At 33.0% G+C, this 67355-nt stretch overlaps 2 protein-coding genes across 2 annotated transcripts; one reads left to right on the forward strand and one right to left on the reverse strand.

The window, feature by feature from the left end:
* Positions 1-3042: 3042 nt before the first annotated feature.
* Positions 3043-59809, reverse strand: LOC133201185 (anaphase-promoting complex subunit 4-like). Its single transcript, XM_061336972.1, has 27 exons — positions 59791-59809; positions 56215-56346; positions 56001-56100; positions 54861-55068; positions 54566-54595; positions 53351-53395; positions 52863-52968; positions 51604-51708; positions 50342-50425; positions 49973-50068; positions 49426-49487; positions 49278-49320; positions 48909-48985; positions 47821-47973; positions 47671-47726; positions 46761-46807; positions 46538-46603; positions 45938-46015; positions 45538-45625; positions 44592-44689; positions 44049-44101; positions 43857-43895; positions 42916-43017; positions 41192-41281; positions 5100-5276; positions 4575-4683; positions 3043-3411 (listed from the first exon to the last, which is right to left on the reverse strand). Exons 2-27 carry the CDS (start codon positions 56329-56331, stop codon positions 3193-3195), a joined length of 2448 nt encoding a protein of 815 aa, XP_061192956.1. The 5' UTR covers positions 56332-56346; positions 59791-59809; the 3' UTR covers positions 3043-3192.
* LOC133201187 (uncharacterized) lies at positions 27620-39456 on the forward strand. The gene is made up of 3 exons (XM_061336975.1): positions 27620-28048; positions 35935-36448; positions 37090-39456. The coding sequence occupies exons 1-3, from the start codon at positions 27983-27985 to the stop codon at positions 37455-37457; spliced, it is 948 nt and encodes a 315-aa protein (XP_061192959.1). The 5' UTR covers positions 27620-27982; the 3' UTR covers positions 37458-39456.
* Positions 59810-67355: the final 7546 nt, after the last annotated feature.

Consider the following 67355-nt stretch of genomic DNA (forward strand, 5'->3'; position numbering starts at 1 on the left):
GTCCTTTCTCTATTGTTGCCACCTTTACTGCTTAGTAACCATACCAAGTTGTATTGTTGATAATCAATTTTTTAAAATTAAAATAAAAGCTGATAATTCATGTTAGTTTTAATTTATGTTTTAATAATATTTGATAACAATAAATAATTATCTTTAGGTGCAAAATTCAGTACTGATCAATTAGCTAAATGAATATCATAATAGTTTTTTTTCTTAAAAAAAAATAAACATTATTTGATCATTTTTCTTTACGTTCCATTAAAAAAAAGGCGCTCAGAAAACCGATTTTCAAGCAACTACACCCTTTGTTGGAATATCTTTTTCCTTCCGTTGCACCCAATGGCTAACATAATTAACTGTTGCATTGATTATATGTAAATTGGAACTTGAAACTGTATATTATTCTCTCTGGCATACGGTTTGAAAATAAAACACTGATTACTAGGTTTGTTCAAACTCCGATCCTCTTTATACGAGATGAGAAAGAGAAATAGAACCCGTATAGGTGGTCAAATTAATCCCATTTCAATCAAAGCCGAGGGTAAAGCATGCCTGATACCTAATATAAAACATTTGGTATAAAAACTTTTTTTCTCGGTGCAAAATGAAACGAGAGTCCTGAATTTGCTTTTTATGGCGTGTTATTTTTAACACTGAAGACAATGGGGATTTGTGCAGAAATACAGGGGAGGGGGACATTTTGCACAGATTGGAGGTAATATTAGATTTTAATCACGACAGAAGAAGCGGGTATATTCTCCTTCCATGTGATACAGTAACCATAAAAATGCACTGAATAAGGTTATTTTACCTTTGACTTTTTTAACACCCATGAAGATTTGAACACAAATACTGTTGAGTTAACAGAACACCTAGAAAGTTATTGGTTTACTTTTTTTCTGTAGTATCATTTCTGTATTACTCTGCAACTTAAAAAAAATTTTTTTAATAGTCCAATGGTTCATCCTAGTGCAGACGTAAGGAAAATTTATAATTTTATTGAAAATTAAATCAAATATTTACACAAAAAACCGCAAGTGCATCGATACATTGATGAAGTATATATGAGAAACCCAATTTTAAACGTACAATTTCGTAATTCGACATGTAAATAAAGAAATATTAAATAGAATTTTACTTCTATTATACGTACATGTAATTCTGATTTGATGCATTTTATAGTTTAAGAAGTATTTTATTCATGATATACATAAATGTATATACAATGAATATGGATTGAACAGCAGGCAAAATGGCCTATATAAGTTCTCTCCATTTAAATGATGCATTTTATCAACAGAATTCGAGAATTTTTATTTAATTATTTATTTATCTTTTTATATATAGTATTTTTTTAAATACAGGGAGCGAAACAAAAAATAAATCATAAAATGGATTTTGTCATATAGTTATTTTTTAAAACTGTAAAATCATATATTTTCGATGGGTCGAATTTTTGAGGTTTGAGAAAAACATTGGTTCAAAGGGATTTGATCTCGCGGTTGAAGAAGTGCTGAGTTGTTACATATTCAAAATTTTACACTTTATGGAGGACATAACTTCGTTGGTCTCTTGAAATCCCCCATGAAATCAGTGATTTCAAGGTAATATTTACGGGGTGGCAGTAAATACAAAATTGCAATATGACAACCTATTGTAAATGTTGTGTTTACTAATACACTGTAAACATGACATCTTGTTCAAAGGTTCCAAAAAAAAAAAAAAAAAAAAGAACAAAACGAGTATAAATGTATTCTTTTCTATATGCATTGACAGGATTAGACGTGTGGGTTTCACCGATGACAGTTTCATAGCAATAACATATGTATAATACTTGGGGGAAAACACCTATGACCATCCAGGGCCTCCTTGGTTCACCTCCACGCCAGACTCCAAAGATGTCCATTCTTTATGTCCACGTTTACAGCCTCAGATTATTTATACTACATATTCGAACATACTTAGTACCAAATACATCAAAAAGGTATAAATAGAACCGGAACTTAATTGATTAGATCCACCTGCATGGTGTGGTTTCGATAAAAGGCCAGAGACGTAGGACTCGACGTCATTTACTGCCAACTGAAATTTGACTAAATCTAGAACACCGGTGATTTATGTTTGTAAAAGTGATCACCTTATAAGGAAAGTGTCATATGAGAAATAATTGCGTATTGTATACCAGATATATTGCCCAACACGGTCCAGCCTTTGGTATCGAGTTTCATCTCCAACTGCATTATAGCACGCGACACTTTCGCGCTTCTTTAGTCAACAACTTTTTTTTTTGAACAGACACCTGCTCCGCAAAAAACAACAGGAAATCTACACGCCAGGTGAAAGCGTGCCAGCAAATAGAATCCTAGCTGAAGATTGCATTGAAAAAATAAACATTATTACATAATCATGACAATTTTCATGATAAAATCTGCAGGGAAAATTTTGACGGGAATGTGTATAAGAAAAGAAAGCCCACGTGTTTATTTCTTACTTTAAAAAGTTTTTTTTCCTTTAAATTGGCAGAATAAAATTCATGAACAGACGCCGACGACGGCCAGATTTACTTTGTGATCCATAAAAGGAAATATGGGACTTGTGATCACTACCTACAGTTTTTTTAGATCCTGATTAAAATACAGACTTGTTCTCTAATTTTTGAGTTTCACGATCCAGTGAATACCAATAATAAAAAAGAATTGGAAGAGCTGTAATAGTTATCGTACGATAGGTCACGAAAAGAACAGAAACATTAATTTTGGGTGAACTTAAAATTTTCTGATCTATAAATTGGGGAAAGTTAAAATATCATGCAGATCCTATGTGTATAACACATTTCCTTTCTATTTGTTCCAATCAAAAAAACCGGGGGGGGGGGGGGAATGGGATAATAAATCATTTGAAAGTTAAATTATTGTTCCGAGTTCTTATACGTGAACCCATATGCTATGATACACACACAGCATAAAGCTTTTTTTATTCACTTCATAAAAAAATGAATAACTCATATTGTTCAATTGTTTATTAATCAAAAGTACATTTGTCCCTATGTACTTATCAAGGGGGAAATGCAGTCTAATTTTATTAAATCAACGTTGTTCAGGAGTTGATTTAAAAACTGTGTACAAACTGTCCATTTATAAAATTCAGCGCAACGGATCACTGCTATTTCAGTTCTGGATTCAGTTTTAGTCCTTATTCTGTAGTGCTGATAATGCTGGTATTTTCCTTGTTTTCATCCTCTATGTCCCCAGCTTCGTCAATCTGCATTTCCCCGTCGTGGGCCTCGCTGGAGTTGAGTTCCCCTGATTGATCCCCAGTATCGTCTCCTTCCTCTTCCGCCTCCTCCTCGTCGTCGTCCTCTTCCTCTGCGTCCATCAGGAAAATCCTCACTCGTCTTCGTGACGAAAACAACTAAAGTGAGAATGAAAGTAAGTGTGATTTAATTGAAATCTGAAACCATTCCCCACAGAAATCATCTTATACTTCTTAACACTGGAAGAAAAAAAATAATCTACATACAAAAACACACTTCATATCTCTGTAACTTTATATCTTAACGCAAAGTGGAACGTCTATTGATAATGTCCTCGTCGAACTGGAAACTGTCACTTAACACATTCAGTCTCACATCTATTTACTTTTCAAAAATATCCCATTCATGCACATTTTCATTAACAAGATTTATATAAAGATCCGTCTTGAGGGATTCTATTTTAAAGGACTTTAAAGGAATAACAAAGATAATGGTTTTAATTTGAGAATCATATTCAACTATCCAGTAAGACTACTCATGTATCCCTTTTACATGACCAAGAAGCATTAAATTTTTAACGGATCCCACACAGAAAATGATAAATATGATTAACCCCACTTACACGTGCGATTTTCTATGCCACTAGGACGACACACGAATTAAACACACAGGCTTACAAAAAAGTGTGGCACTTCTTTTGCAATTACCCCTCATTTAAGTAAAGAATTGATGTTCAACGTTTTCTAAACTCTGTAGAACAGGTAGGCTATCATGAAATCAAATTCAATATATTCTTTTTTAATGAGTCAAGTTCTAGATTACACTTGTCAAGGACAACAATTTTTAAATAGCAAATGTCGATCCAAATAAGGACTCTCTGCTAGTAATACATGTACTAGTAAGTACTTCTATATGCCTGACAATTGTTTCACTCGAAAGTTTAACATCACCTTAGCTCTATAGCCAGAGACACGCTCTGAGTTAAGCTAAGAAAACATTAGTGGCTGTGTAAGGACTTACTACTCATATCTAAGAAAACATTAGTGGCTGTGTAAGGACTTACTACTCATATCTAAGAAAACATTAGTCGCTGTGTAAGGACTTACTACTCATATCTAAGAAAACACTAGTTGCTGTGTAAGGACTTACTACTCATATCTAAGAAAACATTAGTCGCTGTGTAAGGACTTACTACTCATATCTAAGAAAACATTAGTGGCTGTGTAAGGACTTACTACTCATATCTAAGAAAACATTAGTGGCTGTGTAAGGACTTACTACTCATATCTAAGAAAACATTAGTCGCTGTGTAAGGACTTACTACTGTAGCCGTTTTTCTGGTGCCACTAACTGCAAAAGAGTGAGCTCTCATATTGTCTAAACGCCGACAGCAAGAGGGTTCCAGCCTGTCGCCAACATCCAACGTGTTACTGGAAAGAAATTGTTCCTCCGAGTCACTGCCTCTCAGGAAATTAATTTTACGCCTCGAAGCTTTTGTTCTTAAAGGATGTTACATATAATTTGACAAATTATTAATGTTCTCAAGAAAATTTTTTCTCAACTTCTCCAAAATATGTAGCTTTTTATGACTTTAAGCCGTATCCATGGTTTAAATTTTACGCCACAAAAAATCTATTCACTAGACTTCCATTGAACGTCTTTGTGTGTGTATGTGGGGTTGGGGGGAGGTAATTTTTCTTTCTTTCTTTTTTTTTTTTTTTTTTGAAGAAGAAGTAAGTTTGTATGATTTCAGGCAAAAGTTTCAAAATTCTTGAAATGTTTCTTTGAAAGAGATTTCCGAATCCTTTAAAATCAAATAGGCTATATTAATCAAAAGTATAGCTACATTTTGGCTTCTTCCACCCCTGTCTCTTGATTAACCATCGTGTACATGTCGTCTGCTATCGTTGTCAGTGGTAACTGTACCAGGACTGGACGTTCCTCTTTAAGGTCCTGTACCAATAGCATGGACATAGTTTTCTCGTCATAAAAAGCGATGTCTAAGATTTTATGGCGTGTACATCTGAAATTAAATGGTTCTATTAATGAAAGAAAAATGAAGTAAAATTATATGAGATACATGACATCAGCAGGATTCACTGAAGGCAGAGTTCTAGTATTGGAAGAGTACTCATTTTCAATATTATAAAAAAAATATTCTAAAAATAAAATGTTCACCGAAATGAGTGGAAAATATTTCAAGTATTCTTTTTCTAATGTGTTAGTTTCAATCGTGGACTCTCAGAACTTTCATGAAAGCAGTAAAATCTCTATTTTTTACGAATGTTTTAAATTAGATATTGGATGACAAGTCAATAAAAGGTCTAGAAATACGGCCATGTTACACATCTAGTGAACCTAGCTCTCTCTTCTGTTATAATCATAAACCATCAAATCATAAATCAAATTCCAGTTTGGTTCTTTCTTTTCTTAATCATCAAATTGAATCTTGATAAATTCAATATTTTCAAAAAGGCTTCCATTGAAAAATTATATATATAGCACTATAAAATTGAGTGATCTCACGAATCTTTTCTATGTAAATATTTTGATGTTAAGGACCAAGGAAACATTTCACTGAGACGTTACCAGATACTTTGCACTTCCTAATATAATGTAAATGAACTGATGGCAGATCATTCATACATTCTACTGATAGTGCAAAAAAGATATAAAACAGAAACTTTCATTTGATATTGAATGGAATAATATAAATTCTATATTTTTAAATAGCCAAATTTCGGTGGTTCATTAAAAGGATGCAACTACTATCATAAAAACATGTTGATTTGCAGTCATAAAAAGTACACTGTATATGGAATGTGAAATATGTTCTGTGGTTTGACCACCTATAAAAATATCACCGACATGTATACAAATCCTCCCCAACACTTTGGTCAGATCGTAAAAATAGGGAACACACCAGTTTTATTTTCAAAAGTTCAAAATGTTATCATTTAGTGTGCCGTTTTTCTATCACTGAGCATAAGATGAAAGGTAGTTAAATGTATTTTTACTACCGTTCGCATGTAGTGAACATTTTTACACCCTCCTCTTGGCTACTTATGAGTCAATTTTGGAGATTAATAACAGTTGGTTTTAATAAAAACATAAGACCCTTGACACCAGCATTTGGCTTAACCTATCAATTTCCTGCCCGGTAGCAGTGCAGCCGCATTGTACAGCAAAAACCAATGACAGCTTTCAGTCGGAGACAAAAACTCATCCTTTAATTTCGACAACAATGGGATGTGACTTTTTATATCTTATCCTTCAGGTGTTTGGTACACAGTAACAAAGCGTGCACGGCGAGGAGTGACCCATCACATGGCCTTTCTGGCCAGGTCAGCTGGACTGGCCAGAGGTCATGTGACCCTAGGCCGAAGATCCTCTACGTTAGAAGCAGAAGACAGGGCTCTGGAAAGATCGCCATTGTTGGAGCCAGTGATGGATGAGAAATAAATGGGTGGACTGATAGTGCGAAGGTATTCCATTAATTGTGGAGAATACAACGTACTAGATGCAGATTGGCCAATAAATTAGACATCTTTATAGGGCTACTTGAAATAATATAAAGCAGCTATTTTGAAAATGATAAAAGGATGCACTACATCATTTTGGTGTCCCGTAGAGAAGTTCTGGGGGACTACGAACCAATTACCAAATAAAATATTACAAAACTTTTTAAAAGCATTTGACTTATTTTCATTACAAAGATAGATCGATGAACGTGTCATGTTCTTTTTTAAACATTATGTTGTTGGGGAAAAAATTACAAGTTTAATGAAATGCGGTACGCTTCCTTGTTCAGTGACCGACTTTGCTACACTTCTTCAAAAAGACTAAATAATTTCATCTTAATGCCTTTAGATATCATAAAAGTATCGCCGAAAACGCGGCGGCATATTTTTTTCAAGAAGACTCGTGATAAGAAATGTCAAAATATTTAATTAAACCTCCAACTACGCAACTATTAATTTGGCCTTGAGACTTCCTACAGACCTAAAACTTTTTAAAAAATCAACAGAATACACCCAGACCGCCTTCCAACTGAATAGAAAACCAGATTAACATTGCAACGGCACCAAAGATGCACATCTCATTATAAGAGTTTTGTAAAAACAGTAGAGTCATCTTAAAACTTGCTATGATAAAAGTATTTGATGCTGTCATATTGTAATTTTTGAATTTACCGGGTGGTAGTATATTGTAATTTTTGTATTTACTATCATCCGGTAAATTCAAAAATTACATTATGACAATGCCATAAACTCCTACCAGGTAAAAATTGTTGCTATGTGTCATGGTTACCATAGCAACATGCCCTAAAATTTGAAAAAATAAAATTTTAGACATGTTCAGTGCCCCATTACTAAAGTTTGCAGCAATGCAGAAAAGTGACAGTGACTGTTTCCAAAATCTAACAAGACGTTATCTTGTTCACATGATAAAAATTCATATGTTTGGGAAAACAACTACATGTATTACATGTATAATTCACTGATGAATTTCAGTAAATGTCTTCAATAAAACAGCATATGAAAGAGAATTGTTAATTTTAAAGAAAATGTCACCGGACTATGATAGTGATTATTTCATCATGAATTCCAAAATTTTGACATACATGTGCACAGAACAAATATGCTAGAGGTTTTTAAAGGCTAAGCAGAGCAGAAGCGGCTTTTGTCACCAATTGGTAAAATCTATAACTGTTTTAAATTTGATGTTTTACTGACTATAGACGATAAGGGCCAACTAAGAACTAAACTATATGACAAACGAGATAACTTCAGCTTTTCCGTCGTCAACTTTCCTTATTTATTTATTAATATCCCCCTATAACCTGAATATGGTGCCATATGTCTCCCAACTCATTCCATACTCAATTTCTTAAGTTCTATGGTAGTTATAATGACCTTCTTTGCAAATACAACCTATCATTTGGTCGTTGTTAAGCCACTGTTTTTATACTACATGTACATTTAACTACAGATTATTTCTTCCACCTGATTGATACATATATAGGGCTCAGGCGGGAGTGACCTGTCGACAGGGCATGATTACTCCTGATCCCACCTATGAAATTTCCAGGGGGTCCATGTTTTATGCCCTGTTCACAGGGTATGTTTTATGAGATAGATCACTGTTCGTTATCTTCACGCTTCTCATGCATTTATTTCATTGGTCATTTTTAATTTAGGAAATTTTCAGTTGACAAAATCGAATCATTATCTAATTGTTTTCCTAGACAAACTTTATGACTTTGACGCCTGTCAAAACAACTTTTATACTGACATGTACGTGCTCTTCTTTGGTGAAATAACACGTGCACTCTTTTTAAAACAAACTTACCTTTCTGAATTAATTTTTTTGTTGAAAAATCACCGTTTTTTATTTACTTTGATTTATAGATTGCTATTCAAGAGTTCCAATTACAGACACTTGTTTCTGTAATAAAAATATATTATTGGGGTAAACTTTTATTTCAGAAAAAAAGTGCCTTGGGTTTCAACACTTCCCCTTAAAATAAATATCACCAATGTATAACCTATTATAGACTCAAAAAATAAAAACTACATTGTGCACTTCTTGTACTATGTTTTATGTTTTGCCCATTTGGGTTTTGATTTGGCAGAAAATTCTATTCTATCCTATCCTGTAACTCTTGAGGATTTCAAGTATCAAAAAATTTTTTTCTCAATGCATCTTTAAATTTTTTTTATATAAAACTATGTGTGCAGCAGCTGCAGAACAGATCCTATCCTCTACATAAAGCTTTGTTACTGGTCAGATGAGGACATTGTTAACGAATTAATTAACTTTCATTGTTAACAGAAACAGGTGTCTTTAATACGGTCAGTGTGATTATCGATAATATAGAGTGTAAAAAAAGTCATGACCGGACATTGTAGATCTATCCTGGTCACCCCAGGACACAACCAATCAGTGGATACTGGTCATTCTGGGACAAAGAGAAACTAAATCTGAAATTTACATGATATTAAGGGCTGGTCAGCTTAGGACGAAACAAACTGGCTGGTTACCTTTGGTCATAGGGCAAAAGGCTAGAATCTAAATCGAACAAATGCAAAGAATCAGTTTACAGTGACCGCAAAGCTAGTGGTCAGCTCAGGACATTGGTAAAGCTGCATCCCCCCCACAAAAAAGTTTGTTGGAGGTCACATGGGCTGGACCAATATGAACAGTATGAATTCTACTTTCACGTCTGGTACATTTAAATACATGGTAATCTATAAAGAGGTTTATTATATGATTGAAAAATTCCCATCTCTCTGATTGGCTGAGATCCAACAATGTTAGAAAAATACTACGTTATATTGACCTGCACGTGACCGTCCAGTTCAGTATAAGGAATTATTTATTCTACATTGGACCAAAAATAGATAGGGAAATTCCAAATTGATGCACATAGTTTTGGAAAGTTATTTCACTTGCACCAGACTTCCACTCATATGAACATAACATTAAGGCACATAGATTCTTGGGTGAGGGGTGGGGGTGGGGGCTGCAGGAGGCCTGCCCCTCTCCCCACCTTTTGAGAATGTAAAGTTTTAATTTAAATTTTAAGGATAAAAAATTTCAATGAAGCCCCATCCCCTCGTTTATGGACCAAATTAAATTTTGAGATTGGAGAATTCTTTTCCTTTTTTTTTGGGGGGGGGGGTAGTCAAAGATTTGTTTTCAGGTCAGTTGTCATTTTTTTTTCTTTTAATGCCCCCTTTTTCAAAATCAATCCTATATAAGTGCCTGACATTTATTTTTTCCACATTGCACCTAAACTAAAATTAAAAATTCCAAAATAATACAACTGGGTTTTTTTTTTTTACCCCGTTTCTCTCATTATGTTCGGCTAGTACTTCAGTAAATGTGAACAAGTAAGATGGCATGGATTGCCTTTAATGAGTGTGTGTCATTTAATCATTGAATCATATAATAAAACAATTATTGCTGTTTTTTCGGTCAATACGATGATTTAGCCACCTTCGAAGTACAATATTTACCTCGCCCTTCGGGCTCGGTGAATATTGTACTCCTCGGGTGTCTAAATCATCGTATTGACCTCAAAAACCAGCAATAATTGTATAATAAATTGCTTATGTATAAAATTTAACTTTATTTCTAATTTGATCTTTAATCTTCTAAAAAATTATGCCAGAAACTTTTATAACAAGCAATATAAAGCTACAGAACGTAAACTCACTTGACAAAAATAAATATTCAATATCCAGTTTTTTCTGTCCCTTATTGCATCGTTAAATAATAGTAATGAAAGCAAATGGTAATATCAAATGACCAAAAAAGCTTTAATTTTCGTTGTTCTTAAAATCTCGCCTGGCAGTGGATAAAATCAGTTCCCCAAAAGGATACCGCCAGCTGATGTCCACCGTTTGGTGGACAATAAAACATTAATTACAGTTGTAGCCTTCTGTTGAATAATTAATATCCTAACTAGAGCAGAGCTCGTTGCAAAGCAACGAGTAGGTCTTCCGTTGGAGCTGCGAACAGGAAGAAGTGACCTTGAGTCAAGGTCATGCCACACTCTAAGGTTATAAGCAATCTTGTAAGGGGTATCAACTTGCAATGTCTCACCAGTAGAAAGACAGTTAAGGAATGTTATTTCTCCGTTGATGACCTTGAACTCGTTCAAATGACCTTGCATCAAACCATGACACACTCTGGTTATAAGAAAACCCCATCTATGTGTAACCGACTCGACAAGTTAACACATGTTCTTTCAGACCATTCATCCAGTCAAAACATTCTTTCCTTAGTGACCCTAAATTTAATCAACATGGCCGTAGGAACCGAGGGGGGCGTGCCCCCCCAATAATTTTGCCGATATATAGATTACAATAGTAGACATAGATACTATAGCTTGTGCCACCTCAATAAAAACGTCTGATAACCTTCTTTTTTTTTTTTTTTTTTGCTTGTCAAGGGATTTTTGGTAGTTGGTGACCTTTTTTTTTTTTTGCTTGTCAGGAAATTTATGGTAGTAGTGCCCCCTCAACTGTCAACTGAAAATGTATGGCTGTGCCCCCTCCCCCCCCCCCCCCAAAAAAAAAAAAAAACTGAATTTGCTTCCTATGGGCCTGATCAAGGCAATGATACACTCTGTATGATATCAGCGATACCCTTTTGTGTGTTTCGGACTTGACAAGTTCACAGTTTGCATTTATTGCATGATAGTGAGGGAGACATGAAGATTTCTTCGCCCATAAAAAATCATATTCCGCGAGGGCAACATGAAGATTTCTTCGCCCATGAAAAATCATACTCCCCGAAGGCAACGCCAGAGGGAAATATGATTTTTCATTTGCGAAGAAATCTTTATGTCTCTATTATGCAATAAATTGTTTATAATACCGAATTAACCAAAATGCAGGAATTACAAAGGAGATCCAATGAATAAAGCAAACATGCATTTGATGAGAACGATATGAAAGAGATGTAAGTTACAGGTACACCAATAGCCTCGTTTCATTAAAAAAAAAATCCTACGTGACAAGTTTGTGTGATCACACCAGTAACATTCAAACACCATTACATTTTTACACATTTAAATCGACACAATCAATCAACGATAATATGTTGACGGTGCGACCGTTGGGCGAGTGCATTGTTCACTTAATTTTAAGATCCGCCTCTTCAAACAGCACGAGACATTTGGAACGTCTAGACTGTGACGTCTCATGAGGTATGTTAGCTGTACTTCCATAAACGAATTTTGAAAAGTGCAAACATTTTAACAAAGAACGTTTAATCTACTATCTGTATGCAATTCCATTAATTAAGGTGATTTTTTGGGGTGAATTTTTAGTTGTTGTTACCGCGCGAACGAAGTTAGCAGCGTCGCTATAAACAATCTAACTCCTCACTCGTTTAATTGTGACGTCACAATCGTGAAACACGACGTTTTGTTGCAGGGCAAACATGATGGACACGTGACTTTCTCGGCCAATCAAATTCTATTTTACTAGTGATTTTTCACTTGTAAGCTAGTTTTCACAGAGGTATAATAAACGTTTTTTAGACCATACATCGAAATAAATTATCATAATTTCTATAGTCGTAATTTATTAGGTTCAACTCACTGCTTTAAAGGATCATTGTAAATGTTTTATGCCCGATTTGGATACTGAACAACGTGTGATTTTTGAAACACTGATGCCCCCATATGGCATCTTATGGCAAAAGTTAAAGTTTCTCAAATGCAAGTCAAATTCCATGGTCATGATCAAAAGATAAAAAAATGTTATTACCCAAATTAAGGTCTTGAACAAAGAATATACTGTGAAATATATACTAGTATAGCAGCAACAGTTTAAAAGTTATTGCCAAGGTTAATTTCTTTAAAAGGTCAAACTCCAAGGTCAAGGGATCATAATTGTTTGTACTTGATGGAAGGTCTTAATTGTTACAAGGAATACACATATGGTTTTAAAAAAGCCTTAGCACCAACTGTTCAAAAGTTAAAACCAAGGTTAAAGTTTTTCAAAAGTAGGACATACTCAAAGGTCAAGGTAAAATGGTCAAAATTAAAGGTATACAATGACAGGCCTTGTCACAAGAAAATTACCTATGTAATATAAAAGCCCTAGTACTAGTCATTCAAAAGTTATTGTCAAGGCTAAAGTTGTTTAAAAGTTGGTCAAACTCCAAGATCAAGGTGAAATGGTCAAACATATTTATACCCAAGGAGGAGACTTATCACAAGGGATACAGATGTGAAGTATAAACGCCATAGCACCAACTGTTCAAAAGTTTTGGCCAAGGTTATAGTTTGGTAAAATTTTGCGAAAGAGGATCAAACTCCAAGTTCAAGGTCAAGAGGTCAAATATGTTGGTACCTGAAGGAAGTCCTTGTTACTAGGAATACACATAAGAAATATGAAAGCAGTAGTTCCAACCAATCAAATTTTATGGGCATAGTTTTTTGCGGACAAAGAGGCTAACACAGTCTAACAGACAAATAGACAGGTGGACAGGACAAAAACTGTTTGCCCCCGGGATCTTCGATTACAGTAGCATAAAAAAATGTCGGCGTCTTTGGGTTTTCGCATTGGCCTTAAATCTGAAAATCCAAAGGATTACAAGGTGTATTACGATACGCTTTCACATCATGTTCTATAACCCAGAGCATATTGTCTGCAAAGATAAATATTTAATTCAGTATTTAATTAGCTATGCATAATTATCTATGTTGTTTTAAAAAGAAAATATAAAAAAATATTTGTTTTATATTTTTCGATGTAGAGATATGCAGAAAATGTTTTCCTATTTTAAGTCCTATCGCAATACATATTTAAAAGAAAGTGTGTGTTGGAGGGGGGGGGGTCATTACATTTTTGCTGGGATTCGCCTATGTATGACCGTAGAGAAACAAAGAGTGGGGAGGGTGCAAGCAGCAACTAAATCAAAATTTACATATTAAAACTACAGCAAAAGACTATTTTCAGAAGGTCTGCCCCCCCCCCCCCCGGTACAATCCGTACAACGGACCTGTGAAAAAAATACTGATCCTACATTCAGAGTCCCAGGGCACCAGGAAAGAGTGGCAAAAAGAGAATATCGGTTTATTTCAGTCTATAAGTCGAATCAAAATATCTTTTCCTCAAGAGTCTTCTTTCTTTGAGTTCATCCCAGTGATCGTGTGATTTATTTCATTTAGTTTACGTTCTGTACTGGACTTGGAAAATGAGGACATCTTTAGGTTCCTGAGCTGGCCTTGAAGCCCGCAGAACAGATTTTCTGCTTTATGATAAATTCAAGTGATATGTAATCCGGTATTAATTTTGTGTTGCTTTTTTTAATGTTAATTTCATCAAGAAATATGAAAAATTAATGTTTTAACTATACACAGTGAGGCATTTTTTGTGTGGAACGATTATCAAATGGGGTTTTCACGATTTTTTCATATGGTACACATGATGAGTAAGTGCAATAAATATAATTTGTGGAAAAAATGTCCAACAAGCCCCGGGGTTGAATATCGGGGGGGGGGGGGGGGGGGGTCTGTCCACAAGTACCTTTTGTCAAGCCCGTAGAAAGCAATTTCAGTTTTTTTGGAGGGAGGGGGGCAAATAGAAATTTCCACAGGTACTTGTACTCGATTTTTTCCTATGGTACACATGATAAATAAGTGAAATAAATATAATTTGTGGAAAAAAATGTCCAACAAACATCGGGGTTGAATTGGGGGGGGGGGATCCTGTCCACAAGTACCTGTGGAAATTTCTTGATACGTAAACAGAATTTAGAAGCATGTATAAGACATCAATTGAAGGGGAGAGGGCACGGCCGTAATTAAAAGTTATATAGAGACTAGGAAGGAATGAACTGTCATTAAATTTTGGTTAAGAACTATTACCTAAACTCTTCACTTTCACATTTTCAATTACATATTCTTGTTTTTAAAAAGCTACACATGTACATTGATATGTATCTATTAGATGCATAAATTATGTTATTAATCATTTTATCTTAAAGGAAAAGTAAAAATCTCAATCAAACTTGTTCCGCATATTATGCTCTCTGATTCATTACTCAGCAGATGCTTCATATACATAGACTGCAGACTGCAGGTGTGATAAATTCACAGCATGCAGCTCCAGCCTTAATTCCAACTTTGTTCCAAAATATTATTATTCAACGCGAAAAATTAGAATTAGCCGATAGAATATTTTGAATCACTTCGGAAATGCTGCCGTAACACCAGACTGAGTTCACAATATCGAGTGATTTTGATTGACAGGTGTAGCGCCGTTGAGCATGGATTTCGTGTAACTGCAGATTGTGGTTGAAAATAATAAACAAACAGATCTAAAGAAAAGATATTGTATACTGTACATATATTTGTTAAGAACCAGTTCATTCATGAAACGAATTTAGTCGTATTATGTGGGCCCATGTTAGATCATTTAGGGTATTCCGAATCACCCCGCATATCGCGACTCTCGGTAATTTACCTTACCGCTGTACCTCGCACGACACATGCACAGGTGTGACAACCAAACAGTCATTATTAGTAAGGTCTATACTTATTGCATACAACAAATAAAGAGGTAAACATAATGCGTTAGCTAAAAGAATTAATTATTTTAATTCATCAACTTCCTACCCTTTTCGAAGAAAATGCCCGTGTAGAAACGTTGCATGGTATTTCTCATCGATGTCGTGGCGTTGTTGGTGGATGAAACATGGCATATAAGGTATCGATAGAACGGCAATTTTATAAGCTTTTGTGAGTATTATTTGTTTTTTTATAACACCTCAAAAATATACTAGTTATGGCCGAATTTGTGGCCCCCTATAGTTTCGAACCACGTGTGTACATGCCCCTAGCCAAATAAATTGCACACGCTACATGTATACTTGTTATATGTCAGATTATTATTTTTTTTATAACATTGTTTTTCTTAAATGCAAGGGGTATAAAAGTAATGATTTGACAAAGCAAGAGCTATAATAAGACTATCCCGGGTCCCGGTATACACTTGATCAGTGTTGATCAATGTTGATATGTACGAGTACACGTATGCAGTGATATACGTCATTCTTGATAATCATGAAATCTAAACATGAGTTGGTTTAATTCCTTTTCACAATTTTTTTTTATCATCATTATATCATTATTTGGTAGCCTACTCGTAGAATTATGACTGTTCAATGTTAATTATTTGCATTAAAAAAATCACATAGGTAAAAAAAAAAAATTACATAATTCTCATGATTATATTTACAGGACAACACTTTACAATCAGGTAATTTCAGAAAGTAAATATTCTGTTGGTATTTGCTTTTCTGCATGATCCGCCTCTGAGAACGCTGTTTTATAGTGTTGTCTACAGAAGGGGGGGGGGGGGGCTTTAATAACTTAATAAAAAAAACCAACAACATTCAACAAGAAAATAATTCTTTTTATTTTTTGATACTTTTGGTAAACAATACCAACTAATTAATTATAATGTTGTTATCTGACTGTTTTTAGCCATTCACCTGGTGATTCGAAATACCCGGAAGTGACCTGCAATACACTAAAAAGGTGATGTAAATATAACCCCTGTCAAGGCCGCTGTATCGTAGATAGACTCGCCGTGTAATGTAGATTTGATTTTTCATTGAATTGGCTTTCCTTTAATACCAACCAACCATTTATAAACTTGTTAATAAAATCGTTTACCGTCAAAATGTAAAAAGTGATTCGGAATACTCTAAATGTACTCGTTATAAAAACAACTCATTATCAACTCAGTGGACCGATAATTTACTTCAAAATAAGCTATAGATCAATAAAATTGATTTCAGATTAACCAATATTTTGTTGCAAAGATAATGTAAAACAGAGACCGGGGATTTTGTATTTCTCTGTATTTTAAACACTTGCATGCATGTATATATGTATGTATCCGTAAAACTTTTCGATTTTCCCGAGAATTCATCCTCACAATGTCAATTAAGGTTCCGAAATCACATGTGAGGATGCCGAGAATTAAAAAAGTCACCTCCACTTACAATTATCATGCATGTGTACATGCAGTTTAAAACACGAGACAGAAAAATAAATTGTTGCAAACTTAATGGTTAAGTCGGCAATTAAAATGCGTAAAACTTGAAATGAATAAATGCACGGGCGGTAAGGATTGATAAAAATAAGCGTGAGATATAGAGTAAAATAAAATAATATGTAAGATTCGAAATGATTTCAAACCCAATTTTCCATTAATCGCTATGAGTACACAATGTATTTTAATACCGATATGACCCCGGCTCTCTGCGGCCACGTGTGCACGAAGACTGGGTTACAAAGCGACAGAGCAGAATGTAAACTGTGCTGTAAGAAAGCATGAATTATTGTATGTTTAAAAGTATTATTTGATGTATATACATGTAGTTTAATATTTAATGAAAAATTAAATGAAGAAACAATTAAGAGACTGATAGTAAAAATTATACTTTACACAAGTATTAATACTTAATACTTCCATCACTAATTGCAATTATTTGCCTTAGCACCTTTTCAATTACAATTGAAATAGAATACAATTACACGGGACAGAGAAATAAATTGTTTGTTTGTTTTTTTAAATCGTATTTCTGTGTCGACAGTGAACAGGCCGGTAAAAGCGATTAAAATTCGAAATGATTTTATGCACTAGTGTTTGAAATTAAGACTAAATCAAAGATGCAATTACACGGGACAGAGAAATAATTTTTTTTTTTTTTTTTTTTTTTTAAATCGTATTGCTGTGTCGACAGTGAACAGGCCGGTAAAAGCGATTAAAATTCGAAATGATTTTATGCACTAGTGTTTGAAATTAAGATTAAATCAAAGATGAGATTAAGTTATCTTATAGATTCAATATAAATTTAAAAAACACAATGTTTCATTAGTTGTTGCTTCTACACGATGGATTTAAAACGTGATCACAGTCTTCACAGATATTTGTTTTGTTTACATGGTTTATGACCGCAGGTGGCTGGTCGATGGTGACCTCGGCAATGTGGGATCGCGGGTTGTGTTACATAACTAAAAACATTTAGGTGAACATGGAGAAATGCGTACTGTTAATGATCATTAATTATTCGATGCTTAAAGTTTAATATTACTTATATAGTTATATAGATACATTTAATTCCTTCCTTTATTTGAAGACGTGTTCCCTTTAAATCTAAATTAAAAAAGAAAAGAAAGTTGTAAAGAATAATTTATGAGTGAACCACAGAACACGTTTAAAACCTTATTTAGAAGAAAATTAGCATTAAATACAGTAGGGTATATAATTTATTGCAAGTTTGTTAAAGTTATACACATGAAGAGTTCCGATTTACTTGCCGAATGAAAACGCTTACCTGTTTACGGGACCTGCTTTTTACCTACATATTACGACATATTACGCAATACTCGAACAAAACAACATTTGTATGAGATCAATAGGTGTTAAAGAACAACTTTAATTCCGAAAGCCATATCGAAATATTTACCGTTTTTGAGTTATAAAGCGAAAACTTTCAAGGGCTCTAGATCCCTAATTTTAGGGGCCAGCCCCTTTTAAATGATATCAAATGAAAGCTCTTGCTATTATGCACAACTTTTATTCTACATGTTTTAACAAAATATTTTTAGTTTTAAAGATATAAAGGAAAATATGTCAAAATTTTTGCTCTTTTCCGCGTTCTAACTTTTGACCCCTCTCTAGCGCCATTTTTAATGCAAAAATCAAAAAACAAAAACCGATGTGCACAACTTCAATGCTTCTTCTTTTCAATTTCAAAGGGTTTTGTGCTCCAATTATTACAGTCTCAGAGCCTTTGTCTGGAAACCAGAGGCATAAAAATTTCAATCAAAGGGGAATAACTCGTGAACAGAAGGTAATTTCCGAATTATATTACAGTATTCTGAGAGTGTTTTGCAAAGTCTAAAAGCTCTGAAAATTTGAACAAAATCCGTTCAGAAATGAGGAAGATATGAAGCTTCAAAGTTGGCGTCTAGGAAAAAAAAAAAAAAGAATAATAAGAACTAGAGCCCAGCTCGTTGCAGAGCAACGAATAGGTCTTCCGTTGGAGCAGTGACCTTGAGTCAAGGTCATGCCATATTCTAAGATGATTAATAATCTTTTAAGGGACTATCAACTTGCAATGCTTCGCCAGTAGAAAGACAATAAAATAATGTACACTTTCTCTTTCGTGACCTTGAACTTGTCCAGATGACCTTGCATCAAGCCATGACACACTCTGGCTATGACGCAAACCTATCTGTGTTACCGACTTGACAAGTTAACACATGTTCTTTCAGACCACACATCCAGTAAAAGCATCTTGTTCTTAGTGACCTTAAACTTGAGTCAAGGCCATGACACAGTCTGTATGATACCAACAATACCCATTCAGAGTGTTTCCAACTTGACAAGTTTACACATGTTTTTTTTTCATTTCGTTTCCATATAATTGTAATTTATTACTTTTAACTCGCTGGCTTCAAATTTTATTGTAAATATGTTTTATGTCCAATTTCGATATTGAAAAACGTCGGTGTCCTTGAGTACGTGTACAAGGTGCATTACGTTACCCTATCACATCATGTTTTATAACGCAGACCATACATGTTAAAAAAACCATTTTATTCATCAAAAATCTCTGCTTAATTATCTTTGCCGATTTCTTACAGAACTAGAGTGTTCCCAGGAACGCATGGTTTTAGCTTCAATAAAGATGTAACTAAGTCTAAAAGTTATCAGCAATTTATTTGCTACGGCATTGAATATAGTTCATGCCAAAAAAAAAATCCAGGGACAGTAAGACTGTGATAGAATCTAACAATCAAATAGAAATGCAAATCCTTAACCCCTGAAAGCTAAAATGGATATTAATGAAATTTGAATAAAGGAGATGGGTGAATATGACGAGCGATAAGCCTATAGTGTGACAAACATGAAGATGAAAAATTAAATTTCAATTATATCAAAATTTTCCTTGATATTTCGTCTAACATTAAAATATACTTTATATAAAATCTCTATAATTTGCAAAAATCCCTAAAAGATTGAAATTATTTGCCTGGGAAATATTAGACACACACTAAAGCGGGCAAAAAGAGTCATTTTCTCATACTATAATGCTATTTTTCGATATGAGTGGGTCTTCGCTCCACCTTTTTGAAAGTTAATCCTCAAAGTTTGCATAAAAATATATTTTTTTTGGTTACCAAAAATATGGAGCAATGACCCACTATACCTTAAAAATATACTTTTATGACATAACATTCGCATCTTTTCGAGAAATACTTGAAGTCCATTAAGTCAAGGGTCATATCACAAACATGATTTAAATGCCACTCTTCATCAGGACTTGTGTAGTCTAGTGGTTAGCGTGCTAGTCTCGAAAGAAAATAATACTCAGGATTTTTATTGCCAGGGTTCGAACCCCATGAATACCACATATTTATTTTTTTAATAAAAGAATAAATTTTGCCGAGAAATTTTTCCTCAGAAAAGTTTTGTTTATCGTAATTTCATAAATTTCAATAATGAGAACTTTACTCTAAATACTAAATTCACAAACTGAACATGATTTTTTATATATCTGAAGCTATAGGCTTTTTGCACGCTATGTTCACCCATCTCCTTTATTATAAATAATTATATATAAATTATTTAAGTATGTGATTTCAACAATCCTTCGAAAGAGGCTTCAGTCTATCATATCAGCAATTGTCAGTCTACACCATCCATTTTGGAATACCGATCCCGTTGTATTTTCATAGTACTTAAATTTCAGTTTTTGTGGTTTCCTTTATTTCATACAGTGTCAAAATACATTGTCATGAGCTCATAAACATGTATAACTGTTAATTATCAAACCCTGCCTCTGTAATTTCAAAAGACATAAGTTAAATTTAACCTTCCGCAGTATATTTTACAAAATAGGTCAAAGGTCAAGGTCAAGTGGACTGTAACGCTAGTATTATGACAAACAGTGCACATTCTAAATGGCAAAGACTTACCTCATAAATATCAAAATGAAGTTGTATATCGGCATTATTGGTTATTTTGAAAAGTAGGTCAAAGGTCAAGTTCAAGGATATCTAGATCGGAAGCCATGGAAAAATACAAAAGCCATAGTGTCAAGCTATATGTGCAAATTATCAAATCCATACCTCTTACAATTCTCGAGATATAAGGTGTGACAGACGGACGGACAGCAAGACAGACGCCAGGTAAATTGATCGCTAAGTGCTGCTCTACTCTGCAGGCGACACAAAAATGTTTGTTTGATTGTCTCTTTGTTGTTTAACGTCCCTTGAGCTGCCAGCATTTGCCAGTGGAGGGCTGCAAATTCAGACCTATACTCGACACTCAAGGCCATTGAGCAGTGGGGGATTTTTTTCATGTCGGCACCTACTGCTACACGGGACCTCGGTTTATACGGCCTCATCCGAAGGACCACACTCCACGTTCTGTAGTGAAATTGTTTGTTTGTTTGTGTGTTAACGTTCCCGTCGAGATTTTTCACTCATATACATGTATGGAAACGCCACCACTTGCCGGTGGAGGGCTGCAAATTCAGACCTATACTCGACACTCAAGGCCATTGAGCAGTGAGGGATCTCTTTCGTGCCAGCATCTACTGCTACACGGGATCTCGGTTTATACGGTCTCATGCAAAGGACCGGTCTCCATGTCCCGCACAGGGAGTCGAACCCGCGACGTAAAGATTAACTCCTTACTCCGCGACTCTAGAGCAAACGCTCAAACCACTGCGCCAGGCGGGCGACGTGGTGGTATTCGAAACCACGACTACGAATCGTAGGGGTAGAAATATTTTGATAAAGGTACTATCATTATGAAATCATGTTCTGACTTAAGCCTGTAGAAAGCAATTTCATTTTTTCTGGGACGGGGCACAATCAATCAATTTTTTATATATCTTAGCAAAAAATAAAAAATAAAAAATAAAAAATAAAACCATAATTGCGGGGAGGGGGGGGGGGGGGCACGACCATATAGCTCTAAGCTATATAGTGACTAAGAAGGAATAACTTGTCATTTGTCAAAGTCTTTTACCTAAACTCTTCACTTTTAATTGTCAATAACAGATTCTTGTTACAAAGTGAAAAGTATACATTTATATGTACATATTGTAGTACAGGTATCCATCTCATATGCATAATCTATTTAATCAATCGTTTTATCCTGAAGGGAAAGTGAAATCTCAATCAAAATTTTTCACAAATACTGGACTCTCTGATTGATTATAATATACATGTAAGAACGAATCGTCAGTTAGGACTGCAGGTTTGATAAATTCACAGCATGCATCTTCAGCCTTAATTAAAACGTTGTTTCGAAATATTACACTGTATCTATAAAAGCGTAAAATTAGAATTGACCTAAAGAATATTTTACACCACATGGGAAATGTTTCTGTGGAATCCGGAGTTTACAATTCTGATTGACAGGTGTAGCGCCGTGCATGGATTTCATGTAACTATGTGCAAATAAGAAATAAAGGGATCTAAAGAAAAGAGTTATTGTGATTGACATTGTAATTAAAACAGAGACAATTAAGAGTAGTTTGGCTGTGCTGGCCTTTCTGACATTTGAAGTAAAGTTTAAGAATAACTTATCATTGAAATAAAGTTGTAAAAGTGTATTATCAATTATGTTCATTTTCATCATTAGATGTGTGCTAATAAATTTGTTATATTCAAGTCCATGTATATGTACTCCTTGTACATTTTTTTTTCTTTTGAACCGCGCGTGCAAGTGGAATTAAATTATAAAAAGTTAACATACTTCTTAAATGCATGGATTTTAGGTTACACAGTTCTGGACATTAGAAATAATTAAGCTTATAGTTTTGCCGATATTTTATCGTATGCTAAAAAATATGTATTACATAAAACATGTATTTTAAAAAATTCAGCACAATATAGCCTTTCAGATACTTATACATACAAATCAAATTACATATAAAATGAAATATTTTATTGAATATTATGATCTCTTCTCTGTAAACAGGCATGTTTTGAAGAGGACATTGAAGGCGAAAAGGGGCTCGAATAGACGCCAATTTTTTTTTTCTTCGGAAAGCTGTACAGTTATCTTGGGCGACATATCGCGTACAAGTACAATGTACAAAACAGCAGTGAAAATAAAAAATAATGAACTCAAAATTTAATTCTCTTCTCTCAATTATTTTGTGAAATATAATTACCAACAAATATATAAGTTTTTACCAGAGTGTATACAAAGCGACTTTTCAAGCGGTACATGAAAGCGTTTGACGCGTGACCAGGTACGTGTAATTGCTTTCTAAGCATGCAAACTCTGACTACAGTATCAGGTAGCACAGATTGCTGGCCTGTCAATCAAATCAGCAGCTATTGTTTTATATTGGTATGATTGTCGGGCGGTATATTATCGATCTTAAGCTATAGGTAGATTTTGTGGGCATTAATGGAAAATTGGGAGTTTAATAAAAGCACATGTACTTGTCATATGCTGGAGTTACCAAACTATAGACGACAGAGTTTTTCACATAGCATGTTCAGAGTTGGTGTAATCATAAAGATAGCCATTTTAAAAAGAAAATAATGTAAAAGTGTTATAAGCAATGCGTCTTATTGTTTTCAAAATATATCTCTTTTGAATTCTTGTGTGCAAACCTTGTGTGTCAAGTTAGAATTATCTGCAGAATTAACTACACGCAATGAATCTCCGAAATTAAACATATAATAACACATACATGTAATTGAGAAATAAATCGTTTATTAAATACATGTACATGTATGCAGTTTAAAGATTAGGATTCATGAAATCGGGGACCTTTATACGTCCTTAATAGAATGTTTTGGATTTAAATTAAATCAAATTAAGATAAGAATAAATAATTTAATTGAATGACCCGGTATGATTTAAAAAATAATTTTCCGTAAATCATTGTGTCAGCAAAATGAATATAGAACGACAATGTTTTGTGTATGAGCACTCATAGCTGCTTCCTCGGCTACATAATTAGGTTACATAATTGTAAACAAACACAAAACCCGGGTATATGTGAAACGCAGTTAAATGCAGTTAAAGACTGATTTATATTTTGCTAACTTTTTTTTAAAATTTAATATAGTGTATGTTTCAACATTAAACGACGAAAAGATGTTTAGTTTACGAACGCAGGTCGCTGGTTCACACGCAATGGATCTCTTGTAATTTCGGCCACAATAATTTAAAAAGTATATCACCAACATGACCAACATAGATAAGATGAAATAATTTGAAAGATCCGATATGACTAAAAAAACAACTAGAATGAAAATCAGAGACAAAAAATGTTTACCCAGAAAATGAAAGATTTCTTTCTTCACGCAAGCTAGTTAAACATTTCAAAATAAGAATAATAGCTGAAGTTTTCCTATTGCAGAATTATTCTTATGGCTTTATATGATTACCGCACGTCTGGCATGTCCCACCCTAATTTTCTACGCTTAATTCATTCATCATGTTCATTTGACCATTTCTGATTTTAAAAAAATGTCGCATGCAGATAAATTGTGAATCGGAAATCAATTTCTTTAGAACCAAATCAATATTTGTTGCGAGAAGTAAATAATTCGATAGCTTTTGAAGATTTCAACATACATTTTTGTAACACGCATATTTGTAATAACCACTTTATATACAAAACAAAATTTCATTCTCTTATATGGTAATATGGATGTCGTAATAGATCTGACTGAATGCTTGACATGCCTGTTTCAAAAACGTTTCCTAAGTTATCTTAAGATATGCCTAAGTTATAACTTTAGAAGTTCCTAAGATTTATCACAGCTTTATCACGAAACAATCTTATCTAAAAAAAAAATTATAAGTCATTTCTTAAGTTGTGCCTTTAAGGACTAATAAAATAACATTCCCGCTCTATATACAACTCTCAGTATGGTATATATTTTTAGATTCAAAAAGGAAGGGTGCGAGGATTGGGGATTTCCCCCACTTTTAAAGGATTTGGACACAAGTATGCTTAACTTTGCGAAGTGTGTTGCTAGATCTAAGCATTCACAGACACACCCTTTTAAGCCATCTTCCCTTCCGAGCACACGCTATTTGTATTTTAATTTTTAAACATTGTTCTAGGTGTTATACATTTACTTTATTTTGTTCTTATAAGGTATCTACATATAAATAAAATTTTAAAATGAATGCTTCGTAGCGAACACATGCGAGTTTATATTTTTCAAACAATCTTTGCCAATTACTTCACTGCATGTACACGTTAGTTGTTTGTGCTGTGTAGAGCAACTATCAGAGTACACAATGTATTTCAACATCGAGGTGCCCGCGGCTCTCTGTGGCCACGTGTATGTAAACGAGGACTGGACTACAACACCTAAGACACAAAGCGGCAGAGATGGATGAAACTGTTTGCTATATTACAAATACATGACTTGTATATTTGAAGGAATTTTCATTTATGTTAATGTTTATTTAATTCTATAAATAATAAATGGACATTCACAAGAGTGATGGTAAAAATAATATGTGCGTAGCATGCGTAGTAATTACAATTATTTACCGAAGTCCCCATTCAATTACAATTGCAGATGAATTAAAATACAACACGGGATAGAGCAATACTTTTTTAAATGTATTGTTGCGTGAACAAACAAAAACAGCGATTAAAATTTAAAATGATTTTTATGCACCAGTGTTTGGAATTAAGATTATAAAAGATCGGTAAAGTAATCTTACTGATTCGATATAATTAAAAACATAACTTTCCATTAATTAATAGCTCTTTGTACAAAATTGACATTATACGCGATCACAAATACTAGCTTTGTTTATGGCCACAGGTGGCTAGTACACTGGTGACCTCGATCAACAGCGTGGGATTCGCGCGTTGGGTTACATAACTAAATATCGAGCTGAACATGGAGACCGTAATATGCATACAGCTAATGATCGTGAATTATTCAATGCATACAGTTTAAAATCACTTACAAAGTTTGTTGTAATAATAAACGTAGAAAGATAGATTTAATATTCTCCGCTTTTGAACACTATTAATCTAATTTAAGAAGAAAAAGAAGAAAAGAAAGACAAGTTGTAATAAATAATTTAATAGTGAACCATAAACCACGTTTTAAACCTTATTAAAAAGAAAATTAACATTAAATACCGCAGGGTATATTATTGATAGCAAGTCTGTTTAAGTTATACACATGAAGAGGTCTGATTTCCTTGCCGAATGAAAAACGTTACCTGGCCTGCTTTCTAATACGTATTACGCAATACCCATGGTATACTCGAACAAAACAACATTTTCATTAGATCAAAAAGGTGTAAAAGAACAATTTTGTTCCCAAGATCCAGATCGAAATATTTACCGTTTTTGAGTTATAAAGCAAAAACTTTTAAGGGCCCAGGATCCCGAATTATAGGAGCCAGCCCCTTTTAAATAGTATAATATGAAAGCCCTTGCAATTATGCACAACTTTTATTCTACATGTTTTAACAAATTATTTTTAGTTTTAAAGATATAAAGGAAAATATGTCAAAATTTTTGCTCTTTTTCGCGTTCTAAATTTTGACCCCTCTCTAGCGCCATTTTTAATGCAAAAATCAAGAAAGAAAAACCGATGTGCACAACTTCAATGCTTCTTCTTTTCAATTTCAAATGGTATTGTGCTCCAATTATTACAGTTTCCGAGCCTTTGTCTGGAAACCAGAGGCATAAAAATTTCAATCAAAGGGGAATAACTCGTGAACAGAAGGTAATTTCCGAATTGTATTACAGTATTCTGAAAGTGTTTTGTAAAGTCTAAAAGCTCTGAAAATTTGAACAAAATCTGTTCAGAAATTAGGAAGATATGAAGCTTCAAAGTTGGCGTCTAGGAAAAAAAAAAAAAAGAATAATCTTAATCAGTACAATCAGTAGAAGGTCTTCCGTTGGAAACGGAAGACCTTAATAATCTTAACCATCAGAATCAGTAGAAGGTCTTCCGTTGGAAACGGAAGACCTTAATAACCTTATATCCCACCAGATTACAACATAAATTTTACGATGTAGCTTCCATGTGGTAGATTTTTTTCAGTTTGTATTGACATTATCCGGTACTCATTTGTAGTTTGTTAACACTAGTGTGCGAAAAATGTTTGTAAAATATGTGATTTCTGTATTTCATTAACTAATATCATGTGTAATAAACTACGTCTTATACACAATAAATATTCAATAAAGGTTAACAATTAAATTACGATGCCGTAATGCTACAGATCATCTCACAGATGTGTTGTATTGTAATGATAACAGGTAATTTTATTTAATACATTCTGTCCGTTTGTCATTAACTCTCCAGCGCTACAAACAACTGACAGTATAATAGTCATCCATCAAAACCCTCCATCTATATAATGATAAGATTTAATAGTTTGTCATCAGCCCTCGAGGTTGATTCCCCCGAGTCCCGCAATTAATGACAAATTGTGAAAAAAAATATTTCAATTTATCGTAGGAACTAATGACGCCAAAGCTTCATCGGCTGCAGATGTAAAATGTAATTTAAAAAAAATAATGGTTATTGTAATCCGTAAAATAAATTCATGACACCTTACATCGTATGCTTCTTTCAATCATGCGTAACAGTATATATTTTTTTCAATTCAACAACATACCAAAATCACTGGAGTTATCAAAGAAATTAACGATTCCGTTTTGAGGATTTTGCATAAAAAGACCACGCCCCCAGATACACGACAGTGTGCCTTTTCAAAACCTCAAAAACTCTATCGACTCAAAAACACATCGACTGTAGGATCTCATTCATACCTTGCTAATTTAAATGAACAGCGCTTACATTTAAAGTTAGACCTTGTTTTCGTATACAGGAAAAGGAGTATTTAGAGTTTGAAGGTCTGCTGGAAAAAAGCGTTTTGCCAGGTAATCAGCGCGGCATACATTTATCAGTGTTGTAGTGGGACTGTCCTCTTCCTATCTAAACTCTCTACATGGATTTTAATATTTAAATAGGACAAGCTGAATGTGAGTGTTAGCAGTGGACTTTTCTGCCTATCTTGGTTATCAGGGACCAATTGACACATTTACACAGGAAACCCTCAATGATGTAACACGTGGAGAATTGCGATCTTTATTTTAACATACTTTATTGTTTTTAACTGGACAGTTAAAAAAAATGCCTTGAGAGACATGGGACCAAAACAACAAATATTGGTGTTCTTATTTAACCTGTGGTGGTGCGTTACTGCTAATACGGTAAGTGTTTTTAAACCACATGACAAAATATTAAACTTCACTGAATCATTAAAATATAAAACTGCTGTCAGCAAATATGCATCGATGTTCACGCGCAGTTTCTTTCAAACTCTGACAAAAAAAAATTCAGCTGCTAAACCACAAATTTTTCCTGTTTTTATAGGACAAAAATGTTTGATTTGAATATTTTTTATGCTAAAAAATGACAGAATGTCCAGCCTTCCCTTCCTAACGATCTGATTTTTAATTGCTCCAGATCAGGCATGGAATTATTACTCATGTGCACCGAGAAATACAGTTGAATATTTTCCCGACACGATTTTTTTACAGCTAATTGTGAAACGTCGATTACGTAAGACCAGTTTCATGACAAAAACCGTGAACCAATGTTTGTAAACTAATCCCTCCCTCCTGGGTGGGAAGATTCCCTGATAGCACGAAAAACGTTTAATGCAATTGTTTTCTTAAAAGGGGGCATCGCCTTAAAGTTGATGTGACGAATTTTGGTTTTCCTGAGTTATCTTATTTTCCAATTGTCCTTGCTTTATACAAATAGTTTATTGGAGTTGGAATGACCATTACAGAGAAAATCCAAATGAAGTTTCATTGGAGGTTTTGACAATTTTGTCTTTTTTTCTCAAAACTTCCCAAGTAGGACATTAATACATTTTTTTTTTTGCACAAGCCCTGGTAATGCAATGTCATGCTTGGCTTCAGACATACCATACATTTTGAAAGGCGAGATGTATTAACTTTTTGGTTTAGTGCACAACTGAATTAAAATTCAAAGTGCAATATTTCGCCAAAAGATCATATCTACATTATTAAAAGAAGATACCAGAGGCTGTTTAAGTTTAAATCAGTTGACAAAATCATCGAAGTGTACTCTTACAAATTAATTCTGGGTAACAATACAGTGTAGATTTACACTGTACAGCGAGGTAATGCGTTGGACTTCTCCAAATTGCAAGATAAGTACCGCGTATAGAAGACCATGTGGCTCAGTCGTACAATGCTCTCACGAAGTCCTTATACACATTTTTCCCATAACCCCCGATTTAGCAGGTTAAATGTTTTATATGTCGTGTAAATTGCAACTTGTTTCTCGTATACAATTGCATAACTTGCATGCTTCGGTCACAATATACCGACCTTTTCTATGTTGGAGACCAAGAAAACAGTTGAGAGAATTTTAAGATACTTGTTTGTTTGGCCTGAAAATGCTTAAATATAAAAAGAAATCTACAAAACTTTCACTTTTAATACATCAACAATACAATTTGAGAGCAAAACTCTATACGCAAACTCGCAAATCAATTAAAATTAAGAAAAAGTCTGCCAAAAAAATTTGGAGGGGAAATTTTTAAAGCTGACTTGTATGAAAAAGAAAAAATATATAAGAATAAATTAAAAAATACTAACATTAAACATAGAGTAGAAATGAAAAAGAAACTCACTAATTTAAGAACAAAAAACCCCAAAGAGTACTGGAAAATCCTGAACACAAACTGCAATAAGCAAAGATGTAATGCTGATTTGAATGACCTTTTTACATATTATAAAGAATGCTGTAACGAAAATTTTAATGAACAAGAGTCAGAGCCCTCAGTATTAACACAAGAAGAGCTTGATATTGTAGCTGATGTTCAGCTCAATCATGAAATTAACCAACAAATAACACATGATGAAGTGCGCAACAGTATTAATATGTTGAAAAATAACAAGGCTTGTGGTGATGATAGAATCTTTAATGAATATATTAAAAATTCATGTGACTGCATGCTGAATTTATACACTGAATTGTTCAACAAAATTTTTGACTCTGGTGTAATACCCACTCAGTGGGCTTGTGGAAACATAATCCCAGTATACAAAAATAAAGGGGACAATACTGATCCTAAGAATTATAGACCTATCACACTGCTGAGTTGTCTAGGAAAATTATTTACTGCAATTATTAATGAAAGATTAAACTCATATGCTGATAATGTACAACTCATTTTAGAAAATCAAGCAGGCTTTCGTAGAGGTATGGGTACAATAGATCATATTTTTTCATTATATTCTCTTGTAGAACTTTTTAGAAGACATAAAATGAAATTGTACTGTGCATTTATAGATTTTGAGAAAGCATTTGATTCGGTTTGGCATGTCGGACTATGGAATAAAGTTCTACAAAATAATATTGATGGAAAATGCTTTAAGATTATAACCAACATGTATAAAGGTATTAAATCAAAAGTAGTAGTTAATGGAATAAGTTCAGAAATGTTTGAATGTAGTATAGGAGTTCGGCAAGGGGAGAATTTGTCACCATTTTTATTTTCATTGTACTTGAATGACCTTGAGGAATTTTTATCTGGAAACAAAGCTAAGGGTTTACCTTGTTTGTCAGAAAAACTCGAAAGAGAACTAAATCTCTACTTACAGCTTTTTGTTTTATTATATGCAGATGATACTATTTTGTTATCAGAAAACGCAGATGATTTTCAGTACATGCTAAATACGTTTTCTAAATATTGCAAGACATGGCACCTTAAGGTTAATAGTAAGAAAACAAAAGTTGTAATATTTGGTAGAGGTAAAAATAATAGCTCTTTTACATTTGAAGGCTCCAAGCTTGATATAGTTGACAACTTTAAATATTTAGGTGTTACATTTTGTAAAAGTAATTCTTTCAATTTAAATACCAAAGAATTATATGACAAAGCTACTAAAGCAATGTATAGTGTTATTGGTAGATGTAGAAAACATAACTTATCAATGGATTGTAAATTAGACATGTTTGATAAAATTATCAAACCATTACTTCTATATGGATGTGAAATGTGGGGTTTTCACAATACTAAACTAATAGAGAAATTACACCTAAAATTTTGTAAACATATTCTAAGCTTGAAAACATCAACACCAAACTTTATGGTGTACGGAGAACTTGGTAGACACCCTTTATTAATTGATATCAAAGTTAGAATGATCTCATTTTGGGGTAAACTTATTAATGCTCAGAGCTCTAAATTGTCTGCAAAACTTTTATGTGCATTGAAAATATGTAAGAATCCATGGTGTGATTTTGTTCAGAAAATTTTAAATGAATGTGGATTGACTTATGTGTGGTATGAAAATTCAATTAATATATCTTGGCTAAAAAATAAGGTATATACCACTCTCTTAGATCAGTTTAAGCAAACATGGTTTAGTGATGTACAAACTTCCCCTAAAGGTTTGAACTATAGAATTTTTAAAAAATCATTAATCTTTGAAGACTATTTGTTGAATTTGCCTCCTAAACAATCCAAGAAATATTGTTTATTTAGAACTGGGAATATAAAATTACCAATTGAGACTGGTAGATGGTTTAACATCCCTAGAGAAAATAGAATTTGTAAATTATGTAACAGCAACGAAATTGGGGATGAATTTCATTATTTATTTAAATGTACTGATGTGTCTATAAAGAACTCAAGAGTTATGTATTTGTCAAAGTATTTTCATTTGAATCCAAATGTTTTGAAATTTGAAATGCTTTTTAATGTAACCAATACTAATCAACTTAGCAAAATTTGTAAATTGTTAGATATTATAATTGAGAGAGTTGGCTCTCTTGGTTGACATACTCTGTTACCCCTTCTTCAGGCATGTAATATTTTCTGTTTATTATACTGTACATATCTTCTCTTCACTGTTTTGTCAGTTATGAGAATAAAGTTCAAGCCTCCTCGAATTAAACTCTAAATAATATCGCACAGTATTTAGAAATCTACCTCCTTCAATCGCTCAAATTTGCAAGGGTAAATACTTAAAATGCATTTTAATAATCCAATTTACAAGAGAAAATTCATTATAAAATGGAGCTTAATGAATCAGAATGGGAAAGGATTTTTAAAACCCCTTTCATTATAATCGTTATGCTAGCCATAATAACATTTAATTTTTATAGTGCAAGGTCAAAAAAAGACTAGGGTAACGCAATTAAATGCGGTCTTGTGGTTTTTGAGAAGAGTTATAAATACAACGCATATTTGCTTTCGGGGTTTGAATAATATATATAGTTATATCTGAGTTCAAGAGGCTAAAAATATTAAATATTGACTTCTACTTTTTCAATTAGCACTTACTAAGTAGATTATAACAATAATAAATTAACTTTATTAAGGATGTTACTGGAATTTTGTGGTTTTGATTTAAGACATGTACATTGCTTACCGGGGTATGTGTGTCGAATGACAATAGAAGGTTCTTACAGTTTTTCTTTGCCAATTTCTCCATTTTTCACCAAGTTCTGTTGAAATAAAATGAGGGTTTTGTTTTAAAAGACGAACACTGATTGGGTACGATTTTAACCACCTGCCGTCAAAACTATAGAGAGAACAATATTAAATACGATGACCTGATAAAGTTTTAGGACCCGAAGTTAACGGTCAAGTTATAGGGATCTTCAGCGACTGTAAACAGAATAGGCAAAGACATCGACACCACAATGATCTCCGAATCGAGAGCTATGTCAACATAGAAAGGTTGACTCTTCGACTAATTAGCTCATATTGAAAAGCCAGGTACCAGCCAAGTAAGAGCGAGGTAAAAAGAGGACTTTTTGAACGAAGTATTTAAAAGGGGAAGTAAAGGAATGTCCTCCAATTACATTGTCTCTATTACAGAAAAATGTTTAACTTAATGAAACACCCCATAAAAATGTAAATACGGTTATCAATATTAGGGAAAGTGAAAAGGGGGAACAAGACAACACCGTAATCTGGCAAAGAAAGGAATGTTTTTAGACAAACAAGAATTTTAAATGCGGGTGCAGCTAGGTGTAATCTCTACTGATCCTCGTGAAAAAGGATTTCAAATGACTCTTTAGGGATTTACCAACGGACAAATGAAATTTTAAAAAGATGACAACCCCTGGACTCGTTCCCTGTGGTGGCGTTCCTCGAATGCTTGTCGTAATCTGGGCCCGTTGAGATAGCGTTTGAACAACAGCACATGCCTCCGTGCATGCAAAGACACCTTGGTTCTGCTTCCAATATTCTTTACTTTGTCATACTTTGTCAACATAGGATTTGGTGCGCATTTCCTCCCCAAGCTGTCCACGGAGATCTCATGTCGATATTATCATCTCATAAATCCGCCACACTTCTGGGCTATTTTTATGAAATTTATCAAGGTGTTATCTTTTAATTATCTTTGAGGGTTCGTGGATTCTGTGCAGCGTGGCTTCATTTGATGTAGATATCGTTTTTGTCTCTTGTTCAGATAGGAAATCTTGATTCAACACATTTTGTCAACAAAGTGAACAGCCTCTGTAAACAGAACGGGACCACTTTATATCAAGTACATGTACCATTACGGCCTTTGTTTAAACCCCTATCCTTTAACAATGTCACAATTTTAGCAAATTTTCTATATTACCACAACTTGCAGACGTGTACGTAACCATTATGTAATGTCCTGTTTTTCAATCAGTTAATAATCGTCCTTGATTTTTTCTGTTTTAATCATACCATGTGTATACTGTGTTTCTTTTTGTCGACATTTGAAGATTTTTTCGACTCGGGTGATCTTGTTTATAAGGTCCACATTCATTTTATCCCTTAAAAAAATCAAACAATTTGACACAGAATCAGTTTATCAACCAAATAGTTGACTTCAAAGACGAATCCAAAAAACTACCCTCTCTGAAAACTTCACATAAACTCTCTAGAAAGTTGTTTATACACGATTTTGGTTTGATAGCGCCGACAAGAGAATTTAATAGACTTTATTTTCTTGGTTAAAATGGAATTCGAGTTAGATATTCCTCGTCATCGTAGACATAAAACATTACGTTTAAATATTTCTAATCGCTAACCAATACTGACACTTTGCAACTGCAATAAATTAATTTGACAACAACATAAAAAATATAATCTGCTCAGAAATATTTCTGAGTTCCTCTGCTGCTGTGAACTGCATTTTTTCTAACTATAAAAGGTACCCGGTGTACGGCAGGTATCAACAGGAGAACGCTCGCGACTGTTTACAGACGACAACAGATCGCGGTAATATTTAACTTCGTATCGGAAGTACAAATCTTTCCAAACTAATTACTTTCTAATGAACAAGCTTGACTGGTGATAAGAAATGTGAATAGACCTTAATATTTATTTAGGGGATAATCGGCGGACGGATAGTGGAAGCCTGTAAAAGTCCACGCACAACTCCGCGGCAGATGGCCGTGTAGACACAAGTCATTTGTTGGTTTAACCAATAGTCCCCATCCCATTGTTCCTTGTTTATCTTGGAGTTTTCCATTTTTGCAACAGCAGATCATATCTCGGAGCGCTGTATCCGATTGCAATAATAATATCACGGCTTTTAAATGGTCATTTTACTGAAGTTTAGGTCCGAGTAGAACGATATACATCGCTCGTTAAAATAGTAGTGATTCGGAGTGAGAGATAATCGAGATAAAATTAGCATTTGTTAGGAATAAATCAAGTTAATCTGCCGAAACCCCCTCGTAAAATCTTACAATTTTACTAAAGATATACAGGGTGTTTGAAGTTCCGTTCCATTAGATCCGAATTAAACCATACTCATTTGCATAGATTAACCGTTAAAGCTCATTTCTAATCGAGTATCCCGAAGAAAAAATCTTCATGTGATCACCCGTTTGAACATTTCAAAAATAATAATGACCCAGTCTATAAGTAGAAAACTGGAACTTGCGCCTGTGTGGAAAATAACTTACATTTTTTTGCTTTACCCTAAATACTTTACAAAGATTAAAAGTGAAACAGAAAAATTTTGTTGTAAATCTATCAAAAGGGAAGATATCGATCATTACAATACACTTCAAACACATTAAAGGTGATAATCAAAAACGCACACGTCTTTGTTGTTTGTACCAAGACGGAGGCCCTCCAATGTAAATCCTGTTGTCGAGTTGAATTGTTGGATAAAGCATCAGACGGAATCAAATTTTTCGCTTTACAAATCTTTTGGGGTAGAACATATTTCACTTGCTTGAATAGATGTCTTTTATATAATAATCATTTGATCTTTGTATTAAGAAAAATATAAATTTTACATTTGAACGATCAAAACGCATTTGGCAAGGTAACAGAAAAAACATTTCTTTAACTGTATAAATATATGTAAAGATAACAAGACAATATCCGTTGTTAATTAAATATTTATTAATCATTGTTAATTACCTTCCTTTACGACGATTCTGGATGGGAATTACTACTATCTACATAAATCTATTGTTACTTGGGCACGCGTGGCACTGTAATTCAACCCCAAGACGAAACGCCCCATGGGACACATTAATACCAATAATATTGATGTAAGTTCAGATAAGATAGATATTCAATAAAATTTTGGCAGTCTTTAATAACTGAGCTGTTTTAAAAGATCCTGTCTTTAATATTTCTCATCAAGTCAAGTGTACGTGATGTTTTGAGAAGCCTCGAATAAATTGGCACTAGCCGCGTGATTACACTGATAGGAGGGTCCGTACTTGTGGGAAAATATCCTTGGTGCAACCTTAAACCTTAGAACCGATGATGAATTTACAATGTAAGAAAAATAATAAAGTTATCATAATGTTAAATAATAATTTATTTATGAAATAAATTTTAGGGATATTCAAGAATTTGAGAAATGATACATAAAGAAAGAGTGGTTTAGACTTCCAACTCGCTCTGACGTATCCATGGTATTCGAGATATTGATGTTCGAGATGCATAGGTTCAACTGTATACACATGTACACAACACGAACAAGGATAACCAAACATTAATGTTTAGCATAGCCTATAACAATAATTAAATGGATGTGTCTCTTTTTTGTAAGCTTTACTATCACAATTCTAATGTTTACCATGTTTCTTTTACCAGGTAGTTCTGCCAAATTTTCAACAACTTCGCGCCAGTTACCCGGGTTACAAACATCATGGCGGCAAATTCAGGAATCACCACCTTATCCAGGAGATTGGTTGCCGTTCAGATAAACTCCTGCACGATACAAGTGCACTGCGACTGTCCTATGCCCTAAATAAAATTGGTGGGGTTCACTCCCTTGGGAAAAGCCTTATTAGACTGTCCAAGTTTGGAGAAGACAGTGTTGTTGGTAGAGATAGACTCCAGTATATCTATCATCCTATAGCGTATGGCCCTTTCCTTGCCGATAAGTATGGATATCCTAGTGTCTCCAAACTGCATGAAATGGACCCCGTCCACACCAAGAAAAACTTCTGGGGGAAGCAGGGCATTCTCAGAGTGATAACCTACACACAACACTCTAATCTGCCCGTTGGACATGTTGCTTTGTGGGACTGTAATAAATTCTTCCAATCAAAAGACTGGATTGCAATGCATTCATTAATTACTGTGGAATTCTGGGAATCACCAGGTAGGTTTTACTTTTAAAAAGTAACAATTGAAAAATATCATTAAATATAGACTAATTTCAGAAAGAAAACTTCCGTCGCCACTTTTACTGAACTAAAGGGAAGTTGTAAAATACAGACAATAAATGCAAATGAATTCTAGTGCATGTTCATAAACTCTCACTTCTGGGAAGTTCTTGAAGTGTGTAATGGAGATGAATGAAGTTATAATCACAGAGTGAAGTTTAAATAGCCTCCTGTAAATCTGTGTTTGAACCATAAAAGACACTAAGTCTGCCAAAAAACCATCAGATTTATTTTCAATCAACAAAGAGGTCATGTCAAAAAGTATGACAACCACCATCTGCTTCTCCTCCAATTATTGAATTACAGTCAAGTTTGAAAGACTGGGTAAACAAACCATTGTAACTTTATGCAGCGTGCTCTAAATAAAACTATAATGTTCTTAAAATCAAAATTGATTTATCACAGAGAATTATTTTACACTTTAAAAACCAACAGCTGACGAGACTTAATATAAAATATTTAACTGGACTTAGCATGGTGAATCATGATTGTTAAATAAGTTGTGATACAGAAATATGTGCAAAGAACATTTTATTACATTTTTATATTTTTCTTTATAAATATTCTCTGCTTTCAGATTCTAACTGCAGTGGTGCATTGGAGCCACCAACAGTAACAGCTCAACACTACAAGCACCACAGAAACAACCAGTCTCATCATCCAATGAAAACCATCTATTCAAAAGCCTCTCAGATATCCAGCCAATTGGTAGCAAAAGTAGGCAGCCAATCAAAATCAATGTCAGAAACTGCTCCACAGTTAGGAACTCCCAGTTCTGTTCTTCATTTGAACAATAAATACACACAGCAACAGACAACTGATCAGTTGTTACATAATCCTTCATACAGAAGAAAGTTTCTGAAAAAGTATTTTCTCAGTAATGGACATTTACGCCACGCAAAACACAGAGGACTTGTTCTGAAAGAAAAGGGAAAACTAAAGTAACAAAATGTCCATCCAACACAACTGTAATGGTGCTATACTCTAGTCATCAACATTAAACCAAGGACTGTGTCTAAAAGCCAAATTCACCTTTATAAAGTCTAATTTAAAAACAGACTCAAGGGTAATCTAATGCAGCTATCTTTGACTTAAATGTCAACATCATCACTGGAGAACTGAATAAAATATCTGAGTGAAATCATTGACCATGAACTTCAGTTCCTTTCCTCAATCCTAAGGCATGTCATTTTATCAAAATCACCATAGAAACTCCTTAGTGTACATGATGTACATTTGAATTGCATTTTCTTTTCTTATATTAGATTTCCATCATTATGGACATAATGTTCTATGTTATGATGACTTGTGGAAATTAATTCCTTTGTTTTAATTCAGTACGTAGCATTAACTGGCTAGTCAAGTATTGTCTGTGAAAATGTGAATGTTTCTGAATGAAATGTTTGTAACTGTGGAGAATTCACAATTTTTACTCACATTGCCCTTTCTTATTATGGTCTTCTTTTTATTTATGTCTTCATGCACTTGTTAAATGCATTTAAATCATCATAAGTCAATAAATACACAAGAGATGATGTATATTTTTGTAAATTTTTACGTGATTACAAGCACATAGTGTTCCATAACCTCTGTAATTCACCATACATTAAGGATAAGGATTAATGTGGCATTTGTATGATATGTGATGTTGGAAATTTCTGAGTTGCTTCTAGATTAAAGTACTGTAGAAGTACTTTTTTCTGCAACTGTAGAAGTACTTTTTTCTGCACGATATTAATTTATGCCGTATACACGGTTACAAATTTTTTGTAAGTTTGTCCCAGTGTACGTAGAGTAGTGGCAATCTACATGTAAAAAAAAAAAAATTCCGTGTAATTTCTACCCATTGATTCAACAGAAATTGTGATTCCACAGAATTAAGACCCTGTGAAAAAAAGTATGTTTACAGTAGTTTTAATGTATCCCTTTCCATCAGTTCTGAAATTATACTTTTGTCATATTTTTGTCTTGTCAAAAAAAGAAAAGAAAAACTGTTAACAAACAACTTCTTAAGAAGGACAAAAAAAAATTAGGATCTGTCAAAATAAAAAAAAAATAATAATCTGTGAAATAAAGTATTAATGCTTGTATAATCCTCTCTCACTTTACATATAGATTGTTAGATATTTTTCTCTCAGTTTTTATATCATGCACAAACAAGAATCTTCTCCGAATTCATTGTGTTGCAATTAAACGTATCATTGACACTATGTATATAAGCTCATAAAGAAAAGAATATATTTGATTACATTATCATTGCTTGCTCTGAAAGAATTCTGTGACAATTTTATTGGCCAGTAACACAATCCTAATTTTGATTTAGATAAACTGTTTCCATTGTGATACATTATAATCTGTACTGGGTGCCATTGCGTAATTAAAATAATGATTGATAGGGAACGAGATAAATTGAAAAGAAGTGACTTAATGCTAGCAAACCTTAGTCCCTACCACTAACAGCACCTGCCTAGATTATGCAAACTGCATTTAGCTTGCATTCCAATATTTTTATGCAAATGTCTTGTCAATCCTCGGACTTCTTTACCTTCATAATGTCTGTTCATCAGAGCAGAAATATTTAATGATGTAATGCTTTGAAAAGACTAGCACATTTTTTGTAGTGTCTGAACATTTTAATAGAGTATTTTACCATCCGAAAGAAAAAAAACAACTTTTTTTTTTCAAAACAAGAAAATCTGAATTTGTCCCACTCTTTGTGTTTTAGGTAATGCAAGTTACAGAGCATTAATTTTTGTTTTCTATGTCCCTGAACAGTCAAGGTGTTTTTGAATGAGAGTTCTTGTGTCTAGCGAGTGAGAGGGATTTAACCATTTTTTTTGGAAATAAGCTCCTCAAAGAGCATATGTGGATTATAACTACATTAAATTTTTGATAAGCTTTTATGTTGTGATTTGACTATGAATAAAGAAACATGAAAGATGAATGCTGTTTAGTTTTAAAAAACAGGATGTCAGTAATCTACTAATGCAAGAATCTTTAAATGGAGGGCACAAATCATGTGTTTCAGGAGGGAAATTAAAGGAATCATTTATCTGTATGGCTGTAGGGTAAATCTTAGACTTACTCAAGTCTCTATGTTGTTGTTTTAATTATTTTTTAATATTTTGTTCAATTGACATTAACAAAGGTTTTAAATAAAACATGGGTTTAAGCAAGTCTAGATAATTCCAACTAAAGGGAATTACTTTTGCTATTTAAGAAAAGTCACGTCTTGTCCTTGTCAGGAAACACACTCTCTGATTTACAAAGCCGCTTGATACATGTATCCAAAATCTTAATGCCTAAGCAGCCTATGGAGAAATGGAAGTCTAGTACCTAAAGGTTAATTAAGCTGCTATAATTTAATCACAGCCTGAGAACTGTAAAGTAACCTAATAGTGTGGTTGCATTAATATCATGGGAATAAAAATTTTTGGTTTTGACAAAAAAAAAATAAAGTTTCACTGATTTATGGATAACAACTTTGTCCTACTCTACCATTAGTAAAATTTAATTTGTAGTTAAGTTGATTACCTAATGTTGTGAACTGGATCAACCACATTAACAATGAAAATTGGTATTCAGATGAAAATGATGAAACCATAGTATGAAAATAATGTGACAGCATTTAAAAGATGAAGCCTTGTAAGATAATTATAGGTCACCCACAACCCCGACAAAAGGGATAAGCCCTTTTTTTTTTTAGCCACTTCAAGGTCAGAAATCAAGTTGACAGAGACGGTAATACTCTAAGCATCTAACAATTACTTGTCTGAAAAATTTGCAACAGCAAAACAAAACCATTCTTAAGACCAGTTTAGTTTCACTATTTAGCCAAAGGTTTCTATAATTAAATCTGAGAAATCATATAAAGAGTTTTTTCAGTTATTGATATACATGTACCATACAAAAACATTTCATATATTTACATGATTCAGTATCAAGATATAAAGCATACCAAATGTTTGGGTATAGAACATTAACCAGGAAGCTGAAGATATAAGAATGTTTGATTTTCACCTATATTTATCTATCTGCCTATATCTGTACAGAATTCCTCAAACAGTTGTTAAGATATTTTGATCATAGGAACCAGTGTAAATTAGGATGAGGAAGAAATGATCAGATTTGGAGACAGACCTCGTATAAGATATGGCTACTGTGATTTTTTTCCTTCTACATCCACAAATGCATGTAGTTTACACAATTTTTCAAGACATTATCAAGTTTCTAATGAAATCTGGAGAAAATGTGTCTTGTAGGAGCATATGTTTTCCCCAGAAAGAGGATAGATACAAAACAAGAGAAATAACTCTAATTTATATATACTTAACCAAGGTAAACAGAAGCAGCAACTTTTCATTTTTAAAAAGAATAAATCTGATATTTCATCCCACTTTGTCTCTCTTCTCTCATTGCATAATGATCATAAACTTTGCTACAAGGAATGAGAAGACTGACACAGATCGTATACAATGTACTGTTACAGCAACACAATCACCTGCCATGCTTAGGAAGAAAATAATAAATATAAGGTAGTTCCTAGCAAACTGTTGTAAGATGTCTGTTTTTTTATCAATATTTCCACTGGATGTCTGAAATTTCCTTGGGAATAATCCCCCATTATCAGGGATCCAGGAAGTCATCTGAACCAGAAAGCCAGATAAAATCAGACTTACCTTTCCTCTTCTTCTGATGAGCTGCTGGTATTATGTTCTCTTTGACTTAAAGCACCAATTCTGATAGAAACTGCCTCCATAAAGCTTTCCCTGTCAAAATCAATGAGTTCTGTATAAATATATTGATACAGGTGTCACAAGTTAATGTGCAGTATTTCCATATATATACATGTATACATATGATGTCATGCTTTCAATGACCTTATTAATGTACAAGAAAATTTTAAACTTCAAGATAAAAAAAGTTTTTCTTATTCTAAACAATGTGTACAAATTTTCCTTTTGTAAAAAAAAACTGTTAAGTCTGCAGGACTATTTACCCCTTCTTTAAAAAAGAGGGATACTCCACCTATTTAGCAGAACTATCACAAGACACAATTAAAATGCTCACCAACACTAAAAGCTCTAGACCAAAAAAATTTAGTCTTTAGTTTCTCAGGCCAAAAAAAAATTTTAAAATTCAATGAGGCAGACAGGCCTTTTTAGGTGTTATATCTTTTTTCTTGTCAGTCAATAAAATGAAGATATCAGTTGTTTCATACTTTTTTTGTAATCTTAAATCAATTAAAATATTTACTTAACTTTAAATAATGTAATTCCAAACATTTTTATCTAAAGTCATAAAGTACCATTTTCAAAATGATCTGATTAAAAAAAAAAAAAAAAAAAACTCTTAGAAGAGGGTTACATGTATAAATCACTTGGAAAAATAGAAAATTGAGTTATTTCCCTTTTCAATTTGTCAATAAAATTGAGTGTTCGACCAAATGCGGCAGTGTCTGAGAAACTAAAGATTAATTTTTTGGTCTTTGTGCCCCAGACATCAATCTACATACCAAATTTAAAATGCTTTTGGTATTCCACAATATATTTGAAATAAACCTATGTATCATGCTTTCAGTACTTCATTTACATCAGTATACTTAATATTTAAAAGTATATTTACATGTACATTTATAATATTTACAGTATTATCTTGTAGGCATCAATCAGTTTACTTTACAGCATTTTGCTTTATGCATCCATCTTCTTATTTTACAGCATAACATATGCTTTATACTTTATAGCATTATGCTCCAAAATCTATCCACATCCATGTGCTGTGTAGTGCTTTGTGAGAGACATCATGAATCAGACATCAATCCATCTGCTTTCATACATTACAGCTTTATGCTTCAGACAACAATCTAATTGGTTTAAGCTATATGCTTCAAGCATTAATCTATTTAATTTTTCAGCTTTAAAGCTGAACATGACTCGTAAATAGGCATACACCATTTTCGATATTACTATCTAAGATATCAGCACCGGGGTATACCCTTCGCATTCGTTACAGCTGACTGCTTTATTGTCACGGGTACCGGCGTGGAATGGCGACCCGTGTTTGTGCTGGTTATCTTGCATTTATTTACTTTTGTTAACATTTTATTGCAGATACGTATATTTGTGTTTGTTTGCATACTGCACTGACCTGTGCAACTGTTGTAAATCTCTTTGGTATCTCACTCTCCTGCGTTAGAAGAAGCACACAGTTTTTTTGTCGCTACCAAGTGCTGTATAGCATACGTCCGTCTACACCGGTGACAATTGATTACACTGAACAGTGACCAAGTGAGCAGCTCTATATATAGGGGCCCTCAGATATAGCGAGAGTCCAATCGAATATGGCAGACAGATTCTTTTTACGAAGCGTGTTCAGCTTTAAGCTACAAACATCTACTTACTTGCTGGAAGATGAAGATCTTCTGAGAAGAACACATTCCTCACACGGTAAGACATCACGTGTGTACACACTGAACATTCTCTTTTTCTCATTATTTGTAAATCTGAACAAAATATCAAATTCTAAATAAATCAAGTAAGATACATATTGTCATAGATAACACTTTTTAGAATAACCAATATCCAACTATAAATGTAAATCATTATCATTCGTATTTGAGTAGAATGTATAGTTTCAAGTCTTTACAGATGTTAAAAGTATGGTATGCTGGGAATTATTTTTTCCCAAGTGGACACATGAAAATGCAGATGGAGTGTCCTTGATGGTAACCAATGAAAAAACAAAAGGCACATAATCACAATGTATACCTGAGTCAGACTGCTCCATCTCTCACCAATGAAAATGCATTGAGACCACAAATTCAATAAAAGGCCATATACTCATAAACTCTCAATTCTAGTACTTTGACTTTATGGCCTTGTTGTTCTTCAGAAAGACTAGACATTCCTAGGTAAAACTTTGAAACCCTACTGTGGTTCTACCCTGACTCCAGGAACTAAATCTATAAAACAAATCTAAATATAGGGAGCCTATATGAAAACTACAGTTTGTCTACCAATAGCCCGGATGTTTTGCAAAACAAAGTTTTAAAAGAATATTTTTGGGGCCCTTTTAATGGTCCCCTATATTGTGGCAACATATTCTATGTCAACTCTACATGAGGATACTTTCTTGTCATTTTAACAAATTGTAATCAAGCTACTTCATATTCATCAGAAATTTTTGATGTTTTTCCTTAAATAATTCCTATATTAAATATAATCCCCCTTCAATTTTGCCACAACTTTAGTCATGGGGACCATGTTTTGAGACACCTATAAAAGAAATAACTCAAGCATCATTAAACTTTTCTTTTCTGTGATGTGATGTTCTGATACTTACTGAAAAACTTTAACAGGAAAATCAGCAGTTTTGGAGTCACTATTTCAAAGAAAAATCAATTCAAGAATAAATGTCATTGTACATTGTCATCATACATAATGGGAATTAATGGAATAGGTCCTTAATAATTTTTTTCTTGATAATTACCTCTTTTCCTTAATAATTTTATTAATATAAGATTTTTATATTTACCAGTCAAACAACTTCACACAGGAAAGGCATCTCATGGCTTGACCAATGACTGACTGAAAGAGAGGCACACAAACAGTAGAATACTCTTATTTTAGATACAGACAGAGGATTTGTATCAAATCTATAGTTCCCATGAGACTGTAGCTTTATTGGTTTTGTCTATAGGAAGTGTGCAGAAATATTTTAAATATTTCTAGAAATAGCCACAACAGTAGTCCTGTTCTTTGGCTCAAGTGAGCTAAATTTTAAAAGATGCCTGAACAATTCCGTAAAACTTTTAAATTTGATGATTTAAGGTCCATTATCCCTCTGTTCTCTCATTTACAATTTTGCTTTAACATAATGATTTTCCAAACAAAATCTAAACTGCACACAATTTCAGCATACCCTTGCGAATCAAAATTTGATAGAAATGGCCTTTTAACTTGACATTTATAAAAGAAGAATATTTTTCCCAGTTAGAGTTATCTCTCTTTTCAGAGGGTCAATGAACCTTAAAAGATAAATACAAATCAGTATCTAGGAGGCTAAGTTTCTACACACTGAAGGCTGACAGAGGGCAGCATTGATGGAGCTGTCTAGAGTCTCCTGTAACTGGACCAGGGACTTGGTGTTCTGTACTGGATACAACACTTCATTGTCTGAAAAACAGTAAAATGTACAAAGGCATATAACTCTGCTTCAGATACAACTAAATCAATACAAGAGTCACTGGTAGCAACATTATGCTTAAGCTTGCAAACATGTACCTGTGAGTTCCTTTTCATTGCAACTTGGTTGTGACATACATGTATATACAAGTGAAGTTTTTTTGTTTAATCATGTTTTTGCTAGACTATGCCCTCCACAAATTTTTATTCAGAAAAAACAAAATATGTCAGAAAATGATTAAAATAATGTCCATTAGATGAGTCACTAAACATTAAATTTATTTCAGATGCACCACCCAAACACAAATTCATACACACATGGTATGTGTTAGATAAGCTGGGAGCACACATGTATCTCAATTCTGTCTTTACAGAATGAGTGAACAAACAGGCTTTGCTGTTTATAAAGCATAAACTGTCCTAACTTGGGTTATATACTGGTATAATTTGGACAATCATTTTTAAGTAGTTGAACTTCAGAATCTCAACCTTGGATACATGTATGACAAAAGGAGTTGCCAGTCAAGATTTTAGCACCCCCCCCCCCCCCCCCCAAAAATTAACTTTGTTTCTCAGCTAAAAATTTTCAAATTGAATGCAGCAGGCAGTTTTTTTTTTTGTTTTTGTTTGTTTGTTTGTTTTACTTTTTGAAGGAGGACTGAGGTCTTATATTAATTATAATATGAACCTAACTTTGAATAATTTTATTCTTTTCTTTGATTATTAATCTTGTTACAGTAGTATTGAACTTTCATCAAAAATCTTTCCCTTTTTCCTTATCTACATGTATATACACTGTATATACAGATACAGAGAGGTCAAATCTCGCAGTAGTATACCTTTCAGGAGGAAGCAGCCCCTCTGGAACTGGACCCAGGGGTTGCTGGAGATGTTGGCAGGGTAGTGGAGATCCTCCTTCTTTAGATACTGTAAAATTTAGAGGAGTCCTGAACATCCTACCCTTGGATAACCTCTGACACTATAGACATGCATGTAATAATTTACACTATAGTCATAGCAGCATTAAGAGAAGGGAGAAATTTTTGCCAAATGACTGTTATAAGTAATAAACATATTTCAAATGACAAATAAGAACTGTGTTAACTTCTGTATATTTTGAAACTTTTATTAACAGTTCATGGTTGCCTAATAAATCACTTCTAAAATATAAAATAATGAACACCTTAAGTTGCTGTAATCTACAATAGATTTTTTCACAGCATAAAAGTCAACTGATACCTGCCCCACTTTCTCCAGTTTAAACCTCGGCTTTTTGTCTCGGTCAACCATCAACTCTGATATGGAATCCTCATCATCCTGAAGTAAACAAAAACTCTGCATGATTAATTTTAAAGTACTGTATCTCTCTTCCATGTATAACTTACTATTCTTTTCTATTTTTGGTAAAAATCATGGACTTGATATCATAAGGACTAGACTTTTACACCAAGAATGATAAAGATATGACAGTTAACTGTGCAATCGTGGAAGGATTGCTGATGGTAGTGCCCACACATAACACAAAGAATCATCTTAGGGTAATTCACTTTGAAAATACATGTACCAGGGTAGGTCAGCAATTAAAGTTAAAGAAGTGTACAACAGACAGACTGATGATGCTTATCTACATGTACAATGGAGAGATTCTAACTTGGATCAGATAAGTCAATTTCAGCAAAGGTAACTTGAAATTTACAATAGTTGATAAACTATTGATACGATACGATATACGATTTACGATAGTTGATAAACTATTGATAGTTTTTAATGGTTTCATGCAAAACAAAACATCCATAAAAATAGTTGTTAATTATAGCTGAGTCTTACGTTCATTCTTACCAAGGTAAATTGGTTAAAGTTGTCTCTCAGGAATTCTGCTACAAAATTTATATCATGCTGTGTCATCTATTCAGAAAAAATAATTTACTTTATATAGATTTATCTCAGAGTACATATAAATTGACAGTATTAATTCAAATTACTGATTACTTGTCAGAAATAGGTGGCGCCTTGTACAGGTACTTTAAATAAATCAATGTACATAGTAAAGTAAAATAGTTACCTTAATAAGATCTGCTGAGGGTTTTTCATTTGACATTCTCTGTATGACTGTATTAATATAAAAATATTGGAGTGAACAAATTTTGAATTATTGTTAATAAGAATTTGGGGGTTTTTTTGCCACCTGTACATATACTTAGTTTTTAGTTTCAGTTGAACCTAGACATTAGTAAGGAGGTCCCCAAACTTAAACTTTCCTACTCAAAGTGAATATTAAGATATTTGGACACCTTGTTTGACTTTTGAGTTAGAAACTTCATTTGAATCCATATCCCCCAATTTACCCAGAACTCTCAGTGTAGGAAATACAAATAATATTATTATACCTCTTCTGACTTTTCCCTATATAAAATTAGATTGTTAGATGTGAATAATTCTCTAGAAATTACTCTGAATGGACTAATCCCTGTTTAGTTGTGCATTCAATGCATTGATTAGTAAAGTGCTTCAAAATATGTGTCGGTATTGCTGTGAACTTTACAAATATAGCCCATTTTTAGGTCGATCAGTAGATGTATTGACATCACAGAAATGCATACTGACTGAGCACAGTGTGAAGTTGATATACTTTTCTGTGAAGTCATACATGTATCTATGGATTGACCAAATCAAAGGGCTACATTTGTTACATTATTTTCTTTGGAAACAAAAAAAAAAGAGAAAAATTCATTAAATTTGAATATGTAAGTTTTAAAGACTTTTCACCATTATAAACACATCTTTGAATTTTCCCTCATGTTATTTTTAGTGACTATAAAAGTCAATATGGTCAAAATGTAATTTTGCATGTGATATCAAGCAAACCAATCAGATTTATTGAATTACACAGTAAAAACATACAATTCTAAATCCCCATTTACATCATAAGAAAAACGATTAACTCCAAAAAGGTAATCAATCCCTGATCTTACCTACATACAGCCATCTGAAAAATGCTTTAAAATTCTTTATACTGTCATCAATAACCCTGAAAATCAAAAAAAAATTTAAGTAGATTCCTCAAAAGAGGAATATAGTATCAGTTAGTGTCAATGGATTTTTTCTATATTGAGTGTACTTACTGTTGGAGTTCACTGGACTTGAGGACAAAAGAACCAACTGACATGATGGCATTCTGTATTGTCTGTGTAGTTAGACCTAACACCCCAAACTTCTCATACCACAATGACATCCCCTTCAACTCAGCTAGGTGGTAAAGGATGGCCTGACTTACACTGAAAACATAAAACTGGTGGTAAAACCCTGTAATCATTAAAGTGCATTACCAGAAGGAAACAGAATCAAAGGGAAGGGGGAGAGTCTGAATTAGAGGTGAGAGAAAGGTAAGGGAGAAGAGAGGGGAGGAATGAGGGAGAAGAGAGAGAGAGGGGAGAAAAATAAGGAATGAGGTAGAAAGAGAGGAAAAGAGGCCGAAAGAAGGTGATGGTAAAGAATGAGGGAGAATGAGGAGAGTATCCTCTCTACCCATACACAAGAGTTTATATTTGTAAACCAGTAGACAGCTCAAAACAATTTTCATCAACTTGTTCATTTGTAAATGCCCATTAAACATAAGTTGACTTTTCATCTGTTATTGCATTTCTTTAAGATTTTGATAATTCAAAGCAAGCTAGAAACTCAGACCTGCTATAGGTGACCAATTTTGAAAAATAAAATTCTTATTGATCAATTTTTCTTTTCACACTTTTATATAAAGGAAAAACCTTTAAGGATCTGAAATCGGAGGTTAAGAGGTCAGCATTCAATTTTTTTTTAAGAAACTGGTATATAGATTATATAGATTATATACAACAATTGCTCTAAAGGATATCTTGATCAATATATCACTAAAAATGAGCTTTAATTTGTAAAACACTGGTGTTCTTCTTCTTAGTTGATTGCATTGTAATAAATCTACAAAATTGCGAAAGGTTTACAAATTCACTTTGGACATCAAACTTTGAATTTGCATGACATTTTGTGTACTCTTTTAAGTCTTTTTTTCCCAGATTTTCAAATTTCCCCATAAGTCTGACTACAGTGTCCCAACAGAAATCCTTTGTGTTCCTGAAGCTCTTCTTTGTTAACTAGCCGCTGTTACAGTGTCAATAGAATCCAATTGTTGTATTATTTGGTTAGCAAATTTTATTGGTACTGATGATGAACTTACACCTGTAAATGTTTGACCACTAGTTTCTGAATGTTGGAGTAGGAGGTTTCAATAGAATGGCCCAATTTCTGCAAACCCTGTCAACAAAAAGTTATCTTCACTATTAACATGTACTTTCATAAACATTTTGTACATATATCTATATAACACAATTTTGAATTCAACATATTATTAATGTATGAATCCCTACACACTCATCTATATGTATCATAAATTGTGAAATTCAATTTGAGTGTGCTTCTGTGTTGAGAACGACTGAAATATTAATAACATATCTTTTAACATACCCTACTTCATTGAAAAAAAGCATAAACTAAATATTTCAAATTTCCTAAATTTAAATTGCCCTGGGCACTAATAAAACCTTACCTTACCAGTTAGGTCATTCAAAAGAAAAGTCTGTAATTCTGGGCTGAAAATAAAAGCACAATAATCAATTTTGGGTAAATAAAACCAGAATGTCCATAAATCATGTTCTGATCTTCTGCTTCTTTAGTTTGCATAATTTGGTAAGTACCTGGGGGTTCCAAACAGGAGAAGTTCCAGAAAATCATTACTGACAGTTCCTGTACCAACAGCCTGTAAACAGATACAGATTTCCCTCCTCCAATAAGCAATTTACGGAATGTTCAATATGCAAACTTTATCCTGTACACTTGACAAAATACATGTTTTTGTAATAAATATACTCATAACAGACAATATGATAATAATCCATATTGACTGTAAATTTTACAACCCATTCAAGTTAAGGAAATAAAGTACATATAAAACTTTAGAGATTACCATGCACATTAAATACACATGTACATTGTACCATTAAAATGGACATTGGGTAATTAAATGTTAGAAGTGCAGTCAAATATCACATATCTCAATCACTTTCAAATTTAATGGAATTGATGAAAAACAGACATTCAAGCCCTTAAAACTATGAATTTACATTTATCTAACAAAATATTTGGAAACCATGTGACTTGCGGTCTAAAAAAATAAATAAATAAGATCTGCTGCCATCTAAGATCTAATAAGATCTCTAAGTGTCCTGTGTACAGATATCTGACCTTTTTGTCCTCAGCAAACTTGAGAAGCTTGGAATCCATTTCCATTAAGATGTCTTCCCATGCCTCAGACATCTGCTGAACTGTGGACTGTAAGTACTGAAAGAACAAAACATAACAATCAAATAATTCTTAAATTGTCTGTATTTACTTTCAAGACTTCCTGTATGGAATCTTCCTTCACAACAATTTGGGCAACTTTTGTATGAGAAAGGCAGTACAAACTGTCTGCATAAAAGATGAGTAAAATATAATCTGTGTGTAGATTCTATGTAAATCTGATATACATTTATTTAAACAATGTCCCAATCTACATGTCAAAAGCTGTACAAATTTAATGACTCTGGTAAAAATGATTGAATAATGTCAGACCTCAGTTAGTGTCAACACTTGTCCAAACTTCAGAGCCATGATCCTCATTTCTTTATGTCTTGAAGCAATTAACTTTGTGTCAAACTGAAAAAAAAATCATTTGTTTTCTACATTTGACTTTTTTTGCACTATGTGACAAATACATAAAGTGTCAATTTTGAAGCAATTAATGTTCAATGATTTATAATTGTAAGTAACTTGAAAATTTCTGAATATACAATGTAAATAACTTCTTTCTACATTTATCTCCTGCACAAGTTTGATTTGGGTCTACATTGACTGGGGAGAGAATACACATCATGGACTTTAACCTGGTACATTAAGGAAAAAATAAAGTTGACATACAACAGGTTAAAGCATAACCAGATACTAGTACATTATTCTGAAATGTTGAAGTACATGTAAGTAGACCCTATAGTCTATACTCAGAAATTAACCAGACCTAAAAGCTTTCATGAAATTAAACCAGGTGTCTGGATATATATTGCAAACATACTTTTCTCCATGTAGTCACAATTCCGCAGAATCACAATTTCTGTTCAATCCATGGGTTGAAAATAACACAGATTTCATTGATTGCCATTGTGTATGTTATAAATGTATTTTATGTATGCTGTGAACATTTTGGTGGAAAATTTACGGTGACCATGTACATAGCATAAATTAATCACATGCGGTATACATTATACATGTACATATATACATGTATTTCTTGCATATGAGATTCAAGACTTGAAGAAAATGGGATTGGTTACATATCTCTTGCTAATCTACAGAAAGCCATAATATCATGACCAGGTATTTTAATTAAATTTGTGTAACTTATCATGAGAATTTGGCCAAAAACTACTTATTCATAAAATATTTTTATATAAATTTCAGAATTCAAACTTGTTAAATGTATAATAATTTAATTTTAGTTGTAACACGCCATTTGATTGGATAAAAGATTTAGTTTATATCGTATAGCATAAGTTGCCTACGTCACGAGTTACGTCAAAAAAGTATAACTCCGCTTGACGTTACTTTTAAATATGCTCAATTTGAAGCCATTTTGGGAGGAAAAATTGTCTTATTGTCTACACTGAAATTAAATTATAAGGAATGAAGCTTATTTTATCCTATGTTATGCGATATAACATAACTTGGGGCAGTTTATGCTTTTTTATAAACCGCTTTGTGGTTTATAAAGCGTAAACCACCCCAAGTTATGTTATATCGTATAACATAGGTTAAAATAAGCTTCATTCCTTAAATCTTACAGTCATTAGGTAGAAACTTCTGTGTTGTTGTTTGTTCTGGAGTTCTAGTACCACTGACAAACTCTGGAGATCCTGGCTAATAGTGGCAGCATGGATTCTCTTTATCTGCAGTGTGAAGATATATAACAATGAAAAAACAAAGGAGATGGGCGAACATAGCGTGCAGAAAGCCTATAGCTTCAGAAATATAAAAATCATGTTCAGTTTGTGAATTTAATACTTAGAGTAAAGTTCTCATTATTGAAATTTATGTAATTGTGATAAACAAAACTTTTCTGAGGAAAATTTTCTTGGCAAAATTTATTCTTTTATAAAAAAAAATTAACGTGGTATTCATGGGGTTCGAACCCTAGCAATAAAAATTCTGAGAATCATTTTCTTTCGAGACTAGCACGCTAACCACTAGACTACACAAGTCCTGACGAACAGTGGCATTTAAATCATGTTTGTGATATGACCCTTGACTTAATGGACTTCAAGTATTTCTCGAAAAGATGCGAATGTTATGTCATAAAAGTATATTTTTAAGGTACAGTGGGTCATTGCTCCATATTTTTGGTAACCAAAAAATGTATATTTTTATGCAAACTTTGAGGATTAACTTTCAAAAAGGTGGAGTGAAGACCCACTCATATCAAAAAATAGTGTTATAGTATGCGAAAATGACTCTTTTTGCCCGCTTCAGTGTGTGTCTAATATTTCACAGGCAAATAATTTCAATCTTTGAGGGATTTTTGCAAATTGTAGAGATTTTACATAAAGTATATTTTAATGTTAGATGAAATATCAAGGAAAATTTTGATATAATAGAAATTTAATTTTTCATCTTCATGTTTGTCACACTATAGGCTTATCGCTCGTCATGTTCACCCATCTCCTTTACAATGTTTAAACTTTTGGTCAACTGTTTTTAAGATATTACTCAAAATCAAGGTTAAAGGTCAAGGATGAGGTCAGCTTTGAAGGTGGCATTGAAAACACTTCATGATTTATTAACATCTGATGAAAGGGGACCAAATACTGAAGTTCAAAACTCCTCTTCATGATTAACTTAGTGTGATGTTTGCAGATGATATTTAGAAAATGTCACCCACAAATGGGCAACAGCTTTTATGGAGAGAAAATGGCAATCCATATATCAGGTTTGCTTTGTCATCTAGCCATAAAAAATATAAAACACTGGAAAAAAACATACTTAAAGGATAAAGAACCAGCATGCAGATCTATACATACTAAACATGATAATAGACATTTCCTACCTGGACATTACTGACAGCTGGTACTGACAATCTACTGACAGGACAGACACCATAGGCATACAAACTAACGGTGTTACTGCCAGAGCCAACGATCAAAACATTCAACCTGGAAAAATACACAACTCTCTGAACTACATTATAAAATACAAAATCCTCAAGGACTTTCTGAACTCCATTTACAGGACATATAAAATACAAAAACATCAAGAATGGACTCTCTGGACTACATAAATAGTGTCCAGATAGAATTGAAAGTCAAAATTAATATTTTATATTTAATCACAAGTGCAAATAGTAATGTATTCAATTTCTGAATAATCTGAGTACCAGTGTTAAGAGCAAGGCAACCTCTAGATTTGCTGTTTATTGTTAAAGGAGTGTGATACTTATTTATTGATAGCTTTTTACATGTGGTGGATGTATGTGCATCTGTGTGTGTGTTTGGGGGAGGGGGTGGTAATAAGGTACACCCTATTTTAAGTACTCACTCTTTTTGTTCACTCAGTTGTTTGCTATCCTCTACAGATTCTTCACTGAAATAATATTTAAACCAATTGTCTTATATGTATAGATAACAATAATTCATTATACATGTATAAACAATATCAACAATGTTAAGTTTTAAAATCTTATTTCAGTAGAGACAACCACTTTAATGTTAACAGTGCAATATTCTTAAACAGGTCGAGACCACTAGATTTTCTGATGTCAGCATAAATTTGCATATAAATTAGCTATCTGTTTACTTTACCGACTGTTGAATGAGTCGCAATGCATTATGAGCTACTACACATATCAATACGATCTCAGTTATGTTGAAAATAAAGAGCAACTTTAATAGTCCCTTGGAAACTCATTTTCAATTCTTTTTTGACATTTATGAAAGAAATATTGAAAATGATATATAATCTTTCATTTCTATGCTCACATTTACAAAATTTGCTTTATGAAGCCTTATATCAACTTGTAATACATCGGCATAAACTACTGTTCGAAGAGATGTAGGTGCTATTGTTTCGATAAACAATTGAGCGTGTTTTTTTTCAGGTGATATACATGAACATAGTTTTAGACAGCAGTACAAGGTGCATAATTATTATTTAACTCCTCAGTATCATCAGAATGTTTTTATGTACATGCAAATGTCAAAGCGTTTGTACGGTATTTGAAGCAATTATTAATCATCTAAAACAACTCCAGTATTAAATGTGAGCATGGAACAGTGTCTTTGGACTATAATCTTTCAATTTCAGCCTTAGAAAGTAAAAAAGAAGCTGTACGGTTTTTCCGGTGACAAAGTAAATATTATGCAGTAATCTGACGAAAACCACATGTCGCTGTTGAATTGTAAACAAGTAGTAGACTGTCATGCTTTGCAATTCATTCAATCAATTGGAGAATGGGTTTGACGAAAACATTGTCACGAGTTGAAAAGTGCCTTCCATAAAAGGTAGTGTACCCGACCTGTTAAAACATGGGATAAATGCTGTATATAAATCTACTTTCTCAGAACAATTTAACATATAAAGATTCCAATCAGTATCATTTTTTCAACCAGATTTTCACCAAAATTTGTGGCTTTTTACTCTTGATGATAAATATGAACAATTTTTAACAAAAGACATAGTGTGTGCAGGGTCAAACATTTTTATCCTTAGATCACTTAAGTACATGTATGTTCAACCCCAATAATTTTTACTTACGTGGGCAAAACTTTAGAAAGAGTGCCATAGCTGCAAAATATACATAAAAACAAATATACAAGTAATATATTACATACATGTATTACCAAATTTGTCTCTTAAAATGAATACTATAATATCCTTGGATAATAAAAACACAAAGAAATTATACAAATCTATGTACTCTTAAAAACATATAGGTTTGAAAGCAGTGTCTCTTAAATTTAAAAAAAAATAATTTTTTTACCATTATGGATAGATAGGGAGTAAATGCTGTTTTTATCATGAAAATTCCAATAAAACCAGCAGTACCCACCTTTTATTGAGAGGTTGTAACTTGGGGAGATATTGTTTGAAATTGTCTTCTTTGTAAGGATCGGGTTTCCATACAGTGCCATCTGGTGAGAACTGACAGACCCACTCCATACAAGTTATCTCCTCTTCCATGCTGATGGAATGGAGGATGTCTGCATTTTCTATATGGTACAAATTGATTTTTCCATCCGTATAACCAGCGGCTACCACTGAAATATATACTGTCTATTAAAATGTAAAATTTCTTCCTGGTGAACTAGTCAAGAATATTATTCAGAATGAGAATTACAAAATTGCCTTTCCTTTTAGAATAATCTATTCTTGGTTTATCCTACAGAGCAGGCCATTATGCCTCATATTCTATTTTTTTTTTATAATTTAAATATTGTCTTTCTAGTATTCCTATCACAACTTTCAAGCTAATAACAACTCTTTCCAAAGATACATAAATCTTTTTGCAATTTCATATTAATCCAGAGGTACAAAATTCCATATCTGTATCTCAGGTATTTTTGTGTTCTTTGCAATAATTCTATATCTTTCATTCTTGCATTTGCAGTCACAATTTACTGGCTAAACAATTGTTAATTCAGTGTGTGTTTAATTTATTGCATGTGCTCATAAATATACTAAAAGATTCAAAAGCATTTTTTAAAAAAAAATTCTGCACAATTTAGACAGTACCATCACTGTGTTTATTTATTTACAAGTAAGCTTTGTTAAGTGTGACTAGTATTATTAGTTAACAGCAATATCTTATTTTCAATTTTGTCTTTGATCAAGAATGGTTGTACTGTATGTACTGATCAAATTCTTAAAAGAAAAAAAATTAATTCTTTTTTAAAAGAACAACCCTGGTTATTATTATGCGTCATTATAATAGCAGGTAATTGCCTCATTATTTTTGCTTGATTATTTCCAAAACTTAAGAAAGGGGCTCTTTTAATTCAAAGTTTGCAAATCTTATTTTTTTTTTCTCGTTTTACTTATTTAAACAGGTTTATTTCAAATGTTGCACTGAATCATTTTGTTTTTATTTCATAAAATTAAACCAAAAATATATGTCTAACATCTGCTTCATATAAAATAAATAAAATATTTAAAATCGACAAATATTTAAGTATTAGTTTCATTTCATTACCTTTCCCATCTGGTCTCCAAGCTAGAGATTTAACCTTGACGTCTTCTGATGGGGGAGGGACAGACCAGACTTTCTGCCACGACAGTCTGTGAAGTACCACCTACAAGAAAATATTCACACACAAAAAATCAAGTTTTTTAAACTATTATTACTTGGGTATATTAGATCATAAAGAGTTGTCCTACACAAGTAACTTTTTAATTTTTATTGTTACCTCCCCTTGTACATTGGCCAGTGCAATTAGGTCAAACTTTGGGGACCACAACATGAACTCCACCTCCACAGATACATGCTTCTCATCCATAAGACGAAAAGAAGTTTCTTCTGGCATTCTTACTCTCCTATGCTGGAAATTTAATGTATGATCAACTGGACACAAATGCAACATCTGACATGCAAATATTTAAGTACACATGTATTTTTAAAGTTAAATGCTATGAAGAAACTGCTACTAAAGCATGGACATAATACACAAATGGAATATTATACTTCTGCTTTCATTTTCTTGATTTCGTTGTCATATTCAGCTGTGTAAAAATGTGATCAACTAAAAACACACAGTTTCAAAAAAAGTTCTGAAAAGAGTGAATAATAAAATTTTGAAAATCTATTGCATAATTTTTTTTTTAAATTGATCAGTTCACATGAATTTAACTAAAATTGGATTGTAAATCATCAATATAAAGAGACATACCTAAAATAAGTTTATGATCACAAAGCACAGCAAAAATAGTCAGCAAAACTGTGAATAACTAATTTTCAAAGTCTATGGGCAATTACTATTGTGAAAATGGGTCAACTGACAACATGAAACTTGATTTTGATCTTTAAGTCATCAATATGAAGAAACATATTAAACAAGATGTTAAACAGCTTATGGCAAAGGTTAAAGTTTCTCAAATGCAAGTCAAACTCCAAGGTCAAGAGAGTCAAGGACTCAAGGTTAATGTTTTCTAAAAGTGGGTCAAACTCCAAAGTCAAAGTCAAAGGGTCAAAATTAATGGTACACAGGGGACGAGAAGATCTTGTCATAAGAACCAATATACATGCAAAATATAAAAGCTCTAGTACCAACTGTTCAAAAGTTCTGGCCAAATTTAAAGTTTTTCAAAAGTAGGTCAAACTCCAAGGTCAAGTTCAAAAGGTCAAAATTGTTAGGAAGGTCTTGTCACAAGGAATATTCCTGTGAAATTTGAAAGCCCTAGTACTAACTGTTCAAAAGTTATGGCCAAGGTTAAAGTTTTTTAAAAGTGGGTCAAACTCTAAGGTCAAGGTCAAAAGTCAAAATATTTACACCCATAGAAAGGTCTTGTCACAATGAATATACATGCAAACTAAAAAAGCCATAGCTTCAACTGTTCAAAAGTTATGGTCAGCCCAAGGTTAAACTTGGGTAATTTTTTGCAAAAGTGGGTCAAACTCCAAGGTCAAGGTCAAGAGGTCAAAATTTTTGGTATTCAAAGAAAGGTCTTGTCACAAGGAATATAAAGGTGAAATATGAAATCCATAGCTCCAGAATCAAAAGTTATAGGCAAGTTTAAAGTTTTTGCGGACAAACAGACAGACAGACGGACGGACAGGGAAAAAGCTATATACCCCCCAATCTTCGATATGGGGGCATGAAAAGTCAGCTTATTATCTTCAAGCACAGTAAGAAAAGTCAGGAAAAGACGAAGTCCAAGGGCAGTAAGTTTCATGAAAATTGGATAGATAAAATGTTTTATCGTTAAAATGATATTGTCCTACTGACCAGGTTTAACGAAAGAATTTATTCCACGTGTTGTCAATGTAGCAAAATAAACAGGGGCAGATAATTCTACGTTTACTACAAATAATCCAGAGTTCCAAATGACAACATAGCATGAAAATTCACAAGGAAAAATGTTTACAAAATGAGTTGAATTTTTGTCTTTATATTAGATTATTTTTTATGGAAGAAGGTATATACAAGCTAAAAAAGGTTTGTTATGATTAATTTGGTAGTTATTTTCAGTGTAACTCCATTTGTATTCCTCAAAATCGTTTCAAACCCGCTTTATTTTGCTACATTGCAACTATATTGCAACTATATAAGACATATTCTAACTGTGGTGAGGGCTTGTCCCGAGACACAGTTAGATTATCCTATCTAGAAAAAAGGTTGACTTTAAACTCAAAGAACAAGTGCACTTATGGGCCCCGGTAAAATGTGAAAAAATGAAGAATCAAATTAAGCATAATTTTTCATCTCAGATCATTAATTGATATCTAAACCATAAGATTCAACAAATTTTATCGATGAAATTCATGAATATACAAAGAGCAAAGCCATACAATGTGGTAGGGGTCAGCCGACATTCGTGATTTTGTATAGTAAATCGAGGATGGTCATTCATTTCAAAGCTCTTGTTTACTGTCAGCCTAACGTTGTACAAACTTGTGCGAATGACAAAAAGCACACTATACATTTATAAAACTTGTGTGAAAGTAGGAAATTTGTACAAGATTAGGCTCGTACTTAAAACATTAAAAATGTATGAAAAGTTCAATGTTTTTCCTATAGCAAGCGAGAGCTATTTACCTGTATGACCTATGTTGAACCCACCCGTGGAATAAATTATTTAAAATACCGGTAGTCACATGAGTTCTACCTAGGTAAACATTCCTCGAAGGTGCTCACTGTAAAAGATAGCCACGTTGATTATATCGAAGTCGTGCCGCATAGGGAAGTTTGTATGTATTTGGTTTTAGGAACACGGAAGGGTTAGGAGAGTTTAGTGTCGTTAAAATGTCACCATTATACACAAAAGCGTCAAACATTTTTAACATTCATGCAAGACAATGGTACTGGTATTGAAAGCCACCTAAATACACTTTTTTCATTTTAAAATTTAAAGGAACTAATGGTAATACTTATTGTATTATTTCTAATGCAAGCGTGCAAATTTCTTAGTTTGCTCACTATGGCTACAGGCATCTATACACCTTCATTCGAATTTTTTTTCTCAAGTAAAATAGCGCAAGTATCATTCGGCAAACACGCCCATCAATGATCCACCATCAGATTGTTCAAGTGTCCGATTTAAATGTCTCCTCCCCTTGATTTAAATAAACGAAACTCAAAATAGGTGCGGTATGACTTTTCCAGATTTGGGGTAGCTATAGGTATTTAAAAATCTTCATTTGTTTCAAATCCATGGTGATTTAGGTGATGTTTTAACATGATTTTAATTAGAAATATCCACTTGTGTTTAACTATTACAAGAAAAGAACAATTTGGTGCTATATTCTAAAGTCAAACGGCACTGAAAAAGGGCCCATTAAGCATTGCTTAAGTGCACTTGTCCTTTGATCTGCAGGTCATCAATATCAAGACAAACACTTACCAAACATCAACTCATTTTCTACAAGCACAGTAAGAAAAAGTCTGGAAAACACTTTGACTATTCCTGCCCTTGTATTCTTGAAAAGAATATTTTAAAATATTTATTTCCCATTCCCATTTTCCTTAATCATGTGACTCTACCCCCCCCCCCCCGCCCTCTCTTCCCTGGGCCATCATAATCATGATTTGAATTTGAATCTGCACTACCTGTGGGTGACTGCATATTTATATATGACAAATCATGGCTTTGTTGTTCTTGAGAAGATTAATCATTAAATTTTACAGATTTTTCCCTAACGGATATTGCCTTGTAAATACATGTACTTCACTTATTGAGATATTTTGTATCAGTGCAAAACTTTAGAACCAGAATTTCTAGTTTATATATACTTTTCATATAATGTTATTAAATTTTAATCAAATTACCCGATGTTTGCACTTCTTGGTGTTTTGTATCTGAATTCGTTAGTAGGATTTCTTTTTTCTACAGGGCGCAGACATCTTGGTTTTAAAACGAGGCACCCAATGAAATATGGTGTAAATAAAGAGCGTAACCAATCGTTTATTATTTTACTTCATGACGCGGCCATTTCAAGAGAGAGAAGTGGAAAACGTTAGATAAAGTGTAAAAAAAAGATGTAAGATCATCAACAAAATATCTATGAATTTATAATATTATAAATATGCAGTATGTATCAATGTTATTAGACAAAGCTAGTCCAAATCCTTGAATTTAGCAACAAAATAATAATGGTCTCTGGGGAGTCCAGTTTATCACAATGCTGCTGTGCGTGTTTAGATAAATGTCAGATCCTTTTGACCTGATGGCCTGACACAGATTGTAAATTTAGAAAAATCTGCATGCAGGGGCCTTGCTCAACTATGTGTTCAATTTACATCACTGTTGCTAATGATTTATTAGATAAACAAACTGCTGGCGTGAAAATTTGTTTATCTATGCCATATCAATAATGAACTTGACTGCAGATTTGTCATTAAGATAATTCTCCTTATGAAAGTTTGTCCTAAGACACAAGTAGTATTATCTATTTGTTTACTGCACATTGCATATGACGTCCAGCAGGCCACAAGATTTGAATGTGGTTAATGATTTAAATGAGTGTAATTACTATAAATGTGGACATCATTTAGGGGAGAGGCAGCGAAAGTCGGACGGTTTTTCGGACCCCCTCGTCTGCACCTTTGGTAAACGCTCCAAACTCTTCACATATATCCGGAAACTTTTACATCACATAAAATGATGTTTTTACCCTCTTTCTATTCTTAATTTTCATTGGTTAAAAGCTTTGTAATGTTATAAATCAAAACCAAACACGGGAAGGCAAGGGCTGATAAAGTCGGACATCGACAGTGAAAGTCGGACATGTAGAATTTAAAGTCGGACACATACTGGTTTCGACATTTAAAGTCCAATTTTCTTCATTTTTTAGGCTAAATCATAGTTAGAGAGTAGGACACGTAGTGTGGGGGGGGGGGGGGGGGGGCTCACTTTTTTCCCAAGCATTACTTTTCACAATTGAAAATTATTTTCAATGAAAGGCTGGTTGCCCCACCACCACCTTTTTTTGTTGCAGTATAGTCAAATCAGGGCAATCTGGTAATGTATGAATAAAATTTGGTTTTGAAAGAAGTTGGAACCCTCTCACTAACCCCCGAAATAGGATTTTTGAATTTGGACAATTACCCCCCTCCTTTTTTTTTTTTTTTTTTTTTTTTTTTTTTTTTTTTTTTTTTGCTCGTCGTTTTTTTTTTCTTCAGATAAGTTGATTGTTTTTTATTTGGCTTCGCCCTCCTCCCACTTTCAAATACGATACTACGTGTCTGGGCAAACTTCGTGAACATTTACGTGATTATTACGTCATAAACTTAGTAGTCATTGTATGGATTATTTAGATAAACTTTCCATTTAGACCAAGAAATTTAAATGAACATATAGTATCTTGCGATCTATAAACCAATGCGTTATCGTGTGAATAAATTTTTAGGTTTAAATTGTTTCCAAAATTAAACCCATTTATATAATGATTATAAAACAGATAGCCGGAAAGGAGAAAACTATATATCCTTCAATCTTTAAAGTGGAATCAGTAATCTATGGAACTAATTTTATTTTTCAACAAGGAAAGTTCTTTTTTTTTTTTCTTTTTCAAAATAAACAATGAAACTGAGTGCCGAGTTATAAACATGAAACTCAAATAAAGCCGTGAAAAAAAAATATTTGTGTTGATTTTTTTTTTGACTTTTTCGCGGCCTTTTCTTCTTTTATTTTCCTCAGTTCCAATATTTCTCATTTCTCTGACTGTTAAAATTCTTTGAGATGTTTTTTGGTTTTATAGGTGTTTTTCGTTGTTTTTCTGAAATGAAACAATTTCTTTAGGTAGACGTATCTTTTTTATTTCTTCCTTCCTAAAAGTTGCAGGGAATCAGCATGCAAAATTTGATTTGCAAAAGCGAAAATATTCTTAAATTACCAGTAAATTATATTACATAATAAGGTTCCGGGTTCAAATCCCATCCCATACCGTATTTTTTAATTTTTTTTTTTCGAAATGTTAATAAATTGTTATAGTTTTTAAGAAAATTGACAATTAAAAACAATGTATTGTGTGTTGTCCGACTTTAAATTCTCCTCTGTCCGACTTTAAATGACCCAGAATGTAAAGTCGGACAGTTTAATTTTAATGGTTTTTATAAATAAATATCCACCAAATTATTATTATTAAGGGAATAGTTAATATTTATCATGTAAAAGTATGCTTCAATTACAAAATATATTAGCCATCACAGAATACAGACAGCAAACTGAAGATTTCTCCAAGGATCACTATGTGTTGCGCATGCGAGTTTTTATCCGGATCCGTGAGATGCGTATGTACCCGACGAATTTTAGAGGTTATTTCAAACATTTTCATGACTTACATTTGAATGAAACAACCAATAACACCCTGTAAACAGAGATACTTAAGAAAAATACAAACGACACTAAATGTAGTAATGATTTTATTCTGAAAAAGAAGAGTGTCCGACATTCGATGTTGTCCGACTTTAGCTGTTCCGCCCCTAGTCCCAGTTTCTCTGAACAGAGGTGGACTATGGCATATATTACTAAACAGAGAACCCTAGAGAATCTTAGAGAACTGGGAAAACCCCAATTATTTTTAATTTCTTATCGTATGTAAATGACATGTTCAATATATCATGCAAAAACAAGATGAAATTAAAATATATTAATATATGCTTTTCAGCAGCAGAATACTAATCTAAATGATAGTTATGGATATAAGTTTAAACTCAAGATTTAAACTTTTAATGTATCTCATATGGTATACCCAAAATAATTTTCTTTCACATTATTATCTACAGGACATTTTAACATAGTATACATAATTTATTTATAGTGGCAAATTATTTAGACTTTTAAGACATATTTCTTCACCATCCTAGGTATTGTTTTTTTTTGTTTGTTTGTTTTTTTTTTTTTGCAGTACTTTTTTTTACAATAAAGAAATGAATTTAATAGCTACCCAAGTTATACTGGGTGTATAATCTGGGTTGGGACAGTTTACGCTTTATAAACCATGAAGTGGTTTATAAAAAAGTGAAAACTGTTCAAACCCAGGTTATACAAGTATAACTTGAGTAGCTATTAAATTTATTCCGTATAATTTAAATTTCTATCATTAAGTATAAAAAAAAATTAGACAATTTTCCCTTCAAGAAGGCCTTCAAAATTCTTCAGATTTTAAATGTAACGTCAAGCAGTTGATACGTTTTGACGTAGTACGTTAGTCATTGTGACGTAGGCAACACAGTTATACGATATAAATGAAATTTTCTATCCAATCAAATGGTGTGTTACAACCAGAATGAAATTATTCATTTTAATTCTGTCATTCTGATAATATAGATGATGTTGTGTAAACTAAGTTACCAAACAAACTAAAGAAAAATAATCATTATTTATAAAGGTGTCACACCCAAAACACATTTAACACTTTTATTATCAGAATACAATAAGCCAGACTGCCTGTCTGTCGTCCAGCAATTAATGAGAAAAATAATATAATATACACAGTCAATTCCTGTAAAAACAAATCAGTCTTTTGTCATTTACAAAGGAAGAGATAAATTTAGATGGTATAATCCTAAAGAATTCAATAGGTTCTAATTATTAGTCTACCACTTTGAGGAAGGATGGTAAATAACATTTCACTGAAATAATGAAATGCTATAGAGAGCATAACAATGATCTTCAGGGGATGAATAATTTAATTTAATCTCCTTTTTTGACATGAAACTAAGTTCTAATAGATTTCAACTCAATTAGTAGGTTAAATGTAATTTTATAGGGAGAGGGGGGGGGGATTTTATCTTCTGGATAAAATTTCATTATTAAGAAGGTATTTTTTTTATTTCTCATAATCTGTAATAATAGGTGAAGTAGTTCAAAAATTGGCATTGATATATGGACGTAATTATGTCACATAATTTGAAAGCCCATAAAGATGAACATAAATATTGCAAAAGCACTGTGTGTATAAATGTATAATGATGACCAGGTGATGGGTACATTTGATAAGTTGTCCTGTGGCATTTAATAAACAAGGGATCATTACTAACTATGTAAACAAAGATACAGCTTTTTTGTTTCCTAGTTTTGTTAAAAACAAGGGGATTTTTGTGGGTGATTAAAGTATTAACACCTGATAAATCTAGAGTTTTGGCATTTTATGAGAATGAAAACCTAGCTGTCACACAATAAAATAATTCTTGAAAATGAGAAAAGTAGTAACATTTAGTTTTTTAAAAAAAAGTAAAGTAAATAACGGGGGAAAAAATTTTCATCAGTTTTTTTTTTAACTGTCTTCCCTGAAAATATTTACAGAGATGATTTTGTTGAAATGTTAATGTATTTGAAACTTGAAATACTTTTTTTGGGGGGGGGGGGCATGATTTTTTTATTTTAAACCATTTGTTTTTTGCTGATTTGATTATTGCATTTGGAAAAATTTCACAATTAACAAAATTTTATTCTTATTATTAGAAAATATCCACACTTGTAGATCTCTCTTCCCAATACTTTTGAAATGCAGGAAATTTTCATTAGAGCATGTGGGTTGTGAATGAAATTTATTATATTTAGAGAAATGTATAATCTAATCATTTACATGAAACTATAACATTTTTACTCTAAACAGCCTTTTTTAATACCATTGATGCTTATTAATTAATTTGAAAATTTTAAAACATTTTCTCTGAAATTAAATTGTTAAATAATATTTAAAAATGTTCTAAATTTTGATTGTTAATTTATTTCACATGTATAGTAATAATATATTTCAATCAAAACTGAATCTTTAATTTTCTTTGTATCAAGATTTTTCAGTCTATTTTGTATTAAAAAAAAATCTTTAAAAAAATATTTATAAATAAAATTTTAAAATTCTAGTATCTCACTAACTACACAAAATAAATAAACAGGTTTGAAAACATGTCTGCACACCTCTGAGATTGAAATCACAATAGAACTGTGATTTTTTGTAAGATTTTAACACTGATATAACTGTATTTTAGGGGATGGGGGTCTTATCCTCTTGTATCTCTATCTTGTTCTGTCACCAGTGTCAACACTGACCCATTATTCACTCAGCTGTCATCTGTGTCTGGTCAGAATTACATGATCACAGACAATGTAATCAGGGGCTAAAATCTACACAAGCCCTGCTCATCTACCAGCCTTTCCTATAGTGACTGTTAAGGTAGAGATATTAGGCTTCAAGGTACCCATAGCTGGAGAAAAGTGAATTTGGAAAAAAAAAACTGGAAGTCTTCCTGGTGTCTAAATGTTGACAAGTTAATTAACACCTATAATTACTGCTAGGGTATCAAGGATTATAAACATTTGACTTAGTATTACACAACTTCATTCAGTGTTCCATGGTAAAACAGGTGGATGTTTAAGTGATAATTTCATTCTGGATGAGTTCAGTTTCCCCTTGTGATAATGTATAGATTTGATACTGTCCAGCTCTTTGAGCGAATCATCGCTGGTGAGTATAATGTTCATCTCTCAGGGAGGGGTTTGGTCAGATAACAGGGGAATAATTCATCCTCACCCAGCCATGCCATCCCAAGGGAGCTCAGCTGTTTAAAAGTTATTGAGGTTTATGGCAAATTTATGGGGCTATCTAATGAAATCTAAATGAAGGTCATGATTGCAATTTCATTGACCCAAATTTATGGGTCTTCTATAGACGAGGGAAATTGATTGGCAATTGGAAAGTCCCTTTGGTCATTGTTGAGAATATGTCATGACCTCAAGTGTGAGAACAGTTGAATTGTTTCAGCAGGATTTTAAAGACTAAGACTCTAAGCAGAACCAAACAAAGACCCCCCTTGTGCTGATTTACCAGGCAGGATATACAATATCACAGTTTTTGGGGGATAATAAGTTTCAAGTGTTAAACAGTTGGATGGGTTGACTGGATTCAGCAATTCAATGTTCTTTAGCCATTTCTAAACTTTTGTGTGTGACAGGGTGCCAAAAGTCTAGGGCTTGGAAAATTTTTCATTCCCTGCTTTAATTAGCTACAGGGGACCTGCAGACTCAGGAGGGGCTTGATGAGGGATCATTGTATAGGTGAAAAGTAATCATTATGTATACATGACTTTGTTCAGGGGATTTACACTAATTTGTCAAATAACAGATGTTTGAAATTTCATTGTGGTGTAGGAGTTACTGCTAGGTCTATAGAAATCCCCATTCAATTGGCCAAAAACAACAAAATTTTTATGACCAACTCTGACATAATGAAGAACAAACACAACCCTTCATAGTTTATCTAATTTCATTATCCATGCCTCCTTCAACTTTCTAGCCACAGTTTGTTTGAATTAAAACTGAATTAAGAGACAGGTCTGTGTTATTTTAGCCATTTTCAGGGAATTCCTTGCAACTTGTACAAGATAAACAAGAACCTGTTTAGTTGTGAATGTGAAAGCAAACAAAAGTCTCACACACTGAAAGTCACAGTACATTCTTATTGTTTATATTGGGAGCATTATCATAGAGATCATCTGTATTAGAAAGGTTCGTCTATATTTTTATTAACCTTAAAGTGTGAATAGCATGCAGTTTGGCACTGAAAATGTATGTGTTAAAATAATATTTAAATATAAACAATGTAAAAAGTTATTCTTATACTGTAGCATCAAGTAAGTATTTTAGTTATTAATTGGATTGATAGCTAATTTTAAAGTGTGTAAAAATTGTGAATGAAATTTATTTTTAATTTTGCATGTGTGTATGTATATCTATATTATATAAGATGGTATTTAATTTAAAATAAATGCAGCTCTTGTATATTTTAAGATGTGGCTTAAATTTTCTCCTTCTCAAGTAAAACCACATTTTCCTGTTCCTGCTAATTTATGTAATAACTACTGAGATTATATTTATTGCCTTTGATGTCATCAAGTAACTGTTAAATTACTACATCCTCAGATCTAAGTTTTTTTATATGACCTAGACCAGTAATGCAGACTGGAATAACCATGTCTCTCAAAGTTCAAACAGAAAACTTGTCCAAGTTTTACAGGAAAGACTAAGTTTTTATCTGTTTTTGAGCCACTTTTATGACTTAGACCACATTTAAGCATTGCCTTTGATCTTCTGTCTCATCTGTCCTGAGGGGTTGCTCAACAATTGCATTGACAAGAGCTTTTCTGATTGGTAGAGGTCCTGTGTGCCTTCACACTGTTCATTCACTGTCCACTTCTCTAGCCTCCAGCTCCAAAGGATATCATTACATTATAGGTTAATTGTTTGTAAACTTTTTCCTAAAACCAACCAAACTTAACAATGCATTTATAATTTTTTGTTTGCTGAAGGAAGTCTTCTTTTGACTCCTGAACCATCACAGCGTGTGTGAGATAACCTATAGCTTCTAACCTTAGATTGGCTTAATTTG

Source organism: Saccostrea echinata, unplaced genomic scaffold (assembly GCF_033153115.1).
Source record: "Saccostrea echinata isolate AGI-Se365-2 ecotype Australia unplaced genomic scaffold, CSIRO_AGI_Sech_v1 ptg000042l, whole genome shotgun sequence".
NCBI classification, from domain to species: Eukaryota; Metazoa; Mollusca; class Bivalvia; order Ostreida; family Ostreidae; genus Saccostrea; species Saccostrea echinata.

Excerpts from the sequence above, each read along its gene's own strand:
- LOC133201185 (XM_061336972.1), bottom strand. The coding sequence starts at position 56,331 with ATGCCAGAAGAAACTTCTTTTCGTCTTATGGATGAGAAGCATGTATCT. Across the intron at positions 51,709-52,862 it reads CAGCTGTCAGTAATGTCCAG|ATAAAGAGAATCCATGCTGC; the intron begins GTAGGAAATGTC and ends TTCACACTGCAG. Across the intron at positions 3,412-4,574 it reads CCAGAAAAACGGCTACAGTA|TTGTTTTCGTCACGAAGACG; the intron begins GTAAGTCCTTAC and ends TTCTCACTTTAG.
- LOC133201187 (XM_061336975.1), top strand. The coding sequence starts at position 27,983 with ATGGGACCAAAACAACAAATATTGGTGTTCTTATTTAACCTGTGGTGG. Across the intron at positions 28,049-35,934 it reads GGTGCGTTACTGCTAATACG|GTAGTTCTGCCAAATTTTCA; the intron begins GTAAGTGTTTTT and ends TTCTTTTACCAG. Across the intron at positions 36,449-37,089 it reads GGAATTCTGGGAATCACCAG|ATTCTAACTGCAGTGGTGCA; the intron begins GTAGGTTTTACT and ends CTCTGCTTTCAG.